The 71,421-nt window shown below is 41.2% G+C and overlaps 5 protein-coding genes across 7 annotated transcripts in view; 1 reads left to right on the top strand and 4 right to left on the bottom strand.

The window, feature by feature from the left end:
• The window catches only part of sytl4 (synaptotagmin-like 4), a 12,390-nt gene extending 5,277 nt beyond the window's left edge, over window positions 1-7,113 (bottom strand). Inside the window, exons 1-8 of the mRNA XM_080502610.1 lie at window positions 6,975-7,113; window positions 5,184-5,359; window positions 3,780-3,995; window positions 2,561-2,670; window positions 2,304-2,412; window positions 2,035-2,202; window positions 1,222-1,324; window positions 1,054-1,144 (exon numbers count right to left, since the gene is read on the bottom strand). Of these exons, the coding sequence (XP_080358736.1) occupies window positions 1,054-1,144; window positions 1,222-1,324; window positions 2,035-2,202; window positions 2,304-2,412; window positions 2,561-2,670; window positions 3,780-3,995; window positions 5,184-5,302 (916 nt within the window). The 5' untranslated portion in view covers window positions 5,303-5,359; window positions 6,975-7,113. The remainder of the gene's footprint in view (window positions 1-1,053; window positions 1,145-1,221; window positions 1,325-2,034; window positions 2,203-2,303; window positions 2,413-2,560; window positions 2,671-3,779; window positions 3,996-5,183; window positions 5,360-6,974) is intronic.
• A 4,960-nt stretch (window positions 7,114-12,073) lies between these two features.
• trmt12 (tRNA methyltransferase 12 homolog) lies at window positions 12,074-15,945 on the bottom strand (the record flags this gene model as incomplete). Its single annotated transcript, XM_080502398.1, has 7 exons — window positions 12,074-12,469; window positions 13,336-13,493; window positions 14,083-14,192; window positions 14,278-14,428; window positions 14,521-14,719; window positions 14,797-14,965; window positions 15,893-15,945. 7 exons carry the CDS (start codon window positions 15,943-15,945, stop codon window positions 12,074-12,076), a joined length of 1,236 nt encoding a protein of 411 aa, XP_080358524.1.
• Window positions 15,946-18,285: 2,340 nt separating this feature from the next.
• Window positions 18,286-48,016, top strand: zdhhc9 (zDHHC palmitoyltransferase 9; the record flags this gene model as incomplete). The annotated part of the gene is made up of 9 exons (XM_080502830.1): window positions 18,286-18,449; window positions 28,592-28,752; window positions 36,849-37,007; window positions 39,215-39,352; window positions 39,467-39,515; window positions 40,860-40,962; window positions 45,209-45,312; window positions 46,250-46,385; window positions 47,463-48,016. The coding sequence occupies 9 exons, from the start codon at window positions 18,286-18,288 to the stop codon at window positions 47,637-47,639; spliced, it is 1,191 nt and encodes a 396-aa protein (XP_080358956.1). The 3' UTR covers window positions 47,640-48,016.
• Window positions 48,017-52,325: 4,309 nt separating this feature from the next.
• Window positions 52,326-60,074, bottom strand: sash3 (SAM and SH3 domain containing 3). The gene is made up of 8 exons (XM_080501875.1): window positions 59,934-60,074; window positions 57,328-57,423; window positions 55,709-55,843; window positions 54,641-54,776; window positions 54,032-54,189; window positions 53,373-53,585; window positions 53,134-53,278; window positions 52,326-52,884 (listed from the first exon to the last, which is right to left on the bottom strand). The coding sequence occupies exons 1-8, from the start codon at window positions 59,988-59,990 to the stop codon at window positions 52,688-52,690; spliced, it is 1,137 nt and encodes a 378-aa protein (XP_080358001.1). The 5' UTR covers window positions 59,991-60,074; the 3' UTR covers window positions 52,326-52,687.
• Window positions 60,075-63,324: 3,250 nt separating this feature from the next.
• Window positions 63,325-71,421, bottom strand: part of xpnpep2 (X-prolyl aminopeptidase (aminopeptidase P) 2, membrane-bound) — a 14,127-nt gene continuing 6,030 nt past the window's right edge. For 2 of the 3 annotated variants that reach the window (XM_080502676.1, XM_080502678.1), the window contains 13 exons: window positions 70,107-70,188; window positions 69,763-69,964; window positions 67,657-67,746; window positions 67,367-67,476; window positions 67,100-67,177; window positions 65,886-65,957; window positions 65,742-65,802; window positions 65,559-65,628; window positions 65,307-65,411; window positions 65,113-65,172; window positions 64,870-64,946; window positions 64,582-64,671; window positions 63,325-63,826 (listed from right to left, as the gene is read on the bottom strand). In XM_080502676.1, coding sequence (XP_080358802.1) covers window positions 63,626-63,826; window positions 64,582-64,671; window positions 64,870-64,946; window positions 65,113-65,172; window positions 65,307-65,411; window positions 65,559-65,628; window positions 65,742-65,802; window positions 65,886-65,957; window positions 67,100-67,177; window positions 67,367-67,476; window positions 67,657-67,746; window positions 69,763-69,964; window positions 70,107-70,188 — 1,298 coding nt within the window. In that variant the 3' untranslated portion in view covers window positions 63,325-63,625. The remainder of the gene's footprint in view (window positions 63,827-64,581; window positions 64,672-64,869; window positions 64,947-65,112; window positions 65,173-65,306; window positions 65,412-65,558; window positions 65,629-65,741; window positions 65,803-65,885; window positions 65,958-67,099; window positions 67,178-67,366; window positions 67,477-67,656; window positions 67,747-69,762; window positions 69,965-70,106; window positions 70,189-71,421) is intronic. The other variant, XM_080502677.1, reaches the window with a different exon arrangement.

Below are 71,421 nucleotides of genomic sequence, written 5' to 3'. Positions count from 1 at the left end.
ACATTCTCCTTCCATAAGACTGTAGTGGATCAATTTGTAGCACGAACACACGATGCCAAAGCCAACTGCAAACAAAAAGCCCAAAATGTATCAGAGGTGGATATTAATGAACAAGTCAGGTTACCTCTGGATTTCACACAAGGTTCACTTTCCATTTACCGTACAAGGTTTCCAAAGCAACGCTAAATACGAGAACAAAGCTGAAGGCAATTTTACTATTATTATCATCATTCGTCTACTTTTAAACTTCTTTGCTGTTATCATTTTAGTTCCGTAAAAGTATTTCTCATCTCTTTCTTTATAGTTATTTTGCACGTTTACACCGTACTCAAGACAATGTCGTACACTATATTTATATTATCTTCTATTAGAAGACAGGCTAAGAGAGAGAAGTTGGTTTTATGTGTGGGAGAGGGTTGGGTTGTTTGTTTATTTGTTAAAGAAAAAAAAAGAAATGTACAATTAATGATTTTATCTATATGAATGCTGGAAACAATAATAAAACATACAAGCAAACATACAAACATAAAAACTATTTGGTCAAACGATGATAAAACAATTTTTCCTAAAAAACCTACAATTAATATTAAAGTCCTTGCTCAGTAGTCTGACATGGGTAAACTAAAATATAGTTCAAAGTGCATGGTCGTCTTAATGATCACATGTTTTGTTGTTAATCAACCATATCTTGTTTGTTTTAAAACCGACAAAGGTGGAGCTTTCTCAGATGAGTGAAGATAAAGTATTCCGGTTTGTGTAACCTTTAACGCATAAGGAATTCTGGGCAAACTTTCTAAGTTTCTTTACATATTGCCCTTTTTTTCCCCAAAACACAAGATTCATGTGGCGACATTAAGTAACAGAAACAAATTGGATGTGCGACGTGGTTCCATGACAAGATTTCAATCGTATGATTGCAGCCAATGGCTGATAAAGAACATGTATATTAATATACAAGTCCATATATTCAGTTCTGTGATCAAGTGAAGGCCCAGCCCCCCCCCCAGGAAGCTGCATCTCTATGCTCATTAAAAAAACAAAACAAATGCTCACCTGCATTTTTCGGGGCGCGTTTCACACTCTTCTTAAAGAGTCGATCGACTTCGAGCTCTGAACTCGGATTGACCGGTTTTACCTCGGAGCACTGAAGCGACAAAGAGCCAGACTCCCGTCACGCAAGGAAAGGATGAAAGCTCATGAGAAAACGAGAACGTTCCTTACAGTGGTCTCGACTTCTGGTTGAACACTTTCATCGGCGACGGCTTTGACGGGGACCGTCAGGCTGGAAACGCTGGATCCTGCGATGCTGGATTGGTCCTCTTTCCTAAAAACATACATTTTAGTTTGAGTCTCGTCACCGTCTCAGAGTTTAAAGATCTAAAAGTTATCGTCAAATATCACGAGTAGGTGATGAATTTATTCAAATATATATTTCCATTTCTCATTTTCCATTTCAGGCTTGTGACTGCGCTGCTATTCATTATTGCTATTTACCACTGATATATATATATATATATATATATATATATATATATATATATACACATAAATTGAGTTAATTGTAAGTTTCACTGTCAATGAATGAGAAATGGCCGCTCTGCTTTATTTCGAAAGACATTTATGAGACGATTTGCTGGTGAAGTATCTTAAATCAACATGCACAGCAGAAAAAAAAAGAAGATTAGTTTCAAAACGCTGATCCTTCCCAGCAAACCACACCAAGGACAACTATAGTTTTTGGGTTAAAACTACCCGACTGGAAATGTTTTAATTCCTTTTAACCAAAACATTTCACCTATATACAAACTTAATCTCATTTTTTGACATGTGATGTCCCTTTTATTTCCATTTCTTTTATGACGTTTCTCCATTTTATGCCTGCTGATTCTATATGATGATGTTAACTATCTGAGTGTCTCAAAAAAAAAAAGCAAATAAAATACACTATCATTATCTGCTCATTCACGTTAGACCTCATGACTCTCAGCAGACTGCATCACTTTGAAGTTACTTCAGTACCGGACTGGATACTACCTGGGCTGGTCAGGAGTCACCCGGCCGGACTCGGTCTCGGTCTTGCAGCTGGTGATGCTGGCGTTCTCCGCAGACTCCGTGTCGCTGCGCGTCGGCTTCGACAAAACATCGTCCTTCGACTCCACGGAATCCCTTGAGATGGTGGATCCCGAATTCTGGATTTTATGACTGCCGGTGACACAAGTCGAGATCTTAATTAATTGATTTCTATTAAATCAGAGATGAAAGAAACTTTTTTTTCCAAATTGCCGTGAAGAATCTGAGCTCACCCTTTGTTCAGCACAATCTTCTGCCTGGGCATGGGCACGGGATTTGGCGGCTTGGAGTTTGTTTCAGCGTTTTTCAGGAGCACCTCTGCCGCCGTCTCACGTTTATTTGCTAAAATATACAAAATAAACAAATAGCTGTTAAACATGAGCCTTTGAGCGTCACTGCGATTTCCCCTTGCTGCTGGAATAACAGCGCTGTGAACGCAGCAGAGCCGATGTTTACATTCCTGATGTGCCCCTTCCTGATCCGCACTCACATGACGGCTTCTTTTTCAGAGAGACCCTCACGAGGTCGTGTCCCGGCGCCGCCGAGAAGCGGTTCGCCCTCTGATCATAGAACCAGTCACCCGTCATTTTCTTTAGATCCCTGGAGGCCGACACAAACACCGGAACTTAATGAGGCCGACAAGATTTTCCACCGAATTAGATAAACAGGTTTGTTAATGGTGACGCTAAATTTATTGTTTTGGTGGAGCAGAAAAAGGATAAATGAGTTGTTCGGATATCTTGCAGACAAAAAAAAAGTAGTTCTTCAGTGTGCAGAATCAAATGTTTTATATTTTTCCATGATTTCTTAATAAAATTACAAGTGAAATGTTTTTAGTTACAAATATTGAGTAATGATTATAACTCAACACCCCGAGCAGCTGGGATGAATGCAAAACACTAAATAACAGTGAATAAGAAAACTCTTGGAATGTTTTTGGTTTTTTTGCCTGGATTGTAGTTATTAATCTAATAAGGTAGATTATGTTTGGATAAGGAGAGAAAGGCCCTTTTGTTCCGTTTCTTTTGTGTATCGTTTATATTTTTGTGCTGTGTGGGTTTGTTTTCTTTCTATACACAACAACTAATTTTCAATATGATTGTGGAACAAAATATATCTGAGAAGGAGTACTTTTGTTGTGAAAAGTTAAATAAATATATTGTGGCCCAAAAAAAAAATAAAGTTATGAGATGTACCAACATTGATGGGTATAATATTAATTCAGAATCAGAAACACATGTAATTTCCATGTATAGTTTTCACAATACAACAAGTTTGTTCTGGTGAGATTGGTGCAAAACAGTAAATTAATGCTTTTATGGTTATACAGCCTGAACCAAATCTAAAAAAAACAACAAAAAATGGAATCTTGAATTTGTAAAGCAAATGTCTAAAGTTAAAAGAAAGCAGTTTGTGTATTATGTAGTGTTTTGGGTGGACTTAGAGGAGATGGCAGGATGGAAAACCCTCCATTTTTTCCAGCTGAAACCTCATAAACCGTCAATCCAGCAATCAGATACTCAAAGATCTTCGACGAGGATAAAACACCCGTGAAGCCTGGCGTGTCCTGGTACTGGAGGATTTTCTTGCCTCTCTGCAAGGCATGCGTGACAACACAACGTATTGTTGTTGCGGCAAACCAGTGCTTTTTAAAAACAATATCAGGGTGAAACCCGACGAGCCGCTGGAATAAAGTCGTCACGTCTTACGTTTCTTTGGAGCAGACGCAGCACAGCCAGGAGTTGTCGGGCAGGGCGGTTCGGCAGTCGGGACAAACGTCGTGATGGCACAGCTTGCACTGGCCGGAGGAAACGCCGAGTCGGCTCAGAGGCTCCTGGCACCGGCCACAGGTGCGCTCGCTGTACTTCCCGCTGCCACGTTTGGCCCCTTTCCTCTTCACCTCCAGCAACTCGCTCTTCAACTTCCTGACAAACAGAATTAAAAAAAGCAAAAACAACATTTCAGTCAAGTACATTTGAAAATGAACTCAATTGTGATCGTGAACATAAAGCTGTTTGGTCACTGAATTTGTTGCACAGCAATGCAAGTTTAGAATGAGATGAAATTTACTTTATCTTCGTTTATCGAGTATCGAAAATGAATTACGCGATCAGATGTTTTAGATATTAGTGGCAGTAAGATATCTTAGTATTGGCACAGATACCCTAAACATACTTTAGAGGAATACAATGTACTGTAAAAACATAATTTATTTAAATAGGCAAAGAAACACCACTTTACCAACTTGACATTTTGGTTGTTATTTCTTTATTTGAGTACAAAGCAAATATATTAAACACTTGGAGCTAAAACATAAATTGTAGTCAACAAGTTTGATAGTTTATTTGTTGTAACGACACTTCATAGGAATAAATCTTACAAGCACTGGAAAACCTGTTAATTTCCACTTTAAAATGGTTTAAAACTCTTGTAAAGAGCATGAATTTGTGGGATGAACATCACAGCCAAGTGTGTGACGTGCACAGATAAATTGATTTTAGTCATTTTATTGTTTTTTATCATTATATTCTATTTTCTTAAATATTTTAGTCTTTATTTTTATTATTTATTGTAGCCTTTTTCTTTATTTTTATAGCTTTCTCAGTCGATGGATGCCGAACAACAAGAAACAAGACATATTGGCTTGTATGAGAGTCCACTACCAAGAAGAATCGTGAAAACGAAAGAATTAATCACAAACATATTTATTTTTAATTTTAGTTTTTTTTACGTTTTGTGCCAGGTCTGATTTATTTCATATTCCCACAATGTGCGTTGTGCTTTCTGGTAGTTTCCGACGTCTTTCTGAGCTCTCACTTCACATATACGTTTGATTTTTAAACACGTTTTACTATTTAGTTCACATCAACAGAATCATTTGCTCAGAGTTTCACACGTTAGTTCCAGGAAGGCAGAGAAACCTCAGGGGGTTTAGTCACCACTTACCTTTTTGCCACTGTACATATTTACAAGTGATAAAATTAAGAAACTGGTTGTCGCGCAAGACGACACAGGCTCAATGGGCTCTCTATAAAAGACTAACAAAACGTGTACTGTCGTGTGTATGTCGGTACTTATATTAACTGTACGTGGAGAAGAGCGCCTCCCCTCACCGCACTCGCTGCTCCTCCGCCAGCCTCAGCTCCTCGTCCCGTCGCAGCACCTCCAGGATCAGCTCCTGCTCCGCCTCGGACAGGAAGCCCAGCTCGATCATCGACGCGGCCGCCGGCATCGTGACCTTCACCTCTTGACGAAGGGCAAACCGGCTCAGGTCCTCCACATCCGGGGGCTGAAGCAGAGAATAAAAACTTCATACTGGATATCAGCGAGTCCTTTCATCATTTTACACCCCGATTGACTTTGTCAATCTTTGCTTTCTTGTCGTCTTACATAGTAAAAGATGTTGGATTTCGCTCTGCTGACGTCTGATACTCTACATATGATGACAGATCTGTAATCCAAAGTATTTAGGATTTTTCTGGGCTGCCAATAGAAGCAAACACTTTCACTGTGTAAACATCACAACTACTTTAACTCAGATTATGTTAAAGATTTATCAATCTTTACTGATTTATAATATTTACCTACAATGCATGTGCAGCATCATTTGACTAGGATGATTTATCGAATGTAATTATTTTTATCTTGTTTTTCTCTGTTTGAACCATTTGTGTCTCTTAAGAGTTATTTACGTCGTCTTTCGTGTTACTTTCTCTGTCATATCAATAGATTGTGCTTTATTTACATTTTGTTGTCAGTATCATCTTGATGTGTTGTGATTTTATGCGTTTTAAGTTTTGTTTCGTCCCGTTTGTCACTTTTAAACTTGTTGCCGTCGTTTTCATATCTTGTTATTGTCATCTTTTAATTGTCTAAGTTCCTAAACCCACTGTATACTTTTGAAAATCATTTGTTTTACTATCGTCTTACATCCTTCTTTTGTGGAGTTATCACCACCAACCTTCCTGTGAAGCACTTTGTACTGAACAAAGAATCCTGATAATGTGAAAACTGCACCAATACATACTCCTGATGGATCCTTTGGACATACTTTTTTTTTTTTTTTTTATTCCGTGAGAGGAGAGATTCGAGCCTGACAAATGACTCAGAGGAACCAGGATGCAGGAGGACTTTAAATCTCCCATGGTGAGCCTCTGCTCGGGTGAAGGCTTGTTTTCTGTGTGGCGGGTAAGAACAACATGAGCTTGGCCCTCCTGCCTGGTTCCCACCCTCTAAGGACACAGAAAGCCTGGTGGGGCCGAGCCCATTTGTTCATCATCCAGCTTATCATCTGTCATGTTCCCCATCTCACACTTAATACCCTGTTTGAACAGACTTAAGAGGAAATTTTTTAAAAAGAAACCGGTCCCGTTGTTCCAAAGCAATGACAAAGCTGTAATTTTGAGGGGGTGGGAAAAAACAAAAACTTGACACTCTTTTTCCTCGTTGTTTGAATGCCTGGAGCCAAGTTTCTTCTCTGAGAGCTGATTAGGAATACCTGCAGGGCAACTTCCACTTGAACATAACCTTCAAGGAAATGGGGCATGAACCAGATGACACAGTTAGGAGGTGCTTTTCCTGGAACAATGTTAAAAGGTTTGAATTTTAAGAAAGGCTGTTTTAAAAACAAAAAAAAGTGGATGTGCATGTTTGATATTCCGCATATGTGTCACACTGAATGTGAAATAACTTTGAAATGTGATCACATTAAGATTTGACTATTTTATGAAAAGGTTAAAAACAAAACGAGCTGGAAACAGTTCAGACAAGAAATTACCGTTAACGCCACAAAAAAACACACTTCGGGGTGACAGCAACAGCTGACCTCGGTGTTTTTAATATCGACCCGTTTATTATTCCCTTCAACAGCAGAATGTGGACAAATTATTTGAAATCGCACCCACCTGTTAGTGGAAGTCGACGTCGCTCCGCCGCGCAGCTTCGTTGGAGACGCACCGGGACAAGGGCGACCGTTCCACCGGGGAGGAGAAACAGTTTAGACTCTCTGCTTCCCGGTGAGATCCTCCTGACCGTGCCTCTTCCTCCTCCTCCTCTTCCTCCTCCAGATCTGTGTGCGTTCAACGCGAGTGTGCGCGCGCGCTCAGCGTGCGCTCTGCAGGACCGGAAGATAATGAAAGTTTGTGCGCCTCAACACATTTGTTTTCCATGACAGGTGCGTTTCCTTTTATTTATTTACCACAGGAGGAGCTGCATGTGGAAAATCCGCCCGATAATCAGGCTCCATTTCTTTTTTCTTATCTTCTTTTTTTTTTCTCACAGGGAAACTTGGAAAAAACGGGAAGTGCGCGGCCTCGTTTGGTTCCTGACGTCTGGCGGACAGTTGTCTTTTTTTCTGCCAAATGGTGGGTGGAACCACTACCACACACACACACACGCACGCGCACACGCACGCACGCGCGCGCGCGCGCACGCACGCACCCGCACGCACACATTCTTGCCATTTTGTGCCACTCTGTTTGTTTTGCTCCTTCTGTGTTTCTGCTGGAATGTGTGTGAGACTCAACATGGCATATTTTGCAACAGTGAAGATGTTTCTTGTACCCAAAAGGAAAAGGAAAGAAAAAAAAAAAACAACAACAACAGCAAAACTGCCCGGTGCTGCAATACTTCACATCAGCAAAGCGCAATTAATAAGCGCCATTATGGCCATAATGTTCATGTGTTCATATACACTCTTACACAAATGTTGTTGTTTTTAAATTTTCTATATACTATTTTCATCATATTTCTGCTGAGCTAATTGCAATGAAATTTCATTTTGATGAAAAGTCGAACTGACAAATAAAGTGTATTTATACACGCACTATAATTGTTAGGCGAAATAGAACCAAAAAGCAGTTACAGACAAATGAAACTAACATAAACAACAGATGAAGAGTAAAACACAAGACATGCGACCTGGATAAATGACAAGGTAAAATGGAAACCGTTAATATAGTCGAGACTCTGCATGGAACAGGAGAGAATGAAGAAAATAAGTTTAGTAAACCTCAACCTCTGTTTTCAAGAGTTTAACTCAGCCAGTAGCTCCCTGGAGAAATCATATTGTACTGAGGTCAGTGACATTTTCATTGGTATGGACAACAAACCAGGAAGCAACTGAAAAGTACAGGTTTTATTAATATATTTACACAATGGCACACAATATTAGGTAATTTTCACCTCCTTTTTTGTTTGTTCCTAGCAATATAACAAAATATATTTATTATGATAGTAACTGAATACGAAATACTTAAACTAAATCCTCAAACATGTGTTTCTCCTGCTTTTCACTTCTCATATCAACCAAACATCCTCCAGTTTTAACTGTTTGTCATTCGGAGCTCTTGATTGATTAATGTATTGATTCATTGTATGTAAAAGTATGAAAAAAACCCTTGCAAAAATAGAAACTATTGAAAAGTTCCAGAGACCTTTAAGCTATTCTGAAGTAAAAATTTCCATTTTCAAACTGATTTTAAGAAGTTGCAGGTTTAAACTCAAGACCAGAGAGATGTAGTCTCTCTCTCCCTGAGTGATAGCACTTTTTCCTTGCAGCCATGATTTGGGAGTTTTTGGAGTTTACTTTCTACACATATTCTGAAATAACTTGGTGGTTGCGTAGCGTACGCCAACTATTACCATGCTCAGAGGCCCACAGCAGTGGGATTCAAGCCAAAGAACTAAACTCACTTCCTTAAGTTCCCAAAAGTATCATAACAAAGGTAACCAGGGCAAACTGAAGGCTAAAGAATGGCCTTCGGTATAAATGCATGAGTGTGATTGGAGTAAAATTTGTAGGCGATAAATACGGAGATTGATACGGAGTCTTACTGTCATATTTACATGTATAATACTAACTACTCTTAATACAGAAAGACGGTTATAATGTATAACTATTAAATATTGGCGAAGGGGTAGATTTATTAGGATAGGTATTTATTTGGCCACTTCAAATTAAATGTTAAAATCATGCATTTACTGTGGTAGATCCAACAAAATTAATATTCAGTCCAATGAAAAAAGCATAATTCAATTAAATTCAATTAAACTTTCTTGACCAACGTCAAAAACAACGAAGTCACTTCAGGGCACTCTCACAGTCACACACTGCATTGTTGTGTGTAACAGACAATCCATCAACATTACATTTTAAACTGTAGTGAGTCCCGGTTGGCAAAACAACAATTTGAATATTTTTGTCTCTCACCACAAACGCCTCAGTTTGACGTTTCTATCTCGTCAAGATCTCAGGGAGTCTGTCAGCTGGACTTGTTCTAAGAGAAGTGGTCGGTAGTACAAAAGTGAGAGTTTCTGACGTCCAGAAAAATGTCACCAAACCTACAAACATGCACAATATTTGTCCAAAATGCCATAAATGTGATCATTCGAAACAATCAAGACTTGCACCCATCGAAAATTACTGACATGAACATACCGTAAATGAAAGACGTTGCTACTGTAAATCATGTTATTGGGTAACCTTAAAGTATGTGGTCATTTTGAACCATCGCACAACAACACGCATGCAACTCGTCATGTGACCCAAAGGTCAACACGTCACGTGTTCAAGGTCCGTCACCGAAAAGATAAAGTTAAAACGCTGATGAATCCACGTGTCAGTGGCGACGCGCGCCAACAAGCTGACGGGGATTTGAATCAACTTTGCCCCAAGTCTTAATTCAACAGTTTAAACCCGTCCTGGGAGTAAAACCGTAGCTGTTATCTCTTGCCGGCTCTCATATGACGCCATTGTTTGCTGTCGGGGCGTCGGCAAAACTATGGAGGAACAACACTCTGCAAAAGAAATGATCTGTAATATCGCCTGTGATAAAGAGGAACTGTCGCTTCTATTTCAAAACAATAACCATGGCTGACGTTCGTCCCACTTGGTGTCCAGACATCCAGAATGTGAATAAAAACCGTGACTGCGTAGACGGAGTGGGAAGACACTGAATCGCAGATTTACAATGTGATATTCACAGAAATATAAGTAATTTACAACCGTGTGCTCGTAATACAATGCAAGTATTTTATAACAGATGACTGAAAATGTCATATTTATAGGAAACTTAATTTTGATGGATCAAATAACTGATGGAAACACTAATATATTTCAGTCAAATGAGGTTTATTGGATGAACAGAAAACCTGCAATTTGCATCAGAATGAAATTAGTCAAGCGCATAAAGTATTTGGATCCCGACAGAAAAATCACACCAATAGTAATAATTATGTTCTTATATCATCTAATGAGTGTCTGGATTCAGTTTGATGGTCTAAACATGAAGAGTTCACTTCGAGTCGTTCAGCTTATACAGTCGGCCATCCCACAACACTGCACGTGTTTTGTTTTTTGTTTTTTTCAGTCATTGTCTTGTTTGAAATATGCATCCCTGGCAAAACTTCAACTTGGTGGCAGATTCTTGAACGTTACTCTGACATTGAGTGGAATCCATGCGACTCTCAACTTGAATTTCAAGTGGGTTTTCTTGAATGCTGTGTTCTTTTTCCCACAATGCACTTTTTTGTAATGCCCAAAAAGACAAAATTATGCACCTTCTTTCAAAAATGAAAGCCCAAAGTCAAAGTGAAGAAACAACCTGAAATCTTCCACCTTAAAATACCTTTTTTTCGTGATTAAACTTGCCTCTCCATGAAGGTCGATGCTTAACAAGCTCATCAAACCAATTTTGTGCTCAAAGCATTCCGTGTTAAATACCTACAGGTATTCAAATCAACAAAAGTGTGCCCCATTTTTTTTAACAATTGATCTATTTCCGTACAACTTAATGTCGCTAGACTTTGTGTCTAGAAAACTCCAGAGCACTCAGCTTTTATAAGAAACTAAATGACTTTTTAAATTTTCTGTGAAGACAGAATATATCGTCAAACCTGTTCGTACGACTGTATTTTAAAGCGGTGAAATTAAGTTTAGATAGAGGAAACTCACAGGTGTGCAAACTTGAAAGCATAAATCCGATCTATAAAAATATGTGTTTCTCATGTTTATGTTATACGACTGCTAAAAATACAAAAAAAACCCAACTTAGGTAAAAAGGTGCAACTGAAAACTACACTGTGTGCTGCTGTAGAGTTCAATACTGACAAAATAACAAGTCAAACCTTCACAAGCTGCCAGAACAGCTTCATTCCTTCTAATCGTCAGTTTCTACTGGAAGGATGAGCCTCGTTCATCCAGAAGATTTTTTCCTTATTTGGGTGAAAATCTTATTTTTTTTCCTTCTCTGCACTGGGGTCCGTTTCCCCGACTGATAGAACCACATGATTCACATCATCTGCACAAAAATAATTCTCTGATTTGTCTGTATGAAGGAATCGCTGTTCTGCTTCCTTTATTCTATCGTTGTTCTCTTTATATTGTGTGTAAATGTGTTAGTTTCCTGTTGTCACCGCTTGTGTTGCTTTTCTTCAGCTTCCCCCAACAAGTCAAATAATTTTTCGCAGGGTTAACCCCTCACTTCCTGAATTTATTTGAAGTTATGTTGAATTAAAAAAGTATGTTTTTTGGTTCTAAGCTGCTTTTTTTTATAGATTTATTGTACATTGATTTATTTGACTAGTATGTGGGGAGTATTTCTTTTTATATTATTTATACTGAATGCATGAATCACAAAACACAGGAGGATAAAAGGAGCAAAAGAAAAGAAACAAGAGGGGAAAAAAACGACACAAAACCACAAAAATGCGTTTACACATTCAAAAAGGAGAAAGAGGAAGTTTATCTCATCTTACATTAAGAAGTATATCATATGAAATACTCATATTGTTTGGTCATGCATTCTTAATTTGTCAGTCTATTGTATAACAATAATAAACTTACTTTATCAAGCTTCACAATTCAATTTCACATATATAGCGTCAAATACAACAAAGTTATTTTTAAGACAATTTCCAGAGAAAAAAACCCTTCGATTCCACAGGAGCAGGAAAAACAAGAAACCTGCAGAGGTGGAAACCTTCTGCCAACAACTGAAGCATCTTAAGGTGGTTTGTCTATACAGCTGTGCCAGATGTGACCGGAACTGGACGGCCTGCAGTCCAGGTCCAGAACCACGTGGTGGACGTGAGGCGCGTACGACTTCACGTGTTCTACGTGCCGGACACTGGTTCTCCACGCGCCGCCCGCCACGTCCCCGAGAAGAGAGGCCAGGCGCTTCGCCGCGTCCTCGGCCCACGCCCGCCACGCCCGCCGGGCGGCTTCCCTCCCCGAGGCCCCCCGGGGGCCGTCGTCGTGTCCGGGCGAGGTGACGTTGTGGTGGATGTGTAAGACGCCGCCGGTCGCTCTCCTCAGCAGGCGACAGGCGACGGGCCAGCCGTCCTCGGAGCTCGGTATGAGGCCGAGGTTCACCCGGTCGGCGACATCCGAGAGACGCAGCTGCAATCAAACAGGAAAAAAACAACAACAAACGGTCATGTTTTCCAATAACCTGTAAAACGTTTGGGATTTTACTGTGACTGAAGTTAGAAATGTGAGGAAAATTCTCATTTAAATAAAACAAATCATAAATTAATCAGACTGAACTTTCACTTTGAACCAACTTTTTCTTTCTTTTTAAATGTATATTTGGCCCCCTCCAACAGTCCAAAGACACGTTTGTTCGATTCATAAGTGATTCTAGGTTCCCTGCAGGGCGCTCACTGTTTGACGAACTGACAGTCCCAGAGTGTATCCTGCCATCCTGCTTTGATAAAGTGTGTTTAGAAAGATTAATACATTTGTCTTTTGAAATATATATTCAGTAGCTGTGAATGAGTCCGAGAGAATGGAGTGATAAATGGACTCGGTGCAGTTAATACAGCTGAGGAGTGTGATGAATTTCAAAGTAAGGTTAAGATTATTTTACTTTTATATCTAAAAAATATTATTAAATCATTGGAGAAAAGCGCATCTTGAATATTCTGTATGAATTCATCTCAGAAAACTTGAATAGCACTGGAAAGGAAATGTTATTTCTACACTTGAAATCTAAAACGTTTCTTCTTAATTGTGATAATTTTGGCCTCTGATTACTTTTAATTTAATGCATTTTAAGTTATACTTGTGGTGAAGAACTGTAATTCCAGTGAGGTTTTTGTTTTGATAAGATTTTATCTGCAAATCAGTGGAAAAATTGGGCCACGTCTGATCACAACCTCGCCACTAGAGGGAGCTCCTCCTCACGTTTATTCCTGCAGTGGAGTCGCAGAGATGCATTCGATGTATGATTGTCACTCATCAGGAGTGTGAGATCACTACTTTACCTGACGGTTGTCTCCCTGGTGAACGGTGCAGCGATCAGACACCCCGTTCAGCTCCAGGTTTCTCTGCAGAGCTTCGACGGCGTGCGGGTTCCACTCGCAGGCCAGAACACGAGAGGCCTTCGCATGCACCAGGTAAGGGAGGGTGAAATAGCCGATACCTGCCAGAAACAGGAAAAGTCACACCGAAGTAAAAAAAAATTACTTTTTGGGGGATCATTTTCTAAAACTTCTCTTTGTTTTAAATTTCAGACTCAGCGTGTTTACTTTTACAAGCAATTTTACAAGCAGCTTTGACTTTCCCATCGTATTTTACCCTTTTAACATTTATTCCTCTGAATTCTTTGGTTGCTGTCTCGAGTCTTAACTTTTCATATTGGAAATAAAGTGAGTGTGAATTTCAATTTCCTCATTTATAAGTCATTGATTGTTGGTTTAGGTTTTCACAGTGGCCGTACCAGTGGAATTTTGCCAAGAGTCCTTTTCAAAAAAAAAATTGAAGGAATGAAAAAACCCAGTGAAATAAATGTTCTACAGTTTAAGTCACAAATCAAACTTTATATATACAGTGAATACCCTTTAAACATCCCATATATTTCAAGTCCAGGCTGAATAATTGGGAGGAGAATTCTATTTCTATGCGTTACTCATCATCATCAACAATAGTATTGCAAATAATATGCATATTCAAGTACAGTATAACAAACTTTTAAAGTGTTGTCTGTTTCTACAAAATAAGCATCTTTCTACCTGCGTATAAATCCACCACAGTCTCGCCTGTGCAGTCAAATCCAGCCACCCGCAGCTTCTCCGTTATGTTTCCAGCTGAGAACATACACTTGGTCGCATCAAACTCGTATCTGAAACAACAGTCGAGTTCCAGATGTGTTTCATCATGTCGGATTGATCCATCATTTGCTATAAATAAATCGGCAGGAAATTCACCTGATGCCATTGTCCACATGTTTCACCCAGCTGTTTTCTCCCAGCAGCATCGTCACCGCGGGAGACCTGAATCCGTCCCTGGAGATCCGGCTCACCTTCGCCAGCCGCTTTGCTCCCAGGCCTTGGGCCACTGCCGTCCACAGCTCGTCGCCTAAATCGGTAAAAGAAGATAACATCAATGATTGTCCACATGAATGATTTTGAAGCTTTAAAGAGAAGTGAGGTCCGGTCACAAAGGAGTACCCATGTTTCTCCACAGCGTAGAAGTGAAGCAGTTTTCTCGGAGCAGGACGAGGTCTCCGTGCCGCTGGAAGCTGCGAGGGATTTCTCTCCTCAGCTCGTCCCTCCACGTCTCGCCACGGCGCTCCAGCAGCTCCTGGAGGACTCGCTCTAGTTCATTCCCGCTTGCATTCTTTCTTCCCTTCTTCGAGTGTAGAGGAGACTGTAGAAGGAGAAACAAAGGGAATTTAATGGTACAGCACGGTAGAGTCTGACAACTTTTTCACCACTTTATTTTACCTGAATCCAAAGTATCTGACAGCCTTTGTCTGAAGTCAGCGTGCCGCTCAAAGACTGAGGATCCAGCTGAGACAAGCACGCTGGTAAAATGGGCAAGAGGACAGATCCGTCCGCTTCTTTCACTAAACACAAACTCAAGTCAAGAGCCCCTTCGGACTGGAGACATCGCCTGTGAGACAAGGTCCAGGGTAGAAAGAAACACTGCAGCTGAATGGGGTGAAATTATGAACTCTGTTTAGCTTCAGTTCAGTAAATGCTGCATCAGAACACATTGTCAAGAAAATTAAGTTGTTAATCAGGACCGAAACATCTTACAGGAGCAGACTGAGTCGTGGCAAACCACCTGAGGTTAAGGAAGAAATATTCCCATCAATGTTTTGGTATTTTAAGTTCTGACATTTTCTCAGTTACTAGTTATCAACATTGTTAATTTATCTGAAACATTACAATGTAGTGTTATTCCAGGTTATCCAGTTTAAAGTAGCTATTTAAAGAAAAATTATTTCCATTATGTATCAAATAATACATTTGCTTTCATTTCCTTCCCTTTATGATGTATGAAGCAAATTTTCCACCAAAACGTCAGGATAAGCAAAATAAGAAATTCAGCTCCAATTTAGTGTTTGCACGTTTATTTTTGGGAGATTTCCTCGCCCACATTATGACAAAAAAATTATCTTTTAAATCAAAATACCATAATGCAGCTTTACATTAATTTGGACGCATAATCTATCGAAAAATGTTAAAATGTTTACAGCAGTAAAGAGCTCTGAATTATCTTGTGCCTGATTAGTGATAAGTGAATAATCTCACTTTGTATCTCTTTTAACAGAAATATTTGCTTACAAATCACATAAATGCAGGTGTATACACAATATAGATCACGACTGGGAAATATACCAGACATCTACACGGACAAGCATATTTTGTGGACGACATCCATCTATGTCGTTTTGTCTTGAACAAATCACATTTAACAGAAAGACAGAGAAGAAGAATGATGTATTAAGCATGTTTTTAATAATTGTTTAGTCTTTGTTTACAGTCTGCGTCTCCGTTGGTTCCTTCAAGCGAGCAAAACATGACGGAAAAATACCTGAACTGCTGAGCGTCATTCGGAGAAACACGGAGACAAGGCACCCCGTCCATTTACACCCAAAACAACGAATCCGATGGATTTCAAATCTAAATCATCAAATTTATCTGATATAAACCGAGTAAAGCAGAAGTTGCTAACCGTACACGGCTACGTTCCCAGTCGGACTTATTTGTCTGGGGGACGGTTCAAAAATCAAAGCTTTATTGAGCGGACAAAATAAAAACGCAATTAAAAAAAACGTTTTACACATTTTAAAGATGCACTGCACCCGTTTAAAAGCTTCTATTTTTAAAAAAAATCTTGTTTTCTTTGCAGTATATGTGGCCGGAAACACAAGAAATAATAATAATAAAAAAAGATAGAAAAGAGCTATTTATAAAGATGAGTGAAATGCATTATCGGGGTAGTTGAAGTAAAATAATGTAACTGTCGAGCTACAACCTGATTTGTATGACTGATTTTAAAAGAATAAAAACGGACTTTGATGTAAAGACAGACACTTCCTGAATGAAAAGCCAATCAAGCTCTGGGTTCACCCCAGAGAGATACTGCAGAACATAATATGTGAGTGATGCTTTTGTTCAGCCCATTTGTTTTTTGCCAATTATTTTTTAAATAAAACCTTCAATCATATTACAATTTAGTGATGGGATATGAAAGGCCAGACTATAAGACAGATGGCCGAACTGTCAGAGGAAATGGAAGTGGAGAATGAAGGAAGCTCCTGACGATGACTGCTATCCAGATTGGCAACATCTCCCATGTCGATATTTCAGTTTATCAGGAACCCAATTGCAAGTCAACTATGGATCCCGGCTCCTTGACTCTTGACACATCAAAGCAAACACATTGAGACTGTAGGTGACACCAGATGTGACATTATTTATTTTGTCTTTGTCTGTTTGGTTTAAATGTGAATAGAACAACCATCATCTTACGGTGACCTGTGACACCATGCATCTGCAGGCTGCTTGGGCCAACTTATACTCGAACAGAGGTCTTTCTCATTGTGGGGCCATACATCATGCTGTACTAACTACTATACAATGGTGTGGTGCTTTCAACAACCGATCATTCCTGTGAATATGTGTTATAAAAAAAATCTTATATCGGACATTACGTTCAACATTTTGCAGCAATGTATTCCTCATTCTTTTATCTCAATTCTAACCTCAATCCAACTATAACAGGTTTGAAACAGTATATAAAGCTTTAAATACATGCAGAATCAAGATTCCAGCATTTTGGATAGTTCCTATATCAGTATATACTGTGGGCAGGTTGAAAACAAAAAGCCATAATAAAACGTTTCATAGAACCTATCAGAACTAGAAATATAGGTTGTGACCCACTATTGTGAACACAATGACAGGTTCTTTTGTAGTGTGCCACTCAAATACTCTGCTGTCCATGCCACAAATGCATATTCCTTTTCTAATGAAATACAGGCTTCATTCTCACAGTAGAGGAATTGTTAAAATCCAAAATATCCATGTCTTATGTTTATATATTCTTCAGCACCTCAGTATGTCGTGCGTATATATATTTTTTTTCATATTTACAATCCTACATTTGTCTCCTTGGTCTCGTGTCCTTTGTTCCTTCTCCTTTCACCTGTTCTGCCCCTTTAAGATTAGACATTTCAATCTAGGCGTGTTTCCTGCTGCCAGTGACTAAAACCGAGCTGGCATCCTGCGGGGAAAAAAAAAAAGAAGAAGAAGAAGAGAGAAAGAGAAGACGTTTAACAGCTTTTAATATTCGAGACATTATTTTATGATCTCTTCAAGGTCGTTTTTTTTTTTTTTTTTCTCTTTATGCCATGGGCGAGAGATCCTGCCCAGCAAGCAAGGATCATAGTCCAGCAACATATGCGAGGGCGCAGCAGCAGCAGCGGCGGAGGCTCAGCGATCGTTTCTGATTTATCGGGATGATATGAATGTCAACCGGTCAAGGTCCGCCGCGCTCCCGACGCAACAGCCCCGGCTGGATCTCCTGCTCTCTGCCGCGAAACCGGGTGGATTCCGCCCTCCAGTGTGGACCGTGAAGATTCTGGGGTTGTTTGTCTATTCGACCCTCGGTGGAGGAGGGATGACACGCTGCGGTCAGGACGGGAAATAAAAGAACCAAATGGATCAGAAATGATGATGATGATGATGATGATGTGACTGCGACGCTTTTAAGGAAAATGTTCCACATCTGTTTCTCTCTTTTAACATCAGTGAGTGAGTATTAACACCAAAAAAAAACAAAAAAAACCCACATGTGCGTAAATCCTCTCCAGACCCTCTCGGCTTATTGTCTGAATCGTTTTTGCAGAATAAACAAGTTGTCTACAGCCGAAGAGGCGCCTGATCTGGATAAATAACAACAAAAACAAAAAGCCCATCACCATGTCGGCGGTGATGATCACGAGGAAGGCGCGAAAATGGGAGAAACTCCCGGGAAAAAACACGTTCTGCTGCGACGGGCGCGTGATGATGGCGCGACAGAAGGGGGTCTTCTACCTGACCCTCTTCCTCATCGTCGGGACCTGCGCCCTCTTCTTCGCTTTCGAGTAAGTCCCGCTGCCTAGCGCACTCCGGATCACCTGCACCGCGTCACGTCTCCCAGTTCACAGATCTGCAGTCCCCGAATCTCTGCAACGACTAATCGATCAGACAAAATAATGAGGATTTTTTTTTTCCAGACTTAGTTTTCAACCATCAAAAACTGTCAATGTCTATAACATAATTAAACAAAATAAGATTTGTCGTTTTACAGGGGACAAAAAAAGGAAGTTCTTCCTAAACTACACATTCATGACTTTATTTTGACTAAACATACCTGAACCTGTGCTTTTCATGACCTGTAGGTAATCCATTGAATTATTGTTCTTTTTTTTTTTTTATCACATTAGATAAGAAGAATAAATATACTGTATCCTGGTTATTATCAAACTGTATCACAGTGTAAAGAGAGTCCTCACATTGGAGCAGCTGCAAACAAAGCAGCAAATATTTGGCATTTTTACTCAAAGGCTTCCAGAAATGTTGTTTCAAATCTAAAATTAGTCACTTCCTGTGTTTGTAGTTGATTCTACCTGACGTTTGAGGAGTATTTTGGATTTTCTGACATATTTATAGGTCATTTTATTCCCAGGATGAGTCTCCATTTGTTCTACCCGACTGAAATCTGATCCCTAAGCTCCTGTTTGGCCTTGATTTGTTTGTTGATTTCACGTTGTTGTTGGTCTGAAATCACTTCCTGTCAGAAGAGAGGTTGACTACTGACCACATACTGAGCTGCTGAATGTTTAATGAGCTGGGCTGTCCAGCTCCGCCTTGGATTTTCAGAAAAAGGGGAGAGCTCTTTTTTTTTTTAATGTTTGTCATCTCAGTAGCTCTGGATGTAGGCCGGTGGGCTCATTATCCCGGCAAACGCTGCCCACCTGCTCACATCCGGCCTTGCCAACCTGAATCCTGTCAGCGAGGACGAGTATAGTATACCAGTGTTTAAAAAAAAAAAAAAAGACAGAAGAAGCACAATGAGGCTCATAAAGCTTTGCTATACTTCCCTCTTTCTGTCCTTTGCCGGTTGTTAAGTGACCCATGATAAGCATAATGATTAAGCACAATCTCCTGCAGCCTAACCTCTCCGCTGTGGGCGTGCGTGTGCAGCCGCCAGGCCGAATGGATTGAGAGCGTAGCAGAGCAGGGGAGGGGGAAGTAGCTGCTCCTCCACTGAGAGCCAGACCCACACCGCCTCTCGCTGCCCTGCACGTTAATGGCCTCCTGCTCTCCTCTGGGTCTGGACAGAAGGAGCTCTTGTCCCGACTCCTGCGATATTGCTCGCTGCGAGCGTCCGAATTCATTGTGGCGACTAATGGCTGGAGGCTCATTAGCTCGCCGTGTTCATATTACAGAGGAACATAATCATTGTGTGTGTGTGTGTTTGCGTGTGTGTGTGTGAATTTAGATTAAGCCCAGACAACATGGGGGTGATTGTCGAATCAGCCATTACACGGCAAGAAGATGCATTATGGGATTCAAACCAGTCAGAGTGATTCATTTGTAAATGTGGTTATGTTTAATCAAAGCCTTTTAACAATAATCCAAGTTTTCTTTCTTTAAAGCCATTGGCCTAAATGACGCGATACGAGTTTACGATTCGTTTGACCACATCGGCGTTTCCAACGTCAGGCGATGCATCTTTCGCTTCATTTTCACAATAAAGCAGGTCTTTATGCCGACGTTTGCATAAATACAAATATGAGCGGCACGCACCCAGCATGTGTGTGTCTGTGAACAAGCTGTTCGAAAAACTTGTGATGGCACATCGAGCACCTCTGACGTGACTCAACAGTTCTACGGGGAAAAAAAAACACCGACAGCTGCCAAATGACACGACCAAAGGAAACCTGCGGTTGGTCGGACTGTACGTCAGCCAGGAAAGAGAAGAGCACTGCCGTGATGGCAAAACATCATTTGAACCGCAAATAAACTAAAGCACAAAGACGCTAAGATCGTGTATTTAAGTGCTTGTAATCGTCTCAATTCACAAAATATCGTGCTTCTCCACTATAAAGAAACATAAAACTGATTTTGGATTTTTTTTTTCTCTCACTAAAACCACCAAATATTATGTATTTTCCGAGTCCTACACTTGACCTGTGCTGTCTTTGTATAGTCGACACACTATGTGATCGCTAAGCAATTTTTAAATCGATGCAAACACATCTTTCATTATCAAACCGCAGTAACACTTGTTGGAGTTACTGTTGCACGATATTAATTGCATTATATTTAAATACGTGATGACGACGGGGATTTCTTCTTCGAGCTTTCTTGAAGTCACAACTGCACGAAATTGGTGTTTTCTTTAAATCTTCTGCTTCTCTACATTTATCACCAGCAGCATGTAAAGAAGCATCTTAGATTCTCCCTTTCTTGTTTTCAGTCACTTTTTTTTCCTTGTTTCAACATTTGTGCTTCTGACTTTTGACCTGTTGCAATATGATGAAGTGCAATTTGATCTGTGTTCAACATTATCTAGTGCATTAAGAGCACAGAATATGTTTCAACTATCTGGAAACACAAGCTTTTGTATTCAAATCAGTTTTTTTTTTAATAGCTGATGTCGACATCGCAATGGCGATAAGTTTGCTATATATATCGCGCGACCCTGTTTGGAAAGACGATCATACCGCTTGGTACGTTTACGAAGTGAAGCACCAGGGAAGACAGAGAGGGTTCAGTGTCCCGGCGTCAGCTGGATCCAGTCCCAACGCCCGGAGACGTTTGGGCTTTTATCACCAGCCATCGGCCCCCCCGGCACACAGAGAGATCTCTGGCCACTTTAATTTCTGCTAAATTGCGGAAACAAGCAGCCGAATACACAAATGGAAAGACTCATTAGGAGCCAGTAAACAAATTAGTCACTGAAGGGGTGGGCCCAGTCATGTTTTTATGTATTTTTGTGGGGGTTTTTCTTTTCTTTATTCGGGCAGAATTAATTTTCAGACTGAGTTCAACCTGTTGGTTTTGAGGCTAGTAAGTGTGAACCGGCGCAGGTTTTTTTTTTTTTACTGAACTGTTTAAACCTGCGGTAACTGGGTGAGTTTTCATGGCACGTGTGTTGTATCTGCGGGATTGTTCGCTGGTTTGGTTCCCACTTCGGCTCGCATGCAAATGTGGCTGCGGAAAGCCACCTATGGAGCCCGGATGGATGGACGAGGCAGAACCTGGAACACGAGGACGGTGTGTGTGTCGTCAGCCTGTCCACTGTGGGACGCTTGGCTACGGGATCGGAGAAACATATGTGCAGGATGGGAACGTTATCAGGCCCATGCTTCTCCTTTCGCGTGCGTTTTTTTTTTTTTTTTTTTTATTCAAACAGCCCTGCTGACTGTCTTGTCGTCCTCCTCGTAAACTGTCTGCGTAATAAAGGAGCCGAGGCTGCAGAGCGAGCAGCTGCAGTCAGGGAGGGGAAGGGAAGGGAAGGGAAGGGAAGGGGGGGGGATCGAGTAACAGAACCCTTGAGCCTCTCTCAGCAGCCCACCCCACCCTGTCTTCCCCCGCCGGCCAATCAGAGAGCGGCTGCAGGCCCAAGCTAAATGAGCAATAACGTGATTTATGCCCTATTGAGGGTGCATGCTCCATTTACAGTAACAGTGATCTGCAGGCTTTGTTCTCCGGGAGCCTCCCTGTCGGGAGCGGAGTGCTGCCTCAGTGTGGAGGAGTGAAGTGATATATGCGTTGTCCACATCCTCAGCCATACATCGGGGAAGACGCTCATGTGCTTCCTTTACAAAATGACTTGAAATAGAACGGACGTTAATGCCTCGTCTACTCCTCTGTTAAATCAGCCGTTGAGTCGTTGATTTCTCTTACTAATATCCCGTGATGCAACATCTGTGAACGTCGTTTTAATCCCAGTAAAAGGTCGGCGATGACCCCGGCTCTGATGTTCCAGCTCCCTCATACGGTATTTAAATGTTGCGTAACGAGGGGGAGTGGAACGAACCGGACGTCACATTATAAACTGGGGCTTCACGTCCAAAGGGCATTTCGTTCCGTTCCATTAGTGACCAATGTACGTGTGTTTAGAATCTCTCTGTCGTGGAGTTTCACGCAGAAGCTGCTTGATAAATTCCCATTTATTATAGGTTAATAGTTATAAGAAAGTTAAACCTTCAGAGGAGGGCTAAATACATTAATTTGTAGCTTCAGCTCTGTTTATAGGAAGTATTGAATCAGCGGCCCTTTAAAAAAACAAAAACATTGTTACGTAAACATATTTTACAACACCTTCAGCTAATAATCTTATTTGGTTACCTGGCATGGATCAGTATATAAAACAGATCGACAGATTATTACCTGATCGTTATTGTAGAAGTTGATTCATTAATTTTTTTTCAGTCCTTGACATAAGTTTAAAATGTTCATTATTATTTATGAGCGCTGCGAAATATCCCAAAATGTTCCGTTTCCCACACTGCAAGGTGCAGATCTTCATTTTTGAATGTTAAATAAATCAGCAAAAGAGGCTTTCACAGCACTTCATGCTAATTTGTGCATCAGCACTGTGGGGGAAAAAGAAACCTATTTAAATTACACGGTCAGTATTCAGTCTTGTTTGTCACAAAGATATGTTTTAAGTAATACTGAAGCTATTCATCTTTTGCTGGAGGAAAACGTCGGGTACTTTCTCAGTTTAAAATGGACCCGTTATTTTACACAGCGCTAAGATTCACCCAAATGTAATTATTTTATTCTGAAGTTCCAGTATTTTTCAGAGTCGAATCAAAATTCAGAACTATTCGTGCTGACGACGGTTCTCAAAGCTGACAATCAGCTATTATGCTTTAATGTTGTATCTCAACAAGCGTGTTTGTGTGATAACAGATGTTTTTCACCCAAAATAGTCTATTTATCAATGTTGGCTATTATGATTGAGTTTGTAGATCAAGACTAAACCACAGCATACAGCGAAGGCATCAAACAATTTTTGAGTTTTTAAAAGGTGAAACCAATCAGAAAATTTGTAAATAATTTGCGGGGAAAATTCAAAATGTTGTCACGGTAACAATTAATACACAGATTATGGATTCTAGAAATTAATGAATGCGCCTCCAACAATCACAGGTTTGATCATCAGAAGTTTGGTAATCCCTGAACTTGCCATCGTCATTTAAAAGCTGATTACCTGAACTTTTGGTTTTTCGTGTCAAAACTCTCACAATCACACGAGTGTGTCATTTTCAAACCACGATGAAAATGAGCGAATGTGACCCGTTTCCCAGCTGCATGACTACATCATCGCTCTGTTAATAGTTTGACGCTCACCATTTGAATAATTTACACACAGTGAGGCAATCGGGTACTAGTGGCCTACGTCCGATTTACAGCAAGAAAACCCCTCCGAGTGCTCAGATCAGCTTTATCTCATGGTCACGTATTCATGTTTATGAAATTTGATGCTCTGTGATTGAATTGTGTTTGTTATACAAAAAGAGGGAACGAGCTGGATTTGGTTTATAGAAAAGCACAGAACACGCCTTCTCTCTCGCTCTCTCTCGCTCTCTCCCCCCCTCCCCTCTCTCTGCACCACCAATCAAAGTTGTGCAGATATTGACTTTTCTTTCTATTCTAAAATAAAACTTACAAAAAAAAAAGCGAGTGCAAGTAGAGTTTATGACCCTGTATTCGTTTTTTTTTTCCTCACAGTGGCCTAGATACAGGAACAGGTGTTTGTACGACAGCGGGCTGCTGCTGAGGCCAGTTCATAATTCATTGCTAGGGTGATTCATGGAGGACGGCGACAGCTCACAACTGTTAAGTATTTATAAAGGAAATGTGTGACAAAAGTGGACCTATTAGTGATCATTGGTGCGAACTTTAATTCTGTGATTATACAGATTTCTTCTACCAAGGTGCCTTATGTGTAACCAGATGTGTTTAAAAAAAAAAAAAAAAAAAAAACCCAGATATGTAACATCTAATTTCCAAGGAGATTCTGCAAACATTATAAAACACTGGAAACAAACATAAACATTGGAAAACCTACTTTGCACGTTTTCTCATACAAAAATAGCATCATCTCGCTCGCCCACTCCCACACCAGACTCCGGCCCCGGCGCTCGTCTCCACAGAAAGTGGAGCGAGGAAACGCTGTACTTTTGTTTTATTTATTTTGTTCTCTATAAGCACTTTGCTAGTCACATTCACCCATTTACTCACACAGTCACATGGGAGAAACCTGTGATGTCAGTGTCTTTGCACAAGGACACTTCAGCACAGGGCGAGATGAGGGCTGAGCAGTTCGACCCACAAGTTGATTTGAATGATGTACAAACGTGCAAAATGAATTTCATTCCATTCAGTAGAAACTAGGAATGCACCGATCCAGGGTTTTTCACTTACAATCCGATCCCTGAATTTGGATATCTACCGATATTATTCCGATACCAGAGCTGTTTGCTTTAATATTATTATCATTACTGTTGATTTTAAGTATGAAAGCTACAAATGTATGCATGTATTCTACCAAAAGACAACTTGCGGTTAGTATGAGGTCAGAAAAGGAAACGGTATAAACTATTTTTGTTCAATTTGGACAATGTGGGGCTCTGCGTGACGTCATCATCTCATAATAAAGTTGTCATATCTTTAGAACCTCAGAATCACTTCATTAATCCCTGGGGAAATTCACAGCACAAACGATTGGGACTATTTTCACAGAGTTTTGCGTGGAGTAGGACGCAGCTTCACAGAGGTGTGAATTGGAGGAGCTGCTGTTCATTGTTTTGATGCTGCGGTCAGCAGGATGTCTGGTGGCTTTGCGAACATCCACGTTGTTGCTTTGTGGTGTTTTCAGCGTAAAATACGTCCAAACAGCGACATGTTGTCGTGAAAAGTTGGAAAGCACAGAGCTACTTCCATTACCTGCTCGCTGGCTGCAAACTGTGGAATGGATTTCCTGACTCATGACCCTGCGTCTCATTGAGACCCGCCTCCGTTCGGGAAATCCGTTCCACGTTTTGCAGCCAGCGAGCAGAGCAGCAGCAGGGAAACACTTGTGGAGTCATTTCAGCAACAGTAAAGCACAGACGGGATTTCATGGATCGAAATTGAAAAGTCTGCATGTTCTCCGTGTGCACGCCTGGGTTTGTGCTGAAAACTCCACTTTCCTTCTACAGTCCCCTAAAAAAAAGGACATTTGTGAGGTTAATTGTCGACCTTGAAATTAGCTGCTGTAGACGTGAATATGTGGTTTGTGCTGTGATGCATTGGCGACGTGTCGGTGGGGTGTTTTTACCCTGTGCAGTTCGCAATGCGCAGCGTCCCGGGAGGACGAGTTCTGCAGCTTAACTTATCTCTGCACGTTGTTTCGAGGCAGATTTTTTTTTTTGTGTGGGAACGCAGCGGCGAGGAAGATCTGGAGCGTGAGCGCGGTTTGGTTTATTCTGACCGATGGCCGCCGTGCTGATGAAAACATCAACGGACCGATGGGCTGATTAAATCCAGTTGTTCTGCTGCCACAGTGGTGACTGATGAACACACGCCGCGTCACCGATCCAGCAGCACCACCCTGATTGCCGAGGAAACGGCCACATCCAGGAAGGACACTTGTGTGGGGGGGCGGGGGGGTCTTGATGGGAAGTGATGATGGGAGAGTGCCACGTATACCGGCCAGTCATCATTACAGGAATCACACTTCATCGCTGGAGCTTCACCACCCCCCCCCCCCCCCCCCCCCCCCCCAAGCCTGAAATGTGGCTCTCTGCTGCCTGCTGGAGCAAAACACACTTCTTAGACCTGCGCCACTGGAAACTTCTATTGATCTGAGCTCTGCTCCTTGTTTCCATTAAAATGTCTCTGCGGGAAAACTGCTCAGACGAGTCTTGCAGGTGTTTCGCGGCTGCAGTCGTTCAGGTATGCCGACAAACCGGCTCTGTTGACGCGCCGAGCCGCTGCGGTTACACAGGTCGACTTTGTTCTTGGGACTTTTTTTTTTTTTTTTTTTTTTGCTGAGTCACAGTTTTTTCTTCCCTCGGTTGCATCCATTTTCTTTTAAACGTCCCTTCAGCTCTGTGAGAATGGAAACGCCGCCCAGACAGGATAAAACAACCATGTTTAAGCCTGTAGCGGGTGCACAACAGTCAAATCAGTTGTTTATATCCATTATTTTTTTTATTTTTTTTTTTTAGTTTCTGTTCACATTTACACTGTAATGGAAGACAAACTGTACGAGTAAATTCTACAAATCCCAATCAAAACAATCAAGCCAAAGGCCATAATCCATTAATGCAAAAATGCACTTTTCATTTTCAAAAATAAGCTTGCATTTGATAAATCCAGAAATCAAAGTTAAATGATGATCCTTGGAGTGTCAAACATAAAGTCCGTGGGCAAAAACCAGCCCGCAAGAAGCTCCACTGTGGTCTGTCAAGTGAGTAAGTTTGTAAAAACATGTATAATATTGTAATTTCAGTGTATTTAGCACCAGGACACTTCATTAGAATTGACTTTATATTGACATTGTATTAGTTTGTGGTAGCAATTGCTTGTTTTTTTGTGAAAATATACACATTATTCCATCGTGTACATTCTACGCCACGACAAAGAAAAACTTTAAAATTCAAAATTAAATATTATTATGGTTCTATTTTACCCGTCTGCCCCACTTGAGAGTAAATGAAGCTGTATTTGGCCACTGAACCTAAATAAGTTTGGCACCCCTGGATTAGACCCTCTTCAGTTTATCATCACTTAACGTGAGAAAATCGTCAAATGTTTGTGATTTTCTGCTTGAAAACAGCCGATTATCATATTACACACATTATTCCAGCTTTGCCTGTGTTGAGCACGTATTGTTAATCCGAACATAAAGGCGAACATGGATTCTGTGCAGCATAGTGGCGGCGTGTCATGGCTGACTGGCGGTACAGAAGTCGGAGTGTGTTCGGGATCTTGCTTCGTCCCTTCCAGTCCTGCAGAGCAACATCAGTGTTGCATTATGAATATATGATCTGAGCTCCGTGGGGGCAAGACGAGGCCTTGCAGTTTAACTATTAATAACTGCTTATGGAAGCCTTTGTTGCTGCTGCGGCGACTGCGGCTGCTCTGTTGCAGCGCTTTGCTCCGCAGCTCACGTCTGTTACGGCACTTGAGATATGGGAGCAGCCCCGCTGGGTCGAATCTCGCCGGACCTGCCAGACGCAGCCACGCCAATATTCCTCCACACCGAGGCGTGGCGCTATTTGTTTTACGGTCGTGACTTATCACGGTGTGCGTGTGACCTTTCACCCCCGGACACCACTTTACCTTTTGCAATTAAGAATGTTCTAATGTAGATATTTAAAATATATATTGTTAAATAGGTGACTTTTCCATGCTATAGAATATTGATTTTTGTCTATTTTAATGTCATATCGTCTATTTCCTTCGTATGTATGTAAGGTATTGAGGCATTGGTCACTTTTCCATGACTTAATGGGAGTGGGTCAGAATTCTATGATAGAAAAGTGACCCGCAGGTCATTTTGTGCTACGATGGACTGAAAGGGAGTTCATACTTTTATCCTGTATGGGTCAGTGTGACCTCATGACTGAGATTGAAGAGATTCTGGTTCATCTGCCTGAGGATTTGAGAGCATCTGGATATGTTGAAACCTTTTCACCAAAGCTCCAAATAATAAAAAAAAAACCATATATTCTTATTATTTCTTTTCTCATTTTGATTTTCTCATTTAAGTTCCAATGCTTGCTTTGACTTTTTCTTTGTCGTTCTATTGTTTTATCTCATTGTTTTCATTGTTACTACTTTTAGAAAAATAATCTTATGACCCATTTTTATTCATTTGGCTTTTTATCCTCCTTGAGGATCTACTCCTGTTTTATTTGTTGCAATTTTATTGTTGTCTTTTTAACCGCTCCCGCCTCATGTTTTTAGATTTGTATGTCTATTTATGTATTTCGGTTCAGCTGTGGTTGTTTTTAAAGTGCTTTGGAAATAAGGTTTAGTTGAATATACGGCTTAAAGAACTTTTCTTTCAATCGTATCAGGTATTTGATAATCTTGATCATCCATCCACCCATCCGTTGTAATTGAGCTGCATTGAAGGTGCTATAGAAATACATTGTGTGATCACTTGGATGGTCTTAACCGGCACTTCAACCTTATTCCTTAGTATGATTCATAATATCTTTGTGTTCAGATGCCCGTACCTGGCTCTCCATCTGTCTCCTGCCATCCCGGTCTTCGCCGTCCTGCTCTTCCTCTTCGTCATTGCCATGCTGCTGAGGACCAGCTTCAGCGACCCCGGCGTGCTGCCGCGAGCTCTTCCAGAGGAGGCCACGTTCATCGAGATGGAAATCGGTCAGTCGCACGAAAGCTTTACAAACTTTTAAAATGAGGCTTCAAATCCTCATGTATGGCATTAAACATTCATGACACATTAGAGGAATGTAAGCAACGTCTTTACATGTAGTTTATGGAAAGTGCATCACTATAAAGCGCCATTGATCTGCTTGATTCGGTCGGCGTGTTTGTTGTTTGCCCGTATTTGATTGATGGTGCTCGAGCAGCCCGGCTGCCGTCTGATTGAAATGTTTTTTCGCTCCTGATCGATTCACGGCCTTTTTCAAACAACCTGTTTTCAGAAACTAATTTCCAAACACTGAGAGCTCAGAGAAAAACACACGTCAGATTATCAACGTGACATTTTAAATTTCGGCTTCAAATGACAGGTTTCCACAAATTCTATGAAAAAAAATGATATGATATGTCACTTTTTTTAAAAGGGAATTTCAGCCACATAAGAGCAACTGCAAATGTTGCCATTGTTTTAGTGCAACAACATTTAGAAAGACAAAATTTTGATAAACAATGGTTGAACAAAACTTTCTAAATTGTTGAGGAAATTCTGTTATGATGCCTTTTGGTGGAAAATCATATTATCTGTTTGAGTTTAATCGCCCACTAAGATGTCACAAATGACTTGAATATCCTTCAGGGTAAAGTTTTAAAGCCCAACAACGACCTGGATTGTTATAAAATCTAAAGTAATAAAACCTGAAATGTAAGAGCTGTTGAATGTAAAAAGATTTAACAAGAATTTAAATGTAATCCTAATATGTTTAGTGCTTATGCATTATATAGAGATGATTGGGGAGATTGCATATTATAAAGAACAGAAGACTGTAAATGGGCAACAGCAATCATACATATATACCTTAAACTGTATATAAATATTTGTATGAACAAATAGTCCAAACCTTTAAAACTCACTCCTTCAGTGTTATTCGAATTAAAGCAGTTCAAGTTAAAGTCCAACTTTATGACTTAAAAACATTATTACAATATTAGAGGGAAATATTTTGCCTGCCCGATAATGTAATGTTAAAGGTTTTTACGTTTTGGACTCAGGGTCTTTGCTACATTATCGACCAGTTCTTAGATTTCGGGTTTTATTACATTATATTTTATAACAATTTGAGTCGTGGCATATCGGGCTCTCACAGGTCTTTTACGTGCACGTTTTCACAAATTCATCCTCACAGCGTGGCTGCATTGATGCTAATGGTACTCTGAAAGCTTTTAGGTAGATATTTAGTGTTGCATCACTGATCTCTCGGCTCGGAGCTTAGCGCCGCGCTCCTGTCTGCTCCTGAAAAACTGTACCGCGAGTCTCGGTGAATACAAATTCATAGAAACTGCTGTTACTGGAACAACCGAGAAAAGTAGCAGGCAGGCGTCTGTGACGGTAAACAACAGTGTGAAACTCATGACCCTGAACTCTGCGGTGAGTGTCAGCTGTCTGCTTGTTAGTTTTAACAACTCTCACAGCTACCTGTTGTTGTTTTCACTCCCCACAAAAAAAAACAACAAAAACAACTCAGAGGTTGCTGCATTTTTACCTGCTCACCTTCAAACTGCAGGCTCACACACACACACACACACACACACACACACACACACACACACACACACACACACACACACACACACACACACACACACACACACACACACACACACACACACACACACACACACACACACACACACACCCACCCACACACACTGCCAGTGATCAGCAGCTAAAAGGACAGATGTTTCCCCCAGGAGTGGGTATAAGTGTCGGGCTGAGACGAGCGCAGTGTCGGCGTTTGACCTGCGTTCACCAGACGAACACAAAACACGACTTCAAATGGAAAGCAGTGTTTCTGCCGGGTGTGCAAATAGCCTGACAAGTTTTATTTACAGTAAACCAGCTTATTCGGAGGATATCTCAGTCCTGCACTCCTGTTTGTTGTCGCGGTACTGAAACTGTCCCCCTAACATAAATTTCTTTATACACATTTCAAAGGAAGTTGCACCTGAAAACCTTCTTCTCTTGCTGCTTTTTCATCGGATTATTTCTCCTCCACTCACGTTCACACTTGCAGCCAAATTTAAAGGCGATTTTTTTAAAGTGGACACTAACAGCGGGTTGGTAGGAATCTGAGATATCCTTGTTGTGTGCGTGAATCTGACAGAAAAGTCACTTTACTGATGAGATCGCAGAAGAGAGAAGCTGCTTCACCGTCAGTGTCCTCATTCAGTCACTCGCCTCTCCGTGATGCTGCAGGAGGAGGAGGAGGAGGCGAAGAGCTCTGTTGGTTGTGAAGTGGGGTGTGTGTGTGTGCGTGTTCGTGTTCGTGTGCGTGTGCGTGGCCTCAGCTCCTCCAGTGTTCGCTACCTGTCCTCCGATAACGCCACAGACACAGATAATTAATCTACATACATTTAAATTCATTCATTCTGCAGCAGGATGCACGGCCCTTAGAGCTCTCCTGACATCACGCCGTCACTGTGGGTTAAATGTCGCTTCACCCCGTCAGCACATCTCTCCCAACGTCGCCTTTTACTTATTGCAAACACCAATGTTAGCTTGACCCTCTTTCAAAAGTCCCCATTCTTTCACTTCTGACAGGATTTAGACCATCTGTGATGATTTGGGTCATTTGGCACAGCGAGTTTATCTAAATACCTTCACACACATGGTCATTCACAGTACTTTACAATGCACAGGATCATGCAATGAATATGTAAAGAACACGAATCCATTATAACAAAGCAAATGTATACAAAAGGAGAATAAACAAAGGTCGGAAAATAAATAAAACCTATTGTTTATTGGCCCCCTGGACTTCTGTAATACTATCATACAATCACAGGAGTATTATTAAAGAACTGCCACATGCAGAAAGTTGAAGTTTTCTTGGAAAAGAGAAACTCTTTTTGTAAAACCATTAAATCAAAGAAAATACCATCAATCTGACAGTTAGAGAAATAACTTCTTTTAATTTTTAACATTCACCTCTGTGAAAAATGTCTCCTCGTATTGCTCCTTTCATTCCTGCCAGCTCCTCTAATCCGAGATGTAATAGAGCCCAAGATAAAAGGTCAACGCTGTTTTGCTAATTTTCTCACTGAAAGTCCAAAATTCCCCAGAATATCTCAAAATCTTTCTAATTCCTGAGTTTTTCTTTTTTTTTTTTCCTTCTCGGGGCCAATTAGCAACAGAGTCCAGCCGACCGTTTGAACTCCCAAGCAGAGTGCGTGAAGTTTGCTGAGAAGTCTTTGGTGATTTTTTTTTTTTTTGTAGATTAAATAGCTTCATCGTTTACTGTCATATATACATGTGAAAACATGTTTCCCTACACATTCTGCTTCACAGGATGCTCCTCTGTTTTGTGTTTTTCACCAAAATCCCATCCTTTGACTCATCATGTTTTATGAAAAACTTCAACAACAAAAAAGTAAAAACTCAAATGCAAATGAGTATTTATATGGTGCATTTTTCTAAAAAGCTATGTACAACCCCAGGTCAGCAACCACTGGTTCAAGCAGTTTCATGCCTCCATGCTTGTTTAAAATGACATCCAGAGTTTAAATTAGGTGGAGCAGCCCAAGTGAAGGTATTCTGGCTGAATGAATATTTCAGTGTATACGTTCGCCAAGCAGTGGGCGGACAGCCTCAGTCCTGCTGGTTTATTCATGCTTGTTTTGCTTTACGTTGCCCCAGGTTGGGTGTGCGCACCAGTGGATGTTGAGCTCCGGCTAAAAACACACTTTTAATTACAAGGACGCGGTTTGATCATGCAGAACACTGTTCATTTGATTGGCAATCATCCGTATTATTGTTTTTATTATTATTGTTATTATGTCTATACTATTAGGTCAGCGGATAAAACTGAAGTGTTAATTCAATTAGTCAGTGAATTTATTAAACAGAGTCTAATATGTGTCACATTTGATAAAATCACACAATATTTGATACATTTTCAAGCATAAATAGCATTTGTTACTCAATGTTGGCTTTTCAGATGGTTTCCTTCACTCATTCATTGGTATTCTGGTGACAGGAAACTACTTAATCACATTTTTTTTTACTTGTCTGTCTAACAAACTGTGGCTACATTTAAACATCGTTAAAATTCACCTCTTTCAATGTGAGTTTAACCTGCTTACATTAACGCCTGAAGTTAAATGTCTTGAACATCCAGCTGAGATTTGAATCATCATCTTAGAGAGCATATTTAGTTTTTAATTTCTCTGTTTTATGTGCAGAAGTCGAGGCTGTAAGAGATTCTCCAAATATTAGTGAAGGATGTCAATCATTTTAAGAGTTAAATTATTTGTTTGGATGTTGTTTAATTGCGCAAAATGTAATATTAACTTTGATAATTTTCATAATCACTTTGTATTACAGTACAAAGAAGCACAGAGTTTGAATTATGTGCTGCAGTATTCTACTTTCAGTTAATAAAAAGGTGTATTGGAAGTTTGTTTGGCAAGGCAGACGTCAAACACACATGAACAATGTCAAAATATTGAGTTTATTTGATGAAAACTGCAGTTGGTTTTCCCAGAATACACACAGTTGCAGCTTTCCAATGATTTTAAAATGATCTGACATTTATGTCTTTTGTTACTTTTTGGCCTTCTGATGGCTAAAAAGACATTAAACACTTTTTTTTTTTTTTTATTAATTAAGGTTTGTACATAAACACTTATTGAAGTGCCAAATAAAAACAAGTGGGCACACAAGTTTTTTCTTTTAGAAATCTGATTATCTATTTTCCATTAAGATGGGAACTGGAAATATCCACATTTTATTTTTTTTGAATTTATTTGGATTTTCGACATGTACATACAAAACATAAACATACACATCAATCATTACAATGACATGTAAAAAAACAACAAAAATGCAAAAAAAAAGGCATAAAAGAGACTTATTTTCATTGTGGTCCTCAGAAAACTCGAAAATAGTGACATGGTGATGGAACAATTAAATAGAAAATTGTACTAAAAGGACGGTATACATTTAGAATAAATGGATACAGGTTTCTTTTAACCTCTGGATGTCAGAGTCAGTAAACAGCAACAGATGTTTAATTGCGCACTGGTTTCAATGTCTCCCCCGACACTTCGCTGATTGACTTTTAGTCTCTTTAATTAATTCATTATTTTCTAGATTCCTCATTCCTCCTCACCTTTAACGACGCAGATCTCCCGCGAATAGCCACACACATTCACGGGAGCGACGCTCTTCGTCGCGCCGGTTTAAAACGAAGCGCTCGGTTTAACGACATTTCATCCCACACTCGTAGACATTGTGCATCGTGGGATTTTAAAGTGTTGGAGTAGCTGTTTTTGCCGTGGCAAGCGTGGGCGTGCTGAAACGCCAGTGGCGGAGGCAGGCGAGCAGGCATGCTGATGAAGCCTCAGAGGCCTGGAAGCTCGCTCCCTGCAGCCTGTTAGCGGCAGTCCCGGTGGAGGGGTGGGGGGTGGGGGGGGGGGGGGGGGGGGGGGACGCTAATACGACGAGAGACATCCTCTTGGAATATGTAATGCCACCAGCCGCCGAAGCCCGGCTTCCCGAGGGAGCGCCGCCATTCCCCGAGAGCAGTGACTCACAAATGTATTCCACGCCAGTTTGTCCCGAACGCCACTAAACCTGCAGTCGGTAGATACATACTGTCAAGTAGTGTATCCCGAGATGCCGGGGGGAAAAAAATGCTTTTCATCTGTGTTTTGCAGATGTTTTTTTTGATAGCTGCTGATTTGTCATCACCGAAATGGTTTCTCTAAGAGATTCCATACAAATGATAAATAGGCAATTTACCCAATTTCTCCACTCTCATCCTTGAACACTCTCTCCAATTAAGATAATTTAATTTCCACAAACACTTTTTTTTTTTTTATCTTAATGCATCCCCACAAAGTCAAATAGGCTCTTTCTCTTTTCCATTAACGTCACATTCACGACGGCCCACTAGAGCGTGTTAATGGCGAATCTCTCCCTCGCTGCTTCTCTCCTGAGAGGCTCCAGCCGGCAACTTTGTGATCATTAGCCTGCCTCTCTAACCTCGCCGCTCCTGCTGTGTACCATCATCACACACACAAAAAAAAAAATCTCCCAATAATGAATACATATGAGCCTCATTTGTTTTTGTGACTGTTGTGTGGAAACAAAACCACAAGTTCAGTCTCCTGAGTCAGTGCAGGTGTCTTTTCCCGTCCATATTTTTAAATATATAATGCATTTTTACCAGTCTGTGCAATCTTTAATGTGTTTTAAGATGATTTGTGGTCGAAACCTTTAAAAAAATAAAAAAAATCAGTTATAATCAGGCTAAAAGTTATAAAAGGTGTAGATTCCTCAAAAACTCAAGGTGAACGTTAGTAAAATGTGAATTTCGCTTGTGACCAGTCAGTGGATGACAGATGGTCGCCATATTCAAGATACAACCTCCCTGAAATCTCTTATTAGGTGATTGTGATCCATCAGTCTCGACCTTGAGTGTGAGGGTTTGAATCCCAGTTGTGGTTAGAATGACATCGGATATAAAAACTGCCCACGTCCATGATGCAAGCTGTAATTACTTGCTAAAATAGATGGTTCACACGGGACTTTCACCAGTTGGACATGCAATAACATCGTGGAGTATTACAGTAATTATACAATTTACAAGCACATCGGTAGATGATTATGTCTTTTTGCATTGAGATTTGTTTATATTAAGTGTTTTCTCTGATAATGACCATGAAAGTGTTTTAAACAATAATATCAAGTACGAAAGATTGATGTATTTATATATTGCTTGGTTAACTTTGACGGTAGTGTAGAAATTCCTCAAAAAAAATAAAAATAAAAAATTGATTATTAATTGATAATTGGATTTATCTTGATGGTTCAAGGTCTATTTGGTGCTGGTTAGTTGAGAAGCAGTTTGGCTTTGCTTAATAACTGGGGATTGGTTGCATTACTGCCACCTAACGGCCGAAGGCAGGATTCAGTTTGATAAACACCCAGTTTCCTTCAAATGATTCTCTTTGGGTATTTAAGGGAGACTTTGACACAGAAAACACTTCTGACTGTTTGAAATGTATTTTCTGGTATTTTTCTGTCAGTATTGAGTTTCCTATGATGCTTCAGAGAAAAATAAAATGACAATTGATTCCCTTCCTTACAGTATTGCAAGTTATTGTGCAAAAGTACAATGTGGCCTGAATCATTTCAGAAGATTCTTTCCAATATCTAATCTCGGCCCCAAGATCTAATCACACTGTGTCGTCTCTGTAAATCATCCTTAGTCATGAGTTCCATCACAGTCGATGTTTCTTTTGCACAGAATATATGGTTGGTTTTTTTTGTGCCATTGTTTGGAAATCCTGCCTTCACAGCAGCAGATCATGACAATCTTAAAGACAGTGGAAGATAAAGTAGTACTCTGACTGGTTTGTTCAGTGTAACGCACAAAACATGATTATAATCAGTCAAGATATCTTCATAGTTGGCAAAAGTATATATTATTCAATTAAGCAGAAGTGCAGATATTTCTGCATTATAAAAAAATATTTGGTTAAAGAAGCAATTTTTTTTTTTTACTTTAGCAAAGGTGAAAGAAGTTGATAAAAAATTAATTTTAACTTTATTTATTTTGTTTTTTGTTGTCATATACACCAATATGAGTCCTTAACTATTATTATTGTAATGCTTTGTTTGCTATTGTGGACACAAGTTTAATCATTAACCGCGACTCAACTTGTATTAACTTGGCTGAACTTTGTATAAAACACGATGTATTCCATTTAAAATTAGATGTTATACGGATTATTTCTGAAACAGAAAGTCTTGGGATTCAATGATCAATAAGGCTTGATCACTTTTGAAGCTTGATGCTTTTTGCAATATCAATAATCATCTGTTGATTTGATCCTTTAACTCTGAGGTTAAAACAATTAACAAGCTCGTTTTGGCAATATAAAGAGCAAAATGTGTGTTAAGTGTTCAACTGTGGGCTGTTAAAGTACGTCGTTCTCTGGAAAAATACTCAAGCAAAGTAGAGAAGCTTGGAAGTGTGACTAAAAAAAAGACGTGGTTTGAGTATCTTCTCCTTTTTTTTCTGCGTCCGCAGAGGCCGCCAACGGGAGCATCCCCACGGGCCAGCGGCCGCCGCCTCGGATCCGCAACGTCCAGATCAACAACCAGATCGTCAAGCTCAAATACTGCTACACCTGCAAGATCTTCCGGCCGCCGCGGGCGTCTCACTGCAGCATCTGTGACAACTGCGTGGGTAAGAAGTAGTCTGTTGATCACTGCCGTCCAGTCGCAGCCGAGGCAGAAGGGAGAAGATGAGGAGATTTTTTTTTTTTCCCCCACCGTTGCAGAAATAGAATTGCTTTCTGACATCACGATCATTACTGAAGCCGGAACTTTAATTACCTCGCTGCAGTCACTTGTCACGACGGTGGAATTATGTAAAGATTTTTAAATTTTTTTTAAAAAAGTTTTAGAAAACTGATACAAATGACCTTTATCTCTCTTTTGAAGATGTGAGTTACATTTTGAAGGTAGTGTGTGTTGTGTTGAGGTGTGTGTGTGTGTGTGTGAGTGATAGAATAACAGCGATTGGGCTGCCGACGATTGAGGAATGTGTTTGAAGGGAGTGTCGACCCGCAGCCGATAAGAGGAGACAGTGGGGGCTCAGTGAGGGAATAAATGCACCGTCATGGTGAACACTGCTTCATCTGTGTCCACCTGCTGTAGGAAATCGCACAAAGCGGCCTCGTGTCACTCCTCCACACACATCTCAGCTTCGCTCGTAAATTAAAGTCTGTCAGTGAACATGCAGCCACACAAAAAGAGAAAATAAAGCCAGTTTTTTTTAATGATTCGCAAATGTGCCGTTTAATAGATGTACTATAGTTCAGCCTGTGTGAAATAGTGTGTTCGTGTTAGTCTGACTTCAGAAATCCAGCTTATTTAAACCTGGAGCGACATTCACTGCATTTCAGTTGCTCTTTTTTTTTTTTTAAGAAACCATCTCTCGTTTAAGACTTTCTTTATGTTCTCATTGCGAAGTTGAGCACATACAAACACATCTGACACGGAGGTATATTATGCAACGGTGCTTTCGTAACTTTTAAAAACGACGTTGTGCGCTTGGCTAAATGCACTCATGGGATTATTGGGACGGTGTTTTTAAGAGCGCTTCAAAGTGCTGCAGCTGTACGTGTAACCAACTGCTCTCTAATATTGTAAAAGCGCTTGTCAATTACACGGCATAGAAATGTTTTGCTTGCGATACAATACAAAGAAATTAAGAGCGTCATGATTTCATACAGAGGTCAAAACATATCGGGTCAAAAAAATGAAATAAATGAACATATTATTTATATCATCTTAATAAAAAACACTTTTTGTGACTTATAGCTGCTTTAAACTCGACCCTGTTACACACACACAATGTTGTTATCACTCATTAACATCAGTTCACTGCTTGTCATGTTACCGACTTAATTTTCTACACATTTAAAATATTGCTGTTTTTGACGGTTTACACTACAATAATGTGGCTATCATCACTTTAACCTTGAAGTCGTGTCGTTGATGGACAGCATTCAGAACCGTCACACTTTTAGTTTATTGTGAACATTAACACGTCGTTTGGCTCATGCTGCGTTCGAATTCTTTGTTCAAACAAATTGCAAAATGAAAACAATCACAGAAGAATTGAGCTAAAATAAAAGCCCTGCAGAATGTGAACATGGCATGAGATGACGTGTTCTCACATGATGCTACTGTTTTTAAGACCGTTTGAAGGCTTCTTGATTTTCATGATAGGAAAAGATAAAGGGAGGGGAAGCATGAAATCAATGCTCCAGGTTTTAAAGTGACAGACTCGCCTTCTTAGATTAATTGACACGCTGAAATGTGCTAATGAGCCATTGAATAGTAAAAATAACTTCAGGGAATAAAAAGTATCAATAAGCTTTGGGCACTTCAAATGACAGAATCAAATTTGGAGTCACCGGTTAATATAAAATGGACATTTTCCACCGTAAGCAGCAAACGTGTGTTACTTTCCTGCAAACCAAAAAGAAATCGCATCCAGTCATTTCGAGCCTCAACGTCTCGTCCCGTCTTCCCGCCGTGATGTTTACATTAGCACGTTAGCATTAGCATTAGCATTGTTGTGAAACTCCATCTGCAGTGTTGCAGCAGTAGCAGGAGTTGTTTACCTCGCGTTGTCCATCCGACCCCCCGCCCTGCTTCCGTCTGGCTCGGCTCCAGATGACGGATGAGCCGGCGGCGGCTATATTTAGACCCCCAGACGCCGCAGCTCAAAGCTGTGTGTGATTCAAAAGAGCTGAAACCGGTGTATTTTTAACTTTTTTTCCTTTTTTATCCCACCACTCCCACCCATACGTCGTTTGATTCCGGCATATTTCGCATTAACCCATCAACCGCTTTATTAATCCTTTTCTCCGTTTCACGCAGACCGCTTCGATCACCACTGTCCGTGGGTGGGAAACTGTGTGGGCAAGAGGAACTACCGATACTTCTACCTGTTCACGCTGTCGCTGTCCCTGCTCACCATCTACATCTTCACCTTCAACATCGTCCACGTGGTCATGCGTGAGTATCGCACCGAGGCTTGTTTGTCTCCGTGATGGGTTCTCGTGAGAGTTGTCGTTTTGTTTGTTTTTTGATGAGTAAAACTCTCCTTCTCTCTGTTTTTACCGTCCACAGGCTCCGTGGATAAAGGCTTTTTGAACACTTTGAAGGAAACGCCTGGAACATATCCTTTAAAACCTGAACACTGTCATTAAACAAAAAAAAAAACATACATTAGACTATTTATAGAAACTGATGGAAGCTTTACTTTTTCACAAAATTCACTGTTTCTTTACAGTCTGAGCAGAGTGGCGCTTACTTTTTTTTTTTTTTTATCTACAGCAATTACCTTCCATTATTCAACCAGATGTATTTTCCAGAAGCATCGGTTACATTAACATTGTGGATTAAGTTCTTAAACCAAAACACTGAAGCATTGCTGTCGGGGCAGTGTGTCGTGGGTGCAGCAAGTACAAGCTGAATAATTTAAATATACATATTTCGATCTCCGTACTATTGGAGAAAATACTTACAGGTATAGGGATGTATATGAATTATATCATTGAACACAAGGAGAGATGTAGGAGCAGGTAGATATCTTTCCAAAAGATGCTTTAAATAAATGCATTCCTCTACAATGTGATGTTGCGTTACTCCGTAAGACATGTTTTCATAAATTGCCGGAAATATTAATCAGATTAGAAAAGTAACAATCCATCTGGAGTCTGAGATGTGCGAGTGTTCGCTCGAACCTCTATCTGTTTGAAAACACATTAATCTGGGAAAAATATGCTGATTCGTGACAATTTTCAGTGGGATTCACACTTCGATTAGCACTTGGCATAAACTTTGCCTGGAGTTTGCAGACATGTTGCATATTTTCCTGACAAGATGTTAAATTCAACGAGTTTGCAGCAATCCTGCTTAAAGCCCTCAAAAATATAATTTCCCGTTTGCTCATAAAAAAATGTGTAACCAATTGCCTGATAAATACTCACGAGTATTCACTTTTCAAAGCAGAGCGACAAAAACTGCAGCTAATGGAACATTTCTTGCACTTTCTAATATAGATATATAAATATATGGATTTCTACAGACTGAGTAGAAATCGTGCAGATATTTTGAATTTAAGCAGCTTGTTCTTCAGACCCAGCAACTCACACATTGCAGGATATGAGAAAAATCTAAAAAGTAATTTTAAACGTGTTGCTGTTCACTGTCAGATAATGAGCTGAGAAATGCGAGAGCATGTGTTTCGCCACTACTTACAGTCTTGGCTACAACTGCTCACTGCGATGGCTGTGTGCTCTGGCATTATGATATTTTAATGGATTTATTTCCAGTATGATTTCCACTTTCATATAAAACCTCTCTGTCTCTACGCTCATCTTTACCCCCCCCCCAACACACACACACACTTTAATCAGGTTACATAATTTTGTGTCGTCACCGGACGCTTTGCTGTTTGCTCAGTGAGCCGCCAGTCGGGCGGAAAGCATCTGTTGCTGTTTTCTTAACTGGCTCCCACTGTGCTGGAGGTGCTGGTGTGTTTCTTCACCCTGTGGTCGGTGGTGGGACTGACTGGCTTCCACACCTACCTGATCTCGCTCAACCAGACCACCAACGAGGACGTGAGTTCATGTTGTTTTCGGGGGTTCGCGTTGTTTTTGTAGGAAGTTGTTTGCGAGCGATGTTTTTTTTTTCTTTTTTGCCCCCCCCCGCTGTTCTCACTGTAAACAGTAAATGAAGCATTGCTACTGGGTTTCTCATGATTCTGAGAGATGTTGGGTTCAATGCAGCAGCTTTTCAGTACAGCTCAGTAGATGAAGAAGAAATGGGATTCTTTGGTCCAAACCAGGAAGTAAATGTGAACAAAGCTTAAAGAAAGCCTGATAATCCACACGATTGTGGTTATGACTGAAACCTACAAACTGGCCTAAGCAGAGTGACCCGAGAGCATCTTATCTATAAATAAATTCCAGATGCAACTGAAGAAACCCACCAAACCATCCTGATTGGAAAAATCTTCTGGGAAAATAGGTCTGATATTTTCCCCTTAAGGTGATTTTCGACTCAAAGAAGCTTAATTAGATGCTTTAATGTTACTTTCTTGCTCTCCTGTATTGCCTCTGTGAACTTCCACCATGGCTGCCGTACGGTTCTATCCAGGTCAGGGTCGTGGCTCGCTGGAGTTTGTTCAAAAGCGGGAAACACCATAAACAGGTCGTCAGTCCATCGCAGGACAAGCACAGAGAGACTGACACACTTAGATTCACATCTATAGGCAAATTGGATTCACTAGTTAGTTTTTGTATTCGGGGAAAAAACCCACGCATGCAAAATATGCAAACTCCATTTGGAAATGTTGTCATACTAACCACTGCACTATCATGCAGCCCTGAATAAGAAGTTGTTGCTGATGTTTTCTCTTTGCGATTTAATCAGTTTGATCTCAAGAGGGAAACTTTATTAATGAAAGTTCATGGACCTTCAAGACGCCAGTGAAGACTAATAAACACAAAATGATGGATGGAATTCTTCTAAATCCAGATGAAAAGATGCAAAAAAATTAAATCCTCACACGTTCAGCCCTGGCGTGTTTAGTTGGAGCCTCATCTCCGATTTATTATTTTCAGAAAACGTCTTACTTCACGCGGCTACAGAAATAAACGCACGACATAAACGTTACCAATTTTAGGACCGCAGAGCCGTTTCCATGGCGACGGCACCGCCCCGGCTCGGCGCTGAAGGACACGGTGCTAGTAAACCGCCGCTTGTTAAACAAGGTTATTATATTGTAAACGAAAGGAGTAAACGTCTCTCAGCTGGAGCTGAAACAAACACGGGACTGTTTGTTTTCCTTCTTCAGATCCAACTTCACATGAAACACGGTTCACCAGTCATATCACATTTTATTTTTCACCCAGTTTGGACCCTTTTGAGGCGCAGAAGTGTGTGAGTCTGTGCCGTGTGAGGGAACGACGTGCACTGGAAATCAGACTGCAACAGGCTGACTACAACCACATTCGACGAACGTTTGGAGTGTTATCACTCATTCGGTCTTCATTGATTTTGCACAGAGACAAATTACCCTGCAAATAATTATTGCTCGTCCAGAAACGCTGATCAGTTCTGCGTTTTTGCTACTTTTGAACATTATAATCCCACTGAAACGGTGTGAAGCCCTGTGTTCCATGAAGCATGTGGCCCATTATTGTGGCCGATGTGAATCGGCTGATGAGCGGCGGTGCTGCCGGCGGATGAATCCACACGGGGAGTCGGTTATGGGCTGCTGGGTGTGTATATACACTGGCTTTAACTGCTTATGTACTTCATCAGAGGCTTTGTTAGGACTCGTCTTACTGCAGAGTCTCTGACGAAAAGCAGCAGCAGCAGCAGCCCTGAAGATGCTGGTGGGAGGTTCTAGATGCCTGAAAGCAAGAGAGTGCACTCGTACTTTGTAGTAATGATTAATTTATAATCCCCCCCCCCCCCTTTTTTTTTTTACCCTTTCCTGTGGGATGACTGTCCTCATTTTTTCCCCTCCTCATTGAGCAAAGCTCTGCAATGTGCACGTTGCTCCAGGAGTTGAAACAATGGCTGTCAGCCCGGACATTTCAACATCTGCGATTGGCCTAATAATAGATGCATCGATACCTGCAGGGGTCGGGCACGACGCCAGAAAACAAGCTGTGGAAGAGAGGATGGGGAGGAGGAGGCGACGGGGGGGAGGAGGAGGGGGAGACTGTCGTTGGAGGGACCTTGAGCGTTGGAGGAGACGCACAAAGGAACTGCTGACCTACATCTACAACACTTAAAATAAAAAAATAAAAAAATCTTTCTTCAGTCTGGCAGGAGGGTCAGTCAGTGCAAACTGCAGACCGGAGTCATCTTATCAATTATAAATGCACCTGAATCAAACTTTCAGTCTTATTTTTAACAGCATGTTTTCAGAATATGGTACAGTCAATGCGTAGAAAGGTTTTTAATTGCACTTTTAGGTATTTGAGGCTTTATCACCTTACATTTAAACTCAAATATTTCTCCTTGTTCCCTCTTATATTCTTCATTGTGTGTGAAGAAGACTCTGAGTGAAAATATCAAAAGCAACCAAGAGAGCCGCAGTGATCGAGTAGCATCCATAATAGATGAATTCAAAAAGACTTCCTGTTTCAGACTGGTCAGGTTATTTTCTTTTTCCCTCAGAATGTAATTATAGTTTTTAGCTTATCCTAACATGTGTGCATATCCATCACACACTGCAATACTGTTGAAGTATCTTTACAATCGCGTGAGAAGAAAGTGAGCCGATTGTCTGACACGTCCTGAACTTCATCCAATAGAAAACAGATTAATTGATTTCAGTTATCAACTTGAACTCATGTGTAACGTGTGACTCACACACACCAAACAGCTGGCTGCTGAAACAAGTGTCTTCCTTCGAACCAGAATATATAAATACAAAGAATACCACATTACATGTATACACATGACAAAAGACTGACTGGACTTTGATAATTAAACTACCTTTCCATGTATTTCAATATATTTGGTCAATCCGGCGACGCTCTATTTCTTTGGAAGTCACAGTGTAAATTATTGGCAAGAGAAAGAGCACTGTCATTTCAAAGAACGAATCACAGAGCACAAAGACATTGACAGAATCTACTTGAATGTTTTTATTTTGTCCCAAATCATTGTTCTCACAATGCTTGGCAAGATTATCGCATGGTCGTACCAAAGTGTGTATCAAAAATAAAATAAAAATCTATGGAGGTAAATGCATTTTGCAGAGTTATAATAGTGTCTGAGTGTCAACATGAATAGAGTGATGTATAAAGAGTGATGAGGTAAGGTAGTAATAAATAAATGGAAGAAAATGTGTGAAATTAGTAATTAATTATAACTCGTCTTCATTTTAACCCAGAAAGCATGCGGAGGAGGTGCGGCAGCGTCTGCAGTTCTCGCTTTCTGGCTCGCAGCGTCAAACGCCTCCTCACGAACAACGGGTGGTGGTAGGAGGAGGAGGGGGGGGGGGGGGTGGAGGGGAACTGTGAAGGGAGGCAGCAGGAGCACGCTCGTTAAATTCACCACTGGACTGAGACAGACACATTCAGACTGGGAATATTCAGTGAAAATACAAGCGTATATTAATACAGCAATATGGAGTGAATCATAAAGCAGCTATTAACAAAGAAATTAAAGAGTAAACCGAAAGGCAGCACAGTGAGAATAAAGAAACCACTGTGAAGATGAAGGAAAATGAAATGGATGATATGCAATAATATTGTATTGCAACAATCTGGCTGTAATTCTGACGTCCAGTCAATCTTCATCCTGCATTTGCTGTATGGGTGAGACAGAAGCCAGCACATATTACTTACAGACCACAATTTTGGATATCTAAAGTTTGATTTTCATAAAAAAGTGCATAACTGACATCTGGAGTATTTGATATAATTCTGCAGCGATGATTTCATACAGCTCGGGTGTTTCCTCCGCCCTTGAAGCCATTAAAAAATAAAAGCTGAGCAGTGCCTCCTGCTCTGCAGTGAGAAAAGACTCCATCAATTGGGGGGGGGCACGTTGGTATGAATTCTGAGATTTTTCAGTGAATTACTAAAGTGGTTTCAGCCGGCCTGTTGCTCCGCCCGGCACGCAGAGTTCCCATTAAACCAGGAATCATTAAATCCTGACGAGACAGATTTTAGTAGGTCAAACCTGAGCCCGGGGGAATCGCATCTAAAAATGGAGCTGTGCTCTTGAATGTGGTATAGAAGTGGGGGAACTGGGAGGATTGCATGGATGTTGGTTGATGGTGTGTTGGGTTTTTTTTTTCTTTAATAAAAAAAAAGGTTTTTCCTCCTCTCTGCTCAGATTAAAGGATCGTGGTCGGGGAAGAACAGAGTGCAGAACCCCTACAGTCACAAGAACATCATCAAAAACTGCTGCGAGGTGCTGTGTGGGCCCACGTACCCGAGGTAACCGACGCACACCGCCTCTGATGTGCTGCGCGGGGGGGGATTCACAAATTACTGTCTGTCAACCGACTGGGTTTGCAGGGAACAGAGATGAAAGCCCCATTTGCGCCCAACGTTTCTTGTATGTGATTTTTTTTTTTTTTTTTAATTGGGGGAGTCAAACAACATATCAAACCATACGAGAGAAAATCCTGTTTGTTGAGGAAAAAGCACATTTTCATTCTCCTCTTCGTTTTCTTCACATAAGAACCGTCGCTTTTCTTCTGAATACTTTTAAAAACACGGCTCGGCGTGTACCTGAACGCCTCGCGACGACCCCCGCCAAACCTCCACATGAGCCATTAAGCTTCGGAGTTTGTTTTCCCAAAACAGTCGCACACTGTTACACCTCCACACCGCTGCAGAGGAGCCTCTCTGTTGTCTGTGCGTCGTTTCATTTAATCGCCACTAATTGGATCACAGTGTTTTTTTTTCATCTTCTGCTTGCATTTACGCCTTCTGCAAGGCCAAACGCCGTCGGAGCTCGGTCTGTATGAACTGTAGCAGAATATTTCAATATCTATGTAACAAAGAAAATTAATTTTTGTGTAAATACTACACACATCTGATTGGATTACAGCTCAAATATTGTAACTTTACTACAGAAAATATGCTAAATATGCAATATGCAAACATGATCTCCTCTCAACGGTTCTGTGTGCATCGTGTGTATGATTTCTTCATGCAGGCTTAGTCGGAGTAGAATCTTTTTCTTGTGCTCGAGGTTGTATTTCATGTCTCAGCCTCTCTGTGTGTGTTTTGTCTGTGAGCTTCCTGTCGATGGCCGTGACAGATCACACTTTTATAGATCCGTCTTCTCTGTCCGTCGCCTCGTTCTTGTTGAGTAACGAGCCGGACTCCGTCGGTGACTGATGTCCTGTCTCGTCTCTCCCTCCAGCGTCCTGGACAGAAGAGGACTGATGCGGGAGGATTCGGCTGTTCCTGCAGCCGGCACCGCTCCCCTCCCCTCTTCCTCCGCCACCACCACCTCCTCCTCCTCCTCCTCCTCCAGCAACCCGGAGCCACAGACCACGGTGAGCACACACACACACATACTTGAGAATATGGATGCAGAGCAGACATAAAACAGGAAACCAGTGGCAGACGGTGAAAAAACAAATGTGTGTGAGAAGAGCAGAGCCATTTTGTACCTGCCTGCCTTCACACACTCGCTGGACAGTCGATTGCATTTGGTTTCTATGTAAATCTTAATTTCACTCAAACTATTTGTTTGCGAGCATTAACGCTGACAAAAAACATTTACGATTGTTTCTTTCCTTTCCTTTGGTTGAATTACCGGTATTTACAATTTGCCTCATGTTCTGTTTTGATTCTGTCATAATGAATGTGGCCAATAGAGGGCAGCTTTGGAATACAGTTAAGTTTTTTTCCTGCCTTTATACATGTTCAAACAAAGCTGAAATTTTTTTATCATTTTTCTTTATTTTGTAATCGAGAATGGTGTTATTTCAGAGAGAAAAATCAAAGAGCTGTGAGTCTGAGGAATGTCGTCTTTATAGTTTAAACATTTATATGTGACCGTATAAGAAGATTCCAAAAGTGAAAGTCTTGATAAACTTTAGTGTTTCAAACCCTCTGACACCACAGACGCTGCAGGTCACACAGTCTGCCGGATCACACATTTCACTGTAACACCCCTGTTGTTTGCTTCTGTGCACTAATGCTGCAGGGGAGAGAAAATGATGTGCTAAGGGGATATTTATAGATATTTGAAAACATACTTGTAATGTTTATCATAAGCTAATTTAAAGGTGGAATTATTGTCATTTCTTAATAATTAGAATAAAACGAATAATTGGTTGTCACATGTATGTGGTCACTGGTTAAAGCGTGTCCTCTCCTCATTGCGAACGTGATGCTTTGTTGTATTTCACCACTGTTACAGCTTGTTTAATCAGCTCAGTGTGTGATAATGAGAAATGGCAGCAGATGCAGTGTCTAACAACCTATCGTTTAATTTTTAACATCAATGTAGCTGCAGTATTTAAATCTGCATATAGTAACACTCTGGTCTTTATAAATGCCAAAATGGTGTTATTTCTCCTTAAAGGGTCTGATTCACTTTTCATCACGTTGTCCTCTTCCTACAGAAAACCACGGCTCCGCTCATCCCCAACGAGCACACACCGGACGACGCCAAGCCGGGCATCCCTGTCCCGGCGGAGAAGAGCCCCTCCCCCAAAGAGGAGTCCCACGAGAGTGTCCCTCCCCTGGCTTCACCCGAGACCGACGCAGAGTCGTCCATCGCCAAGGACAAGAGCCATTAGCTGCACCGGGTGGTGGTGGTGGTGGTGGTGGTGGTGGGGGGGGAGGTCCAAGCCACCCTCCCCCCGCCGCCGGCAATCCTGCCCACTCACACACTGAGAACGTTACCAATCGATGTCCGCCTGCAGCGCGGCGGGCGACTCGGTTCATCCTCCGACTCCCGGGTTTCTGCTGCCGCGGCTCCTCCTCCTCCCTCCTCTCCTCTTCTAAGTGGCTGCGGAGCTGCGTGATGGACGGCTCGCTCCTGCAGGAGGGGCGATCGAATGGAAAGTCGGCAGCTTTCTTTTCTCCTGAAGCACTGCATGGATAAGACACACGACAGGAGAGAAGCTGCTGGAAAACATACAAACAAAAAAAAAACAAACAAAAAAAAAACAAACACTCCAAGTGTTCGGCTCACCCACAGGTGGGCTCGCTGTGATTGTCAGTACTGCAATGGCTCTTTATTTAAAACCTGTATTATGACATTTATTGGGACATACGAGTTCATATATACTGCTTTCAAGCATCTGGCAGAGACGGAAGTTATTACCTCTGAAAAATTGTTGTGAAACTTCATACGGTCAGTTTATGTTGTACATACATGTACATGCCCTATGCAAACCCAGAAGAGCGCCGGCGGATCGGCGCTGCGACCACTTTTGGAAGAGCGAGCGCGACGTCCAGGCGGGACGAGGGCGTGGACACCCCCGAAACTGAGGAAAATCTGCCCCCCACCCCCCCAGAAAACCTCCTTCCAGGCAATGTCTACCTTGTATTCCGATACTGCTGCATTCAGTACTGTTCTCACTAACGTACATCGGGGGTTTTTTTTGGTGGGGTTTTTTTTTTTTTTTTATGCCCGTCCTTCCATTTTTATATAACCCAGGATGTGAGTGTGACGACGGTTCTCGGAAAAACAGAAGGAAGTGACACGGCTGCAGCTTGGCGTTGGTGCTGACGTTCAGCCTCCGTGTGTGTGTGTGTGTGTGTGTGTGTGTGTGTGTGTGTGTGTGTGTGTGTGTGTGTGTGTGTGTGTGTGTGCGTGTGCGTGTGCGTGTGCGTGTGCGTGTGCGTGTGCGTGTGCGTGCGTGCGTGCGTGCGTGCGTGCGTGCGTGCGTGCGTGCAAGAGAAAAAGGCCTGATGAGCGCAGACACCCGTAGTGACAGTGCCTTAATGTAGCAGACCAACAGAGGAGCCCCCACCCCCCACCCTGACGGAGGAGGAACTACATATTGTGTAGTGATTCTCAACAAGGAGTTGAAATCCCCCCCCCCCCCCCCCCCCCCCAATGTAAGGGAAGAGCTGAATAGACCCTCCATGTAAGCAAAGGAAAAGGTTTCACTCATTATTTAATAGATGGAGACAGAAAGCGACGTGTCCAGTCGTTTCTACAAACCCTGAATATGTTGAATGTTTCGGACCTCGACTGACCTGCGTGATAATCGCGGCAACGCAGCAAGTTCAAGCGTTCAATCCGATTTAAATTCAGGGAGAAAAACGTTTGACCTTTTAAGTCAGTGTCACACGGCTGTGGCTTGAAGATTGAGTGTTTGCAACTCAATTTGCACAAATTCAACTATTTGGTTTAGTTTGCTGTTAAAAGTGTCGTCGCTTTAAATTTGTATAATGTAGCATGGCCACATCTTTACACACTAAAACTACGAGTTCAGGTGCCTGGTTGAGTAGATCAAATCTGGACCAGACAGTCAATTCTTTTAGTAAAATCACATAATATAAAATGTTTAATTCACTACATCGATCTGAATGTTTAAGGTTAAAATCATTCGTCCACAAGCAACGACCTGAATGGATAAAGCCATGAATGCAGCCAATCGTCTCAATTTTTTAAAATTCTGTTTTATTCGTTGAATCTGTGAAATATCTCCTAAATAAGAATAGGTCTGTGTCCATGTGGTCTAATCACTAAAACGTGGTTGATTTAGATATTATAAAAGAAAGTGTTTTAGCAGTCGACTGACGCTCTTCCCCCATTTGTTCATTATGAAGCGACGTCGGTTAAACAATCTGTCTGAGGTTAAATAATTTGCCTCCAGATCGTGAAGCGGTCGCTTCATGTTTAGTACAGTTACATTGATCTACTAACATTTTGGCTTTGTCGGGCTGCAACAAATCATGGATATGCTGGTTGTGTTTATGTTTATGTTGGTTTTAATAACATCAGGCCTTGATTAAATATGTCAAGTTTCTCACAGACTAAAATATCCTGAAAAGCATTGGCCTACAAAGTATTTATTTTCTTTATAAAAGCTCCAATCAGATAAGATTGGATGTTGGATGGCACTTGTAAATTGCTCCAGACACCATCTTGTGGTTTAGGTTGGTATTACAGGAATGGACAACTGATGGTTTGAAGCTTTAGTGTAAATCCCGACAGCAGAACATGCACAATCAACAGTTTATTTTTGATTCTAATCTACCAATAGCTGGTTATCCTTCCGTTTATTGACTGATTAATATTTGAAGCCCTAGTTTTGTTCATCGATTTGAAACTTTACTTCCTTGAAGCTGTTAAATCCAAAACAGAATAATCAATGTTTGGTCGGAGGGGGTCATGACGTATCTTACGGGTTGGAAACCACTAAACTAGAAGTTAAAATAAAAAAAAATAAAATAAAAAACCGAGTGAAGCCATTGTTGGAGGCGGTGCAGTTGAAAGCCTCTGGGTGTGTGAGCGAGGAGGAAGGATTCCGAGGCAACGCTGGCGGAGACGATCTTCCTCAGAGTCGACTATCTTCCAACTTGAAAAGCCTCTCGTGTCGCGTTGCTGCTGCGGCGGCCGTTGTTTTTTGCCTCAACACTTCCACAGTCGACCGGAGAAAAGAGACGACCGGCCCTTTTCATTTCGTTATTTTATTTTGGTTTTTGGGTGGCAGAGATCGGTCCCTCGTATTTAAAATGATGTTAGCTGATTTAGCCGAGAGTTTGTCCTCGTGGTTGTGTCGTATGCGAGACGGAGTTGTTGTTTGTGAACTATAGTGTAGAAAATTCAACGTTGTATCAGACACTTGAGATCTGCCCAACATGATTTATTCTAAAACTCAGAAATGCCTCTATAATCCCCTAAATTGTTATTTTAAAATCAACGAATGAGGGAGTCATTTTAGGACCGGGGATTGCAGGCTGTTGTGTTTTTATTTGTGGATAAGTAAGAAATAAAAAAAAAAGATTTAACATATTATTCATTTGCGATAAAAGATAGCTGAAAGACAATATATTGACAGTTGGACTGTACGAATATTAAATTATCCACTAAGTTTAACAAAGGTTTACATTGACGAAGCTGAAATCAGCAAATTTAGTTGCAACTCTTCTCAAAATCAGTGAACTTGCAGCTCCAGATAAATCTGATATTTGGAGTTAAGGGAGTCATCTGAGCTGAAAGAAGCTGTAAAGTGTGCAGCAGGTTTGTTTCTGTGAAATTACTGACTATTTGTTGGAACAATGAAAAGACTAAGGTTTTCTTTGTGGGAAGTATTCGAAGACAGTTTGGTGTTTTTTGGGGCGTCGTCACCGAGAAGCAAGAATGTAAATGTTGAAGTTCAATTAAAAAAAAGGGCAGTTTGGAGAAGATTTTAAAGGGACAGCCGGAGTTTGTTTTTGGCTTTGTTTTTAATCTGAAGGGTAACGAGTGACGGAGTGACGGCTCTTGTATTTATGATACCTGTGTTTTAAAACTGATCAGACCTGAATGCTCTGATCCATCTACTACATTGCATTATGTATACAGATACAGTACTATTACCATTGATGGAACGCTTATTTATGTTCACTTTGTTTAGTATCAACACTGTGATTATATGTATTTCATTCAATTTACTTCACTTTATTTTATTTTTATTTTTTTTACATGATCGGTGTGTCTGGTAAATAAACAACATTGTCTTATTATAACATTTTGTCTTTGGACGGGATTTTTCTTTTACTTTCAGGATCTCCGCTGAGCCCCGTTAGCCGTAGTATTAAATATTCAGCAGAGGACTTGTTTTCTACACCGGGACATTCGTGTCCCTGGATAATTACAAACGGCATAAATTCAGTTACTCCAGAGGTCAAAATGGGCGGGTTGCAGCTTCATACAGGAAGGAAATGAAGATTTGCAACTGAGCAGGTAAAACAACATTTTAATTCTCTTGATTTAAAAAAAAAAAAAAAAAAAAAAAAAAAGTTTTTGGTTCATTGTGAATTTTCCTATCACTGTTTTTTTGTTTTTTTTATGTCATACAAATATATGTATTGACATTATGCATGGTGTTTCCTTATATCATATTTATATTTAAAAATGTAAAACGCTCTACATTTAAAGGTGTGTGTAAGATGTACGTCATACCAATTTTGAGCATCGAGGCAAATGTTGAGCGTTTAGTGTTTACATGACTCACTACACCATCTTGTGGTATGGAGTGGTATTACATTATAGTTGGCTGGGCTGGTTGATTTGCTAGAAAATGCCTGTAAACATTAGAATTTTAACCAAAACATATTACATGGTTATCTTTAGGGGGAGGAAAAAAATATCAGTTTATAGATAAGTATCTCAAATATAACAAAAGCTATAAGAGAAAGAACTCAGCCTGTACTGATCATTTTTTTAATAAAAGGAAAGATAGGAGAAAAACGAAGCGGCAATAAAATAAGACTATTTTTTTCACACTCGATCAGCAATTTTTATTAAAACTCTATGGACATGGTAAAATGTTACATAACACAATGAAGGAAAAAAAAAGTAAAGGTATTTTACATTCTTGTTTTTTAACACAAGACACACACACGACACATATGAATGCTTATTATTTACATTAAAACAAGACGGTTCACAAACACCAGCATTATTCAAAAGAAAACCAATTTCTTCAAAAGTACATTTCTGCCTCTGGCCGACGCAACAACTGGTGCGTCTTGCTTTACTGTGAGCGATCGGTCAAACTGACCTCCCTGCTCGTGTGGATTTAAAGGGCCACTGCAGTCAATAGTCCGGCCTCTTCCCCTCGAGACACTTTTAAGGGGATTAAATCTGCGTCCAGCTTCCCTCAGATCCAGAAGCGACTTCTCAGGAGCCTTCGTCGATATTCAGCTCCTGCAGCTGCTCCTGCACCACTTCCAGCTGCTCCTGCTCCCCCTTCTCCGCCTCCTCCTCCTCCTCTGTCCTCGGCTCCTCGCGAATGTTCTCCAGGTTCTCTGAACTCTCGAAGCAGCCGGAGTCTCTCGGCTCTTTGACGCTCTCCTCGGGCTCGGACTCGTCTTCGGCTACAACAGACATGAAAACAAGGAACATTTCTCATTACTCATGGCGTAATATTAGCAATTGAACTTTTGTCTCACAGCAGGATTATCTTCATTAGTTTGCATATTCTTCCTGTGTACGTATGGGGTGTAACTCGCTGCGAGCCAACCCTAAAATGTTCCTAATCATGCAGCCGAGGCAGAAAAAACCCATAATTCTTGGACGTGATGGAAATAATGGACGAGACTCATAGCGAAGGTTGGTGGACCTACAGTCTCTCAGCAGCTCGGTGGCGCTCAGGATCTTGGTGCGCTGCTCCGGGTCGGTGATGTTCAGCTCGTTCAGGTGAGACGGCCTCAGGCCCGAGAAGTCCTCCAGGCTCTGGAAGCCGTGCATGGACAGCAACGAGCTCAGCTCCTGAAACACATCATCATCATCGTCGTCGTCCTCACCATCATCACACATCAGACGACTCAGTTCTGACATCCGCGTCCGGCCCTGCTCGACTCACCGACAGGCCGATGCCGTCCAGGACCTCCTCCAGGGTCTTGGGTTTGGAGTTCCCTCTGCGGTTCTTACTGTCGCACCGCCTCCTCCTGACAGGAGGACTGTCTTCAGGCAGCAGGTTGACGTAGATGAACTTGAAGGAGCCCACCTTGGTGTTGAGCTTCCCGGACCAGGTGCCCACCGGCGGCTTCTCGATGATGTGGATGACGTCTCCTTTCTGTTGAGGAGATGTAAAATACTGTTACAGTCTGTATGCGACACGTCACTGCGTTATAAATATATGATTAAAATCTCGAAGACGAAAAATTATTGGGAACTTCTGGAATTAGATTCTTACTTATTTATGTATGTTTTTCCCTGTAAAATAACTGAAAATGTGATAAAACAGTGCACTGAAAAAAGAAAACAGTTGAAGTTGCTTCAATTGGTAGAATCTAACTGAAGTTGGTCCAACTATTTTCTGTGCGTTTTCCTTGGCCGCTTACAATCCCACTGAAGAGTTTATAAATTGCACTGAAGAAACCTAAATTGAAAATAACAAGTTGGATTGAAGCCCACCAAGCATCAGTCATGTGCAGGAAAATCAACGTACGGATCGAAGAGTTCATCCGTCTCTTCCGATCTGCTCCAGTGCCTGATCCGCTCTGCAGACGTGACGCTCACCTGAAGCTTGAGCGAGTCCATGTCGTAGGGACTGGGCGTGAAGTCGGTGTGGACCAGGGCGCGGCCGCAGAACGGCCCGTTGTACGAGACGACGTTCTCCTCCAGCCTCACGCTGTCCCTCTGACAGTAGCCACTGTCCAGACTCTGTCTGTCGCTGCCTGAGGAGGACGGACAGGAAGCAGCGTCACACTCATTGTCAAAATAACCGCACGGACACAGGAAGATGAAAATCATGACAGTTTGGTGTTACTCTATTAAAAGGGAAACCTTTGTCTCCTTGAGGAAATTAGATTTTTTTTTTTATCCCTGGGAAAGAGTTGGCTTCTCGCTGCTCAGAATCAGTGTCAACAAACTCCATATTACCAACCAGGCTCTGTAAATAGGTGTTGCCATGGAAACTGGACTTAGTCAGAGTTTTTAGGCTTATTTTTGTTAAAGCTGTTGCAGTAAACTAGAGTGAATTTAAGGTTTACACACCAAGTAATTCGGTTGTCTTGTGAAATGATATGACAGATCATCTCTAAAAAAAAAAAAAAAAAAAAAAAAAGTCTTGATTTGACGGCGTTCTGGACGACCTGTGCCTCGAGCGAAGCTCCGGTCTGGACTTACTGCCTGAGAGCTGGCGGGAGACGGGACTGGGCATCGTGTCCTCTGAGCCCGACGAGCACACCGACGTCCTCTGTCCTGCGCTCAGGTCCGGGAGCCAGTCGGAGGAGACGGGAGACAACTCCTCACCGCTCTCCCCCTGAACACACACAGGAGAACGGTGCAGGTCAAAGGTCAGTTCACCTTCAACTTATGTAAATAGGTCAAACTAGAACTGAGGATTAATCATTCATGAAAAATGGAAAATATATAAATAATCAAGATCCAATGAAAAGAGTTAATTATGTTTATTATTATTATTATTATTATCAATGCATATTGAAATTGGGATTAGCTAGGAAACTATAAAAATATATTTAAATGTTGGCGATAGAGCGTATTTATTTAATATTTACTGTTGAAATCAGCTTTGCGATACTAAATATCATCTGATGATGGGCTGACTGAATTGTGCGGGAGAATGAATTAAATAATAAATAATAAATAATGAAATGATAAATAAATAAAAAGAAAATATAAAATCCTAAAAGCAGTTATAAAATCAACACAAGCATCCAGGAACTTGACATTGACTCGCATTTTGACTGGTGGCATGCCCACGCCCTACTTGTCCTTTCGTGTTGATATGCATCAATATAATAACCCTTAAAATACTTTGGTTTATAAAAAACCCCAACACATAGCAGTGCCACTGTTAAAGCTCATTTTAAGCCAGTTTCATAAAGTGACGACTCTTCAGCTGAATCGATAGCGGGAACATTTGTTGCTTAGTAACTCATTAATATTGGCTTCTGTGTTACACTAAGCTGATTGTACATATGTGTCATCCAGCAATGATTTAGGTCCTATAACTTGAGAGTATTTTGGAAATATTTAACTTGATCCTACTAATATATAAAGCCTAAAATAATTTACTTATTACAACGCATTGTTGTGAAAATTTAAAAAGAAAAACGCCCACCAGGGGGAGACAAAGTCAACAATTGTGGGTAACGGTCTCAGTGTGTCTTCATTGTGACCTTCATGTCAGTCAGGTTAAGAGAACAGGAGACACAGTAGAACTGTTCCTACCCCTTCTTCAGCCAGAGCTTTCTGCACCATCTTGGATGTTTTCCGGGTCATCGTGCGGGAGATGACGTTACGCCACTTCTTTCCCAGCTTGCTGCCGCTTTTCACTGCTTCCTCTGCCGTCAGGCCCTCTGCCACCTGGGAGTGAAACAGAACAAAAACCACCTTAACAACTCGTTGGGAGGTTGTTAAGTACCAACGTATATCAAAACCGCAGTAACGTTTGAGAGCATCAGAATCCCTTTAAAATGATCGTGGCATCACCCTCAAGTCATACATGAATGGGTTTTTTTCTCACACTTAAAAACTGCAGACTTGTGATGTGCAACACCACAGATTGTCCAAGTAAGAAAACCGTTGGTGTCGCTGGTTACCGACCTGATACTGAAGCTATACCGACCTGATACTGAGATGAACTATTGTTGTTGAATTTAAAATGCTGAATGCCTTTTAGTGGCAGTATGTGTGTGTATCTTTACTCATTACTAAAATTGTACACAGATGTCTGAAAGATTGCACACAGCATGACGACGTTGAGAGATGACACAAAGTCACACACCTGCCGACAGACACTGTATTGTGGTCAGCCGCATCAACATAGTTTCTGAGTATCACCAAACCAACTTTCTGTGCACTCGTTAATAAAAGCCGTTTGTATGCTCGAGAAAATGTATCTTTTATATTAATATATCATTTTATACGGGCACACTTTTGTATTTGGAGCTGGATTTAGTGGCAAAGTTATGTTGTTGGTTTAAGTCACATTCTTACACATTCTTAGTAAACAAGTCTACCGAGTACAGAAGAAAGACACTAAAGAAAGAGAAGAATGCAGAAATCACACAGATGGCAGAAAGAGAAGAAAGAAGAAAAAGATATGTGACATTAAGACTGAAAATAAAAACATAGATGTGCAAACAACTGCATTTTATTTCATGTCTTCTGGTTTAAAGTCGCACAACTGTTCTATTTATTTTATATCAAAGAAAACAAAGACACATACAGACTAAGGGAGAGAGAGGAGACTTAAAAGGACTAAGACTTGAAGAAAAGGATAGAAAGAGAGATGCAAGATAAGAGAGGGAGAGGACAAAAAACACAAGAGACAGACAGATAGAAAAAAACTGATGAACACAGACGATAAAAACAGATAGTGATAAAGTTTGAGCTGTTGACTGGAACTAAAAACACAATACAGGATTCTCGCTTCTCAGACTTTGCGCGTCAGAGCTCGATGCAAATTCTCTCGTCTCTTCATCGCACCACTTCACATCCTGTCTGCACGTCCTGGGGCCTCTGAGCAACGCTTCTCCTTCTTACTTCCTCTCCTCTTCTGCACTTCTACGCTCGCTCGCTCGCTTCTCTCTGACTTCCACTCAGCCCGCCCGGCGATGCTGGGAAGTGATCAACAGGTCGCGTGACTTCAAAAATATGCGCAGCGGCTGCAGGCCGCTGTCAAGTTGTTTGGACGCGCTGACATTACGGGGACGAAATGGGGAAGGCGGTGATACAATACGAGTAGGAACTGTTCGTCCAGGAACATGATCGTTAACTTCTACTTCTCCAACCCCGGTGGTTGTTTTGGGTTTATTTCTTTTGTAAGTTTGAGAGGAACCGCTCACATTCTCCTCCAGGTTGAACTCCTTGTCGGCCGCGACCGGCGAGGTGGGCTTGGACTTCATGAAGTCCTTGAAGCTGCTGGACCTCTGCAGGGTGAGCTGCAAACGGGGGAAAATAATTCAGATCAAACAGGGAAACAAACTGTCAGTCGGGCAGTTTCTTTGGTGCAGTGCTGATAATACTGGTGTTACAGTTGTGCAAACACCGCATGGCCTTATCTACTCCAATGTGTGAGGAGAATGAATCTGCAAAAGACTTTCTCAGAAGAAGCAACCCCCCCCCCCCCCCACACACACACACACACACACACACACGTTGATGAAGGGTAATCTCTTGAATCTGGGTCATTAAATGTGTTTTTGCAGTAGGATTTATTTAGTTTTCTCAACGTGCAGCAAACACAAACTGCTCCCATTCATCAGTCTGACTCACTACACCGCAGAGGTCAAACGTAGCGAGCGTCCTCATTACTGTTGCTGCTTTTCAAGGCTGAAACGCAGAGAGGAAGATGAATTGAAATGTGTTTGGATTACTTTTCTTAATGATGTCTATTTTGACCAATTATACAGTCACGCAAGCAAATCGCAAACTTTTTCAGACTGTTTACTTCATGAAGGGAACCACTGCATGAAATCATGAGACCATTAAACTCACAGAACAAAAGATATATATATATGTGTGTGTGTGTGTGTGTGTGGGTGTGTGGGTGTGTGTATGTTGTAACGATGCTTCTTAGCCATACCCCTTTAATTGTTTGAGAGCTTGTTTTTGTCACTTTACAATATTGCCTAATTAGTGCCAAAGATGCATTTGTGAATGCAGCAGAGTTTTAGTTTGCAGGTTAAAAAAAGCAACCAAATGCTGTTTGTAAATGCGTAAAATATCTCATTTTCTTATTGCTACTGTTTTTGCAGCTTCTGGCCTGACCAGACCAGTATTGATGGCACTACGGTATAATCTTTTTTACATTAAAGCAATTAATTGTTCGAAGGCGATCATCTTTCTCATTCTTTATCTCAGTTCTAAACATGACTGTATATGTGGTCTCAGCCATCTGAACACATCTCAGCCTCTGAGACATATATTACCATTACTATCTACACATGACAGTCGGTAAGCCAACCAGCAGGGCAGGACCTATCTAAAAACTCCCTTAAGGACCATGCTCATGTCAATATTTTAAAGGTTTGAATTGATATAATATTAGTACTTTGATATTTATCAGTACAGCTCTCTCCTGGGCTGATTGCGTTTCACTCTTCTGATGGATGCACAATAGAATGGACTTGATGCATAATTTAACATAAACAAGTTATTCTTATCTAACGCAAACTTGACTTAAAACTAAAGCAATAATATTTGTGTGAAAACACATGCAGCTTAGACGCATGAATACTTAACTTGGATGTGTCACCAACATACACTACCTTTAAAATCAATATTTTTGTTTAAAAGAAGTGCTAAACTTTGACCTATCTTGCAAAATTTCCCCTGTACGAATTTCGCTTTGTTATCTTGAATTAATTTATTCATCCAAATTTCCACACGACTGCATCATCTTATCGCAGTTCATTCTTCTCTATGTTTTTGTTAAAAACCACAGGAAACGGGTGAAGATTAATCTGCTGTCGGCCAATCATTGCAGGCATCCAGTCAGTAACCTGGAGGTTTAAACCGCTGGTGCCTTGATGCTTCAGCTGACCTTTATAACAACACGTTCTGCCGGTAGCTCTGCCGGTAGCTCTGCCTCGCTTCTTGAAACCTGCAGCTAAATCAGACTTCAGCTTGAGGCCGGCGACCACAGCGGCGAGGCAGAGTCACTCCGCGGCCTCCATTACTGCCGCTGACAATTAGACGACTGTCGAGAGCAGAAGGCAACCAGAGGTGTAATGACAAGGCGCGAATTAGACCACAGGAGGGGAGCTGAGGATGGAAAATAGGGGCACTTGGTGTCGAGCGTAGGAGGCTGGCTCTCTCTCTCTCTCTCTCTCTCTCTCTCTCTCTCTCTCTCTCTCTCTCTCTCTCTCTCTCTCTCTCTCTCTCTCTCTCTCAGCAGAAGCCACAAAAGCCTCGGTGAGTCAAACCGCATCTGCACCAATGATTCACTCTGCCTGAGCAGAGGAACTGAAGTTTTCTCATAGAGAACAAGCCTGCGCCAGAGGCTGCATGGAAAAATGTAAAATGTCTTGGTTCAGACACAAATAACTTGCTGAGCTTTAAGTTTCCAGCCTAGTTGTGTGTGTGTGTGTGTGTGTGTGTGTGTGTGTGTGTGTGTGTGTGTGTGTGTGTGTGTGTGTGTGTGTGTGTGTGTGTGTGTGTGTGTGTGTGTGTGTGTGTGTGTGTGTGTGTGTGTGTGTGCGTGCGTGCGTGTGTGTGCGGCATAGTTCAGCTTGACCACATGAGGTTTCATCAGCTCCAGCTGACATCCGCCAATCACACAAACACTGCACACAAAGACAGCCGTGTGTCGACTGATGAAATCTTTTTCACAACGGCAGACTGTACATTTCACACAAATCAAGCCTTGCATGTGTGACATCAGCTCACCTCTCTTCACTTCCTCCCAAAAGCAAACGAATAAACACCCAAGATATAGAATCCAGCTCACCTTCTTCTTCTGCACCTGCTCCTTCTCCGAGGCATTGGAGGGCTTTCGCCTCAGCATCTTCTCCCACGGTGCTCCACGTGAACTCTCCGGCAGAACGAAAGCTTCGCCGGCTTTCGGTCGGTTGGAATTTCTGTCGCTGTGTCTGTTGCAGCTGGATAGAAAAGGCAGAGAGGAAGGCCGAGGTGCTGCAGCAGAGCGAAGAGCAGAAGTCAGGAAGTCACATGATCACAATGAAACCGAAGAGGCAAACCCTGTTTTGCGAGAGGCAGGGCAATTTCTGACAAGCAACTGCTCATGCTTGTGGGCTACTGACCTCCCTGTGGCTCGACACTGGACTGAAACAGTTCATGGGGATGTCACCGCAACTCAGAAAGTTTTTAGTCAGTGGATTCTGGATGGAGACAATAAACGTATTTAGTCAGAGAATAATCAGAAAAAAGGTCTTGGGGAGAATCCATCCATCCATCCATCCAAACTTCTCCCAACATCCTCACTGTGAGGTGAACACTAACCACACCACTGCTTAATACTTATTTACATATTTAGTTTGATAGAATAGCTTTATGTTTTAGATAATTGTGTCTCCTTGTTTAGTGTTTCACCTCGTTTTGTGTCTGTACATTTCTCCACTGTTTCCCTTGTGGTGTTTCATGTCTTGTCATGTTGTCTTAAAGTCTTTCCCAAACTGCAAAACTTTGTTTCCTCATATCTGAGTGTATTGTAATCCCTGTGTTTGTTTTACTTATTTGCCTGTTTTTGTTCATCTTACCAACGTGGTTTGGTGATCCCCTTGTGATTTTCTTTTCATTGTTGGATTGGTTTTCAGAAAGCTCGTTGGAAAAATGTTCATTGAAAGCCAACCAGATGAAATCTTTTCTTTTTTTGAAATGTCACAAGGCAGATCTTTTAAATGGAGGTGGGTTTTTTTTAAAAAGATGTTTATATGTTTTTTGGAGAGGCTTTAAAGATGTATATGATTGAATATTGAATTCTGTGAACTGTCTATGTTGTGTTCTACTTTTCAATTGCTTTGATTCTTTAATAAAAAAAAAAAAAAAGGCTTTCACGGTCTAGTTCTGTTTCCATCCTGGTCTTCGTCTCATATTGTTGCTCACTTTCTGTCTTGAGGTGTCTCCTCCTTTCCTGTGTCTCCTCTGGTTGTTTTACCCGAGTCTGGTCAAGTCGTAGCTCCTCGCTTGTGTATATATTTAAAAAAAAGTCTATTTTAATGCACTATTCAGTCTTGTTCATTGCAAAAACACCCTGGTTTGAGGCTTTTCTGAGCAAAATATTTACAATGAAAGCATATTGTGTGCCACTGCAGCGTCACAGCCGCAACAAGCAGTGAGGACGTGTCCTGTGGCTGCTGTGTTACAACATCTCCACTCCCACGTTCACTTCAGCAGAAGAATGCAGGAAAAAGCTCTGCCATCATGTCACAATACATCTGATGACAAATCCCTCCCCCCCCCCCCCCCCCGAACATCTTTCTGAGATTGTTGCTGATGTAGTTTTTGTAAGCAGTGAGACACATCTCAAGCTGACGCATTCAGAAACTTAGTAGTTGGAGGAGGCCAAAACAAAATCACAAACTATATCAGATCATACAAAATGAGAGACAGATCATTTAGACACAAAAAAAAAAAAACCAAGATAAAAACACAACTTGGGTGGCTCAGAGAGACGAGTGTGCTTCCACACGAACAGTCACAATGCAGGACAAAGAAAACAGTGGCGATGGATGTCGAGGGGGAAGTTTGACACAAGTTGAGCTTTGGCTTGTTATTTTGGTTGGGTGGCAAACCACATGATGACAAGAGGGCGCTCTATTTTAGTTTCCTGTCACTTGACTGAAGGCTGGTGAGAAACCGGCGTGTCTGAAAGAGACGAAAACAACAAGTGAGTGGCGGCGGGCACCTGGAACCTCAGAGTCAACGTTTTACACGCGAAAGTCCTGCAAAGTCAATTCTCAAGCAAAGAAGAGAAACCTAGTGCAGTCTCCCTCGCAGTGCACCTTAGAGCAGAACTCCGACGACTGACGACAAACTACTTTTTTGACCACACGTGAATGTTTTATAGTAACCCCAACAAACAAGGGAACCATGAGCTCATACTTGTTGTTCCTCTTTTTTTCCCCCCATCTTCTTTCTTTTAACCACAGAGTGGATGTGGATGAACTTTTCTTCAGGTTTTGGGCCGAGGCGTGAGGAGGCAGCGAGTTCACACTTTAAAAGAAGAAGGAAGCCAGCCGGCCGTCAGCAGACAGGAATCGCTTCCTTCCTTCACATTTCGCATAAATACTTTTGTATTTGTTTCAGCTTTTGTGCACACGACCTGAAATGTACATGACTAATAAATAAACTGTTAATATTATTCCACAACCATGTCGTCTGCGCCCTCTTTCATTGAAACACACACAGGTATTTCTAACATTTAACACTAACACAAGTATTTCACTACAAAGCTGAACCAACAGAAACAATCCACCATGAGCTAAAAGGGTTTGATCTAATGAACCCGTTGGCCTCGGCAATACTCAAGTAAGAGGAGGAGCGCATTCACTGCACCCGTTGTAGTGAAAGGGACTTCCCACACACACAAAGACTTTCTTATGAATACAGTCTCACTGAATATTTGTATTTTATACATAACAAATGAAGCACAGGCTACTGGGTTTCAGCATGGGTGTTATGGAGGCTTTGGCTGTGTGTTGAACGAAATGTGACTGTATAAAAGTGTATTGATGCCTTGTAACCTTGGATTCCTCAAAATATATTGGCCAACAAAAAAGCTTCCAAAATGTTTTCATGACAACTTTCATTCCACATCCACATCCAGCAAATAAGTGACGTTGTATTTCTTTTTATCTTAGCGTAATATTAAAACTGAAACGAAATGTCAAAACACACCTGAAGGAGCTCACTTTGAGGAACCGTTCCCTTGTGGTTCCCTAACATCTGCTGTCTAAATTGCTTCTGTAAAGTCATTGACGATGTTCAACACATGCAAGATGCAGAAGAAGGAAAGGTATTTGTCCTGCCTTGCATATTAAAACTACATAACAAAACGAACATACTGTGCAACTTTACATTTCAAAATTGCATTAAATAAGACAGGATACAATTTAATTCTATAAGAGATGAAATAGTTCTGGTCTGCAGTTGCTATAGTTTCATTTTGTATGTAATTTATGTAGTGTAAAATGTATATGACTACACTTATCTACTAGGATACATATAGTTATATTTATCTGTACGATTAGCATACATTAAAATGCTTAACATACTTTAATATTGTTACACTGTACATGCACATCTATCTATTTATCTGTCTATCTATCTATCTATCTATCTATCTATCTATCAAAAATCACCAGATTCATGACTTCAATTCACCCTCATTTTCAGAAGGTGTTCGTTTAATAAAATAGAAATTATATCCGCTGGTCATACAAATGTCCAGTTTGAAAACAAGCAAAACATCACAGACAATCATTTGTCACTCTAAACAGCACAACGCATTTGCCCACGTAATAAAATTAATAAAATCATCTTTTAATTAAAAAAAAAACCAAAAGGTAAAGTACAGTGCATCTGTCAACCTGGTTTAGCTGCTCCTGAGAGACTGCATAGGTGTAACATCAGTGTGCAAGTCTGCTGCGAGTGGACCGAGTGCCGTCCAGACGCAGACGCTCAGACGGCGTTGTGGAACAGAGACAGGATCAGGAGGACGAAGGTCAGTGAGGAGGAGGAGACGGCTGCAGAGGATCCAGACTCGGTGAAGGGCTCGGTGTGTTTCAGCATCCACTCCTTCTCGGCCCGGAGTCCCTGTGAGTCCAGCTCAGGGCCCAGCACCCGCCGGATTGTCTCGTAGTATTTATTCAGCCACTGAAGCTGGAAACACAATAGGATTGGTAGTAATATCATGCAATGGTTAGTGCTCATGATTGTGATCTCCAAACCACAGGAGAATAGCACGTGACTGAGGTTAACGGTGACTCTAATTTTCTCATAGGTGTGAATGTGAGAGCGTGTATGAGTTTGTGTTTCTGTGTTTCTTGCGTCCTGTGATGGACGGGTGAATTGTCTATCACAAACCCTACCTTCACCCATAGATATCGCAACATAGTTATAACACAGTTATTGTTCATAAAAACGAAACAGGAATTTATAAATCACATAAATGTTGAACATAAACAATGCAGAGAAAAAGTGACAACGTCAACAGGATGTAGAGAACAAATATAGATGCATTTTCTTCTATTGTAAAAGACTCCAAACACACCAGTAAACTTGACACGTGGTTTTGTTTACTCAGTGTTTTGATATCTGCAGAGCGGCGTCAGCTCAAAGTGTGGAGGGGGATTTTAGGAGGAAACCAGCATAGGAGGAGAAAACCAAAACCATAGAAAAAAACAAGTGAACAAGTGAAACCACAACCTGATACCCGAATATATATAAACATTTACACACACACGCACGCATGCACACACACACACACACACACACACACACACACACACACACACACACACACACACACACACACACACACACACACACACACACACACACACACACACACACACACACGCACACACGTGTGTGCTGTTCCATGACCACCTTTTAAAAAGAAGATTTTTCTTTACCTGTTCAGAGCTGAGAAGTGAAGTGTCGATCAATTTCCTGTCGTATGGTACGAGTGAAACTGTGTCAAACGTCAAGTAGTTATGTCCATACTGAGGGGCAGAAGGCAAATGGACACAGACATGATTTTTTTTCTCTTCTGGGCATTAAAAGCAGAGAAGAGTGAAGAAATAAGTGGATATATATGTAAATAAAGAATATAGATCAGAGTGGGGCACTCCTGGCCCTGTTTGGCTTAAATGTGTCTCAACACTACTGATTGTATTTTTATTTATTTTTTTAATGTTTACCTTTGTATGAGCCGGTACAATTACAGCCACATCTTCGATTCTAATCCCAAAGTCATTCTCCTTATAGTATCCAGGTTCTATAAGAAAAAAAAGCATGACCGTTAGTTATTCTTATCCATTGAAACTTCTTCAAACAAGCAGCTGAAAGCTTCTTTGATGAACTGTTAGCTGAGTGAACTGAAGAAGTTTAAAAGTCACATTTTGTGCATCTGAAGTAGAATCAAGCACATTTTGAAATCTCACCGATAGAAGTAAACATGCCGGCTCTGAAGGGGATGTTGTTGCCCTGAAATCCCACAGGCCCTGAGGATATTATACAAGATTCCATCAACAAGAATACAAATCTTATTGTTATGTGTCATTTCCAACAGGAGCAGTTTCATTTTACTGGATTCAAAATCTAAGATGGCCACTGATCAGACCACATCAGGCCGTACACTCATGAACTCCGAAGTAGTTTCCAACGCCGTGGCCTGTGCCGTGGCCGTAGTTCAAGCCGACCTCCCACAGCGCCCGGCGACCCAACATCTCCATGTTCACACCTGAGGATGAAACGGGAGCCTGAGACCTGCTGCAGAAACGGTCCTGCTCAACTCGCACGTGTCGTGGAGGAAGAAGGCCCTCCAGTGGTAAAACAAAAGAACAAACTCAGCGAGGAGTCACTGTGATTCTGAAGGGACTTTTCCCACCTCTCGTCCCTGACGGAAAAATGGTCCGAGATATCTCGATGTTTCCCATGAGCACTCGAGTGAAGGCCTCCTGCGGGATGAGTCACAGAGCAAAGTGGCATTTTAAAGGGGCATTCCACATATTCTTCAGAGACGCTCCAGTGATTCCTCCATCACCCTGTGTGAATATCACTTCGCTGCCACCTTTTGCATCGCTGTCGGCTTTCCCCAGTGAACGGTGCGGGTGATGTCCGTGGTCCCGTCCCTGCGGTGGTGGCGAAGAGACACGGCGACTCATTTCGACTGCACACGGGGAGGAAGTGAAACTGCAGGAGTGTTTTTACTCACAGATACTGGCCTCCAGAGTCAACGAGGTACATCTCGTCAACCGTCAGCCGCCGGCTGGTTTCTTTTGCTGGGCTGCAAAAACACAATGCAACAGCAAATGTGGCAGCAATTCTTCACCCCAGTGCATTTGTGGTGACAATTTTTTTGTTTTTAAACATGCATTTTAAAAAATGAGTTTCTGGAGAGGAGCAATGCCTCCAGAAATCTCTGTGTGAAGATTTCATCCGGTGTTGACTTAATTGTTTCTTTCTGTAGAGAAGGGATTTAATGACACAACTACATAATATTAAGCTTTTTTGTTCAAGCTCAGGCTTTCGGGTCTCTTCTACATGTTCTCCTTGTGTATGTGTGTGTTTTCTCCAGGTTCTCTGGTTTCCAGGTATTTATCAACTATCCTGAAGCCCAGACATCCTGCACAACATTTTCCAGCTACTCTGTTGGCAGTGCCTGATAAACCTGCAATAGGTTGCAACAAAGAGGCATTATAATGTCATTTTTTTCCCATATGATTTCAAATGATCTATTTGAAACATAGACAATTGCCGTCTCTCTATGACGCTAAAATGTGAGGAGACTGATTTCAGGCAGATGTTTGATGCTTTTCATACATTATTTACTCACAAACCACCGATATATCCATGAGAGCATATTGCGTTGTGAAATAAGAAAGAGCTATACTTTTACTGCCTTGAAAAAAAAACCAAATCAGATGTTGGCAGTTGCAGTTGAAGAGTCAGTCTAGTTTCAGAGCGGCGAACTCAACTTTGGTTTGCAGCCATTTGAATATTGGATCATAGGAGCTGCATTCAGAATCTGCTGTGTCTGTGTGAGCTGAACTGGCTCCACCCACACATGCCCATCTATGGGAAGAGGAGGAAGTACTTCCTCTCGTGGCGCCATGTGCCAGAGCAGAGCTGCCTAATTGTGGGAGGGTCAAAGTGAGGGTCTACCTCGATTGTGATTGGCTAAACCCAGATGGCAGAAGGAGCAACACACTTTTTAAAAACTGAAACAAGCCAGGCAAAGAAATGAATCACTTCTGGGACATCATTCACGTATGGGGAGACATTTTACTGTTGGAAAATCAATGAAAAGTGAATTTTGCACAATATGAACCCTTTAAGAATAATCAAAACAAAGAAGAAATAACGTAATGTATGCATTAAACTGGTGAAAGTCAAAACTCAGGAAGAAGATAAAGAAATTCATCTTACCTGTAATGAGCGAGAGCGGCATTGGGTCCACTCGCAGAGATCGTTTCAAAACTCGGGCCTCTGTTGTCCTTTTGTTTGCTGTAAAACGTTTGTATGTAAATCAAAGATGTCGCAGGTCAACTGTGATTACTTCAGTCTCTACTTTTCACATTTGCTTCTTCTTTCTCTTCGTATTTATGACCGGAGCTTTGATGCACGTACGCTTTACAGGAACAAGACTCAGAGGAGAGTGTCACCTCTCCCTCGCAGATATACGTGTCCACTCACCTGCGACGCTCGTTGACGTAGTTGGCGGCTGACAGCTCGTTCTCGCTGCCGCTCGGCACGACTTTCTCCAGCCACATCAGCAGCTGGATGACGGCGACCGCATCCCTCACCTGCACAGAGGTCAGTCACACAAACACACAGGTGGTACATGCATTTTTGGGTTGACAGTTCCAATTTGTTAACAGATTCCTCTAATAGCAATGCTGAATAAACTCAAGCTATAGACATTCAGAAGCACAAGTGCAGAATCGTATTCATGTACACATTGTGTGTGTGTGTGCAGAACGTACGTGAGCGTCCCTCAGTATTCTCTGCTCCGTCTCGTCTTTCACAGCTTTGGTGGTCAGCACAGGAGAGTAGGTGCTTGTCATCAGTTTGTCCTTCAAAAACAATTAAAAAAAAAAAAACACTTTATAAAAATAATATTTCCAAAAACAGCTCATTCAGAGAGGCTTTTTTACCCTGGAAAACTTTGCATCAATTCAAAAAGAATTGCTTTCAGAATATAATGAAAGATTATTAGCAGGAGTTTTTAAGAAAAGTGAAAATTAGTAATTAACAAAACAAAGCAATACACTTTTTATTAGGGAATGTATTCATATTAGGCAGGATTGAGTATAAGGATTAAATAACTATCTCTGAGACGTCAACCAGGATTTTACAGACAAGATGTTATGTACTTTTTGTGGCCACTGAATGCAACTTCATGTGATAACATAAAACTATCTTCGTCATAAATTCTGCTTTTAAAAAGGCAACAGTGTTCAGCTTAGCATGGGATTGTGTGTTGATTCGTGAAGTTGTAGTTTTCAAGTGGCGTTGAACGGCATCATAATGAAAGGCGTTTCAGTGTTTCTCATTAACAGACTCAAACGTGAGTTGATATGACGGGCAAGGTCAGAAAGTCTTCACAGATTGCACAATGAATAATCATTTACCGGTAATTCAACCACACTGTGGTCAAGATGACACGTCGATAATACTTTATATTCGATACTGAATCAGTCAAATTTAGAAATACCTTTGACAATTCTCATGTTGGGATGGATGCATCGCAGTAGAATAATGATGATGATGATGATTATTATGTAAATAATTGTTGTTTTTAACAACTTTTGTGACCTCAGTAGGTAAATAAAGTTTGAAACCAACCTAAATCACACTTATACATAAATCACAGCAGAAGCATAAAATATCACGTGAGACCGTCTTTGCTTGATTTTTGTGAAGTTATTAAATACTCTTGAAATCTAATGCCTTATTTCCCAAAATAAAAGTATCACACTGCAGGTGATCAAATATTAGCGGGACTGAAATCTATCCCAATGTTCAGCACCACCAGTAATAATACATTTACATAATATGTTCAACTTTAAAAAAAGATTGAGTAATACTTTAGAACTGAGAGAAACTTCTGTTCTCACTGGAAATAATGTTTCCGTGATTGTTTAAGTACAGTTGGAAGAGTTTGGTTTACGACATGCATATCTCATATCATTCTCATATCATTGTATTGCTCCTCCGCTGCAGAGGAGCAATAAAAACACATCAAGATAAAATAAATCCACAATACAACATGAACTGTCACTATATGGTCCATCTAGTTAAACGGTCATCTATTTGAAATTTCATCCGGTTAAAACTGAAATCATGGTTGTATGGGTGGAGGTGTTGTAATCCTGTTTATGAGCCTTTAAGAGTCCATATAAAATCATATCATCAGATTGTTCCGTTCTACTCTGTTATATAACATTGCTGTGGGCTTTCACAAAAAAAAAAAAAAAAAGCTGCAAGCAGCCTTGTTTGGGACCTCGCTCTCTGAAAATGTTACTTACAAATTGTTGACTTCCTGTTGAATTTATCGGGGGTATCACGTGTGATTTTTAGGTCTTGATGAGACGAACAATTGAGTTTTTGTTTGATCTCCCTACGACATTCCTACAGGCCGCGGTGGCCGTTTTAGTGTTTCTAGGTGGCGCTACAGAGCACACTTGGGAACTCTGGGATGAATGTTTTACATTTTCTTAAACTGTTTGCCAATCTTGATGAGCGTGCAATATTTGGTGAGTTTTTAAGCGTGTTTAGTTGGTTAAAGTTGGGTTCAAAGAGTCAAAAAACCAAGAAGAAAGGATCCGGCTTTCGGGCTCGGTGCCTAAAATAACTGGTGGCAAAGAATCGTGCTCATCTCTTCCTGATCAGACTGGAAGTAGAACTCGATGTTGGATCGTGTTGTTATATATGGCCAACGACAGTGCAAAGCATTATGGGATTGAATCGGACTGTTCTTTGTGCATATAAACCCGTAAACTAGTCTGGTTATTTAATAATAATAATAAAAAACAATTCAATCAGACTGACTGAACAGAAAGAGGATAGAAGATAAAAACTCTGCATACCTGAGGTGTAATGAGCTCGTAGAGTGCGTAGTTTGTGTACTCGGTACCGACCCACACTTTGACCCCGGGCTGGGACACGTACGTCTTCACGTGGTCCGAGACGCCGTCGTAGCTTCTCAGCTGCACACACAGCGGCCCGCTGCAGGAGGCGTTCAGGTACAACCGCAACTCCTCCGTCAGTCGGTCCGTGTGGACAAAGAGCCTGGGCGTGCGTGAAAGGCACGGATAAAGAAAAGGTCATTTGACATATTATCCAAAGAGAGGCAGAGACGATCTGTCTGGCGTGAAGTGGAGACATGAGGAGGAATAAGCGTCACAACGTGATCATTGACCGATGGATTTACCAGATCTCATCCATTGTGAGAAGCGTGTAGGAGTAGAAGAAGGGATGGTATGGGATGTCGTTGCCACGCAGGTTGAAGAGCCCTAAAGGACAAAAAAACAAACAAACCTCACACTCGCAGCAGCAACTCGCACGCTAATTGACAAACGTCTGCCGCTGGAGTCACAAGGCGCCGAGTGAATTTATTGGCGGCGTCTGACATGCGTGACTTTCTCTGAGTCGCTGTCGTCTAAAAGCCGAGTCGTTCTCAAACCAGACGCCGAGGTCATGCAGACCAGCGCGCCTCGTGCGAGGAATGATTCACGCTTCATTTACGGGAGGCTGAACAGAAACAAGCGTTTAATGGAAAAGCCCTGATTGTTATTGTTGTATTTTCAATTCAGCCTTACAAGGATCACAAGTTATTCAGAATTCATTGGGCAGACGACTGCGGTTGATAAAGAAAAATAAATTAACTTAATGAAGAATGTCTTTGAATCACATTTTTCCTTCACAGCCCCGCCAGGCTCCTACAGATGAATGCAAATTAGCACATTTACTCCAGCCATTCACCGCCCTGTACTAATCCAACCGTGTGACCGAGGTTCATCTCATATCCAGACCAATAATGACGAGTCTCACCGGCACCAGTGGCTCATTCAGCAGAAATGAGACTCCGTGATGCTGCACAGCAGGTCGGTCCGGACCGGGTGGAGTTTGCATGTTCTCCTTGTGAATGCAAATGTTTTTCTCTGAATTCTACCTCCCACAGTGGGAGTTGTTCGGGTTGAATTGATCTTAAAGGGATTTGCTCCATGCATCCTAATCTTAAATTAACCGTTAATGTCATTTTTGGGTCTTTGGGGAGAAACTGAGAAACACAAAGAGAGAAGATGTAAACTTCAGCCCTCCATGGCCATTACGGATCAGTTCTTCTTGTAATCTTGTACTTTCAGTTTATTGTAAAAAACAAAGTCTGTTTTATTTTTTTAATATAGTGGATAATCAGAAGCTCTCACGCTCCTCCATGTCACAGACGTTTGATATGCTTTAATATTCTTGACGCTGATGAGAAGAGACAGAATCGTGTTTATGCTCCACCCATCGGCATCGTCTTCCAAGAACTGGACATCAGAGACAACTAATTCCCATCATGTCCTCAAAAATGTTTGTTTATCGTGATAGAAAATCGTTTCTTTTTTGCAATGCAATCAATTTATTATGTTCACATCTTCTCACATCTTTTTCTCTGATGTGTTTATTTTTTCTAAGCCTGTCTAGAGTTTTTTTAAAATTAGAATATCCTTATTTGTTGGAATACTGTTTATCTTTGCTTT

The sequence above is a fragment of the Blennius ocellaris genome (genome assembly GCF_963422515.1).
Source record: "Blennius ocellaris genome assembly, chromosome: 9".
NCBI lineage: Eukaryota > Metazoa > Chordata > Actinopteri > Blenniiformes > Blenniidae > Blennius > Blennius ocellaris.
This window is presented reverse-complemented; position numbering and strand designations above follow the sequence as displayed.

Excerpts from the sequence above, each read along its gene's own strand:
- sash3 (XM_080501875.1), bottom strand. The coding sequence starts at position 59,990 with ATGCTGAGGCGAAAGCCCTCCAATGCCTCGGAGAAGGAGCAGGTGCAG. Across the intron at positions 54,190-54,640 it reads CTCCCGCCAGCTCTCAGGCA|GCAGCGACAGACAGAGTCTG; the intron begins GTAAGTCCAGAC and ends CGTCCTCCTCAG. Across the intron at positions 53,586-54,031 it reads TGGACTCGCTCAAGCTTCAG|AAAGGAGACGTCATCCACAT; the intron begins GTGAGCGTCACG and ends TCTCCTCAACAG.